The 70,916-nt window shown below is 52.4% G+C and overlaps 2 protein-coding genes across 3 annotated transcripts in view; one reads left to right on the top strand and one right to left on the bottom strand.

The window, feature by feature from the left end:
* LOC142302477 (protein mono-ADP-ribosyltransferase PARP12-like) overlaps positions 1-15,705 on the top strand; it is a 19,797-nt gene extending 4,092 nt beyond the window's left edge. The window contains exons 2-12 of the mRNA XM_075343543.1: positions 475-610; positions 771-1,062; positions 1,221-1,307; positions 1,428-1,548; positions 1,619-1,781; positions 2,210-2,333; positions 11,222-11,318; positions 11,614-11,695; positions 13,038-13,168; positions 14,527-14,678; positions 14,785-15,705. Coding sequence (XP_075199658.1) covers positions 475-610; positions 771-1,062; positions 1,221-1,307; positions 1,428-1,548; positions 1,619-1,781; positions 2,210-2,333; positions 11,222-11,318; positions 11,614-11,695; positions 13,038-13,168; positions 14,527-14,678; positions 14,785-15,089 — 1,690 coding nt within the window. The 3' untranslated portion in view covers positions 15,090-15,705. The remainder of the gene's footprint in view (positions 1-474; positions 611-770; positions 1,063-1,220; positions 1,308-1,427; positions 1,549-1,618; positions 1,782-2,209; positions 2,334-11,221; positions 11,319-11,613; positions 11,696-13,037; positions 13,169-14,526; positions 14,679-14,784) is intronic.
* A 23,726-nt stretch (positions 15,706-39,431) lies between these two features.
* On the bottom strand, positions 39,432-53,029 carry LOC142300929 (tripartite motif-containing protein 14-like). 2 transcript variants are annotated; one of them, XM_075341943.1, is made up of 3 exons: positions 52,822-53,029; positions 49,220-49,338; positions 39,432-41,046 (listed from the first exon to the last, which is right to left on the bottom strand). In XM_075341943.1, exon 3 carries the CDS (start codon positions 40,918-40,920, stop codon positions 39,976-39,978), a length of 945 nt encoding a protein of 314 aa, XP_075198058.1. In that variant the 5' UTR covers positions 40,921-41,046; positions 49,220-49,338; positions 52,822-53,029; the 3' UTR covers positions 39,432-39,975. The 2 variants fall into 2 exon arrangements, with proteins under 2 accessions (XP_075198058.1, XP_075198057.1); XM_075341942.1 differs by lacking the exon at positions 49,220-49,338.
* Between the last annotated feature and the right edge of the window lie 17,887 nt (positions 53,030-70,916).

The following is a 70,916-nucleotide window of genomic DNA, read 5'->3' as shown; positions in this document are numbered from 1 at the left end:
CCCAGCTTTCCCAGTCCAGGCGCCGTCTCCTCTGACCCAGCTTTCCCAGTCCAGGCGCCGTCTCCTCTGACCCAGCTTTCCCAGTCCAGGCGCCGTCTCTTCTGACCCAGCTTTCCCAGTCCAGGCGCCGTCTCCTCTGACCCAGCTTTCCCAGTCCAGGCGCCGTCTCCTCTGACCCAGCTTTCCCAGTCCAGGCGCCGTCTCTTCTGACCCAGCTTTCCCAGTCCAGGCGCCGTCTCTTCTGACCCAGCTTTCCCAGTCCAGGCGCCGTCTCTTCTGACCCAGCTTTCCCAGTCCAGGCGCCGTCTCTTCTGACCCAGCTTTCCCAGTCCAGGCGCCGTCTCTTCTGACCCAGCTTTCCCAGTCCAGGCGCCGTCTCTTCTGACCCAGCTTTCCCAGTCCAGGCGCCGTCTCTTCTGACCCAGCTTTCCCAGTCCAGGCGCCGTCTCTTCTGACCCAGCTCTCCCGTTTTAGGCCGCGGTGTAAGTTCAGTCACAACATCGATGGAGAACAGACGGTGCAAATCCTGCAGAGGCATCAGCTGAGCGGCGTGGCCATCCCGGAGCTGCGGCACCTCCTGCTGCAGAACGACCCCCACCTGCTGCCGGACGTGAGTACCCCAGGGGGTGGTGATACCACAGCGCCGCTTATCTGCAGCGGTCAGTGACTGGACCTGCTCGGTCCTTACTGTCACTGAGCTGCAGTTTGTCACAGTGTGGCAGTCTGGAGTCTGCGGCTGTTATATCTGTATCTCGCGCCTCTCCCCACAGGTCTGCCTCCACTATAACCGCGGCGAGGGTCCGCACGGCTCCTGCACCTTTAAGGCCGGCTGCAACAAGCTGCACGTCTGTCAGCACCTCCTGCAGGGCGACTGCAAGTTCGGGAGCGAATGTAAAAGGTCACATGACCTGATGACGGAGGAGACAAAGCGGAAGCTGCAGAAGTGGGGTCTGGCCGCGAGCCTCGTCCCCGCCATCCTGGAGATCTACCTGAACGCCAGCGCCATAAAGAACGGCAGCTCCACAGCGCCCCCGGCAGAGCCCAGGTCTCCAGTCGCCAAAGGTACGAGGCCGCGCAGCCGCCTGGCCAATCGGGTGTCTCACAGCGGGATCCGTCTGCCCCCTTGTGATTGGCCATGAGGCTCCTGTGATCTTCAATAGATTGTCAGCTCTGTGGTCGGGGTCAGTCCACACCGTAATAATGAACTCCCTACTCCACAGATAAACCCGGCGCCCAGAAATCGGCGGCCCCCCAACCCATCGACGAGATCTGCCTGTACTTCATACTAAACAGCTGCAGCTTCAAAGGTGAGAGGCCCCGGACCCCCGTAACACAGCACGCGGGGGGGGGGGGGGTCAGCACAGCACGCGGGGGAGACAGCACAGCACGCAGGGGCCGCTCCGTCACATATCGCTCTCCTATTACAGAGCGCTGTGTGCGGGACCACTATCCGCTTCCATATCGGTGGCAGCTGTGTAAGGACGGCGTGTGGAAGGACGTGGCAGACATGGAGGCTCTCGAGAGGGCGTACTGCGACCCCAACACCAGGTACAGAGCGCCGGAGACCACCCCTCTCCCGCAGAGTAACCCAAGACTTACCCACCTGCCCCCCCTCTAGAAAAACCAACGTGGACTTCAACACCATGACCTGCCAGTCCTACCAGGTGAGGCGGCTGTCCACGCCGTCCTCCGCCGCCAAACCTCCGCACTTCATCCTCACCACGGACTGGCTGTGGTACTGGAGGGACGAGTACAGCACATGGGTGGAGTACGGGAAAGAGGTGAGTGCCGCCCCGACGGCTGCCGTACGCCGCCCCGCGCCCCCGACGGCTGCCGTACGCCGCCCCGCGCCCCCGACGGCTGCCGTACGCCGCCCCGCGCCCCCGACGGCTGCCGTACGCCGCCCCGCGCCCCCGACGGCTGCCGTACGCCGCCCCGCGCCCCCGACGGCTGCCGTACGCCGCCCCGCGCCCCCGGCGGCTGCCGTACGCCGCCCCGCGCCCCCGGCGGCTGCCGTACGCCGCCCCGCGCCCCCGGCGGCTGCCGTACGCCGCCCCGCGCCCCCGGCGGCTGCCGTACGCCGCCCCGCGCCCCCGGCGGCTGCCGTACGCCGCCCCGCGCCCCCGGCGGCTGCCGTACGCCGCCCCGCGCCCCCGGCGGCTGCCGTACTCCCCTGCATTTGTGGATCTAATCCGCGTTTTTCCCCCAGACGGACCGCCACTCTTCCTCCTCCACCATCACAAGCAATGACCTGGAGAATGTTTTCCTTTCTGATGCCAGCGCCAACATCCAGTTCAAGGCTGGAAAACAGAGCTACGTGCTGAGCTTCCGAGGTGGGTACGGCCGGTATCAGACGTGGGGGCGGGAGGCGTTATCTACCCCCATCAGATACTGACGGCATCGGCTGCCGGGGACTCTAATCACATTCCATAACGGCTGCGAAGAGAGGCCACTTTCTGATTGGCTCTTTCACCCTCCATGCTGCGGCCCCTTCACATTTTGTCTTTGCTTCCAACCACCGCTGTGCACAGAAGGAAATGCAGCCGGCGCCATTCACTAGAGGGGAGCTGTGTGTCCCTGAGCGGCCGGGCGCCGGATTGTGGGCGTCTCATGGCTCAGCCCCCTCACTGTGTTACATGGGAATAACCTGCTCTGTTATTACGGAGGTCCTTGTTTATTGATGTCCATCCTTCAGATGGGTCCTCAGTGTTTGGTCAGTGGGGTGCGACACCCGGACCTCCCCCATCAGACCACCGGCACCAGGAAGAGCTGAAGGGTGGAGGTCCAGGTGCACACTTCACAGACATTGAGGAACCGTCCGAAGGATCGGACATCACAATTAAAGTCCCAGACATTCCCTGTAACTAGCCTCAGAAAGCGGCAGCGTCTGATCTCCTCCTGGGGACCATTGCCCCGATCTCCTCCTGGGGACCATTGCCCCCATCTCCTCCTGGGGACCATTGCCCCCATCTCCTCCTGGGGACCATTGCCCCCATCTCCTCCTGGGGACCATTGCCCCCATCTCCTCCTGGGGACCATTGCCCCCATCTCCTCCTCCTGGGGACCATTGCCCCCATCTCCTCCTCCTGGGGACCATTGCCCCCATCTCCTCCTCCTGGGGACCATTGCCCCCATCTCTTCCTCCTGGGGACCATTGCCCCCATCTCTTCCTCCTTTTTTGACTCTTAGATTTTCTCTACCCACCCTCTCTGCGCCGCGCTCATTTTGCCTGTCTTCCTCCCTCTTTTTCGCTATATTCCACTTACCTGCTGCTGCCCACCATGTTATGTACTGTGCACACTTCTTAACCTCTTAGCACTCTTCTTGGCTGCGCCCTCTTTTTTTCCTTTTCCTGCTCCTCCATTTGTTCCTCCTCTATTCCCTCTTTGCCTTTCTCATTCTTTGTCCCTCCCTCTACTGTCATTTTGCCACTCCTTTCCTTTTCTCCCCTCCCTTTTCCCTGGCTCTTTCTCCCTCTCTCCTCTCTCCCTTCCTTTCTCCGTCTCTCCTCTCTCCCTTCCTTTCTCAGTCTCTCCTCTCTCCCTTCCTTTGCCCGTCTCGCCTCGCTCCCCCTTCCTTTGCCCGTTTCGCCTCGCTCCCCCTTCCTTTGCCCGTCTCGCCTCGCTCCCCCTTCCTTTGCCCGTCTCGCCTCGCTCCCCCTTCCTTTGCCCGTCTCGCCTCGCTCCCCCTTCCTTTGCCCGTCTCGCCTCGCTCCCCCTTCCTTTGCCCGTCTCGCCTCGCTCCCCCTTCCTTTGCCCGTCTCGCCTCGCTCCCCCTTCCTTTGCCCGTCTCGCCTCGCTCCCCCTTCCTTTGCCTGTCTCGCCTCGCTCCCCCTTCCTTTGCCCGTCTCGCCTCTCTCCCCCTTCCTTTGCCCGTCTCGCCTCGCTCCCCCTTCCTTTGCCCGTCTCGCCTCGCTCCCCCTTCCTTTGCCCGTCTCGCCTCGCTCCCCCTTCCTTTGCCCGTCTCGCCTCGCTCCCCCTTCCTTTGCCCGTCTCGCCTCGCTCCCTCTTCCTTTTCTCCCTTCAACATCTGGTGACCAGCCCGTACCACCCACAGACTAATGGCCTGTGCGAGCGGTTCAATGGCACCTTTAAAGCAGATGCTTAAGATGTTGGTCAACTCCCATGGGCGTGACTGGGAGCGGTATCTCCCACACCTGTTATTTGCTTACCGGGAGGTTACACAGGCCTCAACGGGATTCTCACCTTTTGAGCTCCTGTACGGACGACGTATGCGGGGCCCCCTGGCTCTGGTGAAAGTGGTTTGGGAAGGGGATTTGGCCACCCCTGGAGTGTTGGTCATCGAGTATGTTGTGCGCTTCCGGGACAAGATGCAGGCCTTGGCACAGCTCGTGCGCGACAATATGGCTCAAGCCCAGGCCGATCAGAAGCGTTGGTACGACCAGAATGCTTGTGAGGTGACCTACCAAGTGGGTCAAATGGTGTGGGTACTGGTCCCCGTACCACAGGACAAGCTTCAGGCAGCCTGTGAAGGCCCATGCCTCGTGTACCAGCATCTCAACCCTGTAACGTACCTGGTCACCCTGGACCCCGCCCGTGGAAGGTGGAAGGCCTTCCATGTGAACATGATGAAGGCACATCATGAGCGGGAGGCATGTCCTGGATATGCTCGCCCAGGTTAGGGCAGGTGGCTTCATCGAGGATGTGGAGGTTGGCCCCTGGCTTTTGGAGGTCCAACGGTCCCAGCTGTGGGCCACCCTACACCCCTTCCGGGAGTTGTTTACCATTCAGCTCGGAAGGAATGAGTTGGCAGTCCATCACGTGGACTCTGGGGATCACTCCCTGATCCGGCGTTCAGCATATCTGGTCTCCCTGGAGGTGCAGCAACACATGCACCAGGAGATTAACGAGATGCTGAAGCTGGGGGTGATCCAGGCATCCAACAGCACTTGGGCTTCGCCTGTAGTCCTTGTCCCAAAGAAGGACCGAACCATTCGGTTCTGCGTGGACTACAGGGAGCTCAATGCTGTCATGGTCGCCGATGCGTACCCAATGCCACGCATCGATGACCTGCTCGATCAGTTGGCCGGGGCTCAGTACCTGACCATCATGGATCTGAGCCGGGAATATTTGCAGATTCCCCTGACTTGCGAGGCCAAGGAATGTTTTGCCTTTATTACCCCATAAGGACTGTACGAGTCCACGGTGATGCCCTTCGGAATGAAGAACGCCCCTGCCACTTTCCAGCGGATGGTCAACACCCTGCTCAAGGGACCTGAAGGGTACGCAGCCCCGTCCCTGGATGACATTGCCGTCTTCAGTCCCACTGGGAGGATCACCTGGAGTATCTAGCACAGGTGCTCAGGTGGATCCACCAGGCAAGTTTGACCATCAAGCCGGGGAAGTGTCAGCTGGCCATGAGCGAGGTCCTCTACCTGGGTCACCGGGTAGGCGGGGGAAAGAGGCCATCACATCCTGGCCCACCTCCAGGACCAAGAAGCAGGCGATGTCCTTTTGGGGACCGCCGGGTACTATAGGAGGTTTGTTGCACACTATAGTAGCCTGGTAAAGCCCCTGATGGACCTCACCAAGAAGAAGTTGCCCTCCGCAGTCAATTGGACAGTGGACTGCAAGACAGCCTTCCGGGCCCTCAAGACTGCCCTCTCCAGCTCACCAGTACTACAGGCAGCCGACTTCACACGGCCGCTTGTAGTACAAACCGACGCCAGTGACTTCGGCCTCGGTGCGGTGCTCAGCCAGGTGGACTCTACGAGCCAAGAGCACCCCGTCTTGTACCTGAGCAGGAAGCTGTTGCCGAGGGAAGTGGCCTACTCCACGATGGAAAAGGAATGCCTAGCCATAGTGTGGGCTCTGCAGCGTCTGCAACCATATCTATACGGGCGCCACTTCATCGTGGAGACAGACCACAATCCCCTCAGCTGCTTACACACTGTCTCCAGGACCAATGGGAGGTTAAGATGGAGCCTGGCACTCCAGCAATACAACTTCACCATTTGCCACAAGAAGGGCCGTGACCCATGGTAATGCCGACTGGCTGTCCCGACAAGGAGAGGTGGCAGAGGGGAACACAGGAATGTGCTGCCCCCCAGCGCCCTCTAAAGGGGGGAGGTGTGAGGATTATCCTGAGATATGATGAGAATTCTGACATTTATTCATGTCAGTCAGCTTCTCCGCGATGTCACCCCCTCCCTTCCTGCTCCTTGGAGACCCAGCAAATGTAAAACTCAAGGTGTGAAAATCCAATTAGGCCAGGTCTTGAGCCAGCACACCCCCTGCGGAGTGAATTGTCCTACACAGGAGGTGGGAGGGGAGCTCCAGGTTTATAACCTAACTTCAATTGTCTCCTCCAGGCAATTCGGAGCCCTCAGAAGAGTTTCGATATTGGGGGGGCTGGGGGGGGGGGGTACATCGTCCCCACAAACAATTTTCATATTCCTGAGTGCCAGATTCAAAATTGAATGATGTGCGTAGCCCCCACAGGAAGCTGCAGGATTCTCATATTTCTCATCAAAACAGAGATCAATTCACAACAACAAAAATGATGGTCATATCTTCTGTGTGAGGAGCTCAGGGGCCGAGTTATGCTGGGAAATATAACAGATTATTCTCAGCTAGCAGCAGGGGAGGGAATTCCCAGCCAGGATGATGTCAGGAGGGGGGGCCGTATGAGCCCAAGACAGAACAGATAAAACTTAGGTCTGCGCTTTGTATTTCTTCTGGGGGTCGCATGCTTCATTTGTGTAGTGGAGGATACCTGAAACATCCCTGTCCCCACACAGTACCCCCCTGCATGGGCCAAACCCTCAACCCTAAGGTAATTGATACATCTGTATGCCTGTTTGTGATCCATAACTTACCTGTAAATCTATGCTGACCTATCTATCTATATATATATATATATATATATATTTGTAGTATCTAGTGTGCCCTTAAGGCGATTAAAAATATAATTTAATCCTTTCCTAGTCTCTCGCCCCCTCGCTCTCCCTTCCTTTGCCCGTCCGTCTCTCGCGCTCCCGTCCTTTGCCCGCCCGTTTCTCGCTCTCCCTTCCTTTGCCCGCCCGTCTCTCGCGCGCCCGTCCTTTGCCCGCCCGTCTCTCGCGCGCCCGTCCTTTGCCCGCCCGTCTCTCGCGTGCCCGTCCTTTGCCCGCCCGTCTCTCTCGCGCCCGTCCTTTGCCCGCCCGTCTCTCTCGCGCCCGTCCTTTGCCCGCCCGTCTCTCGCGCGCCCGTCCTTTGCCCGCCCTTCTCTCGCGCGCCCGTCCTTTGCCGCCCGTCCTTTGCCCGCCCGTCCTTTGCCCGCCCGTCCTTTGCCCGCCCGTCCTTTGCCCGCCCGTCCTTTGCCCGCCCGTCCTTTGCCCGCCCGTCCTTTGCCCGCCCGTCCTTTGCCCGCCCGTCTCTCGCGCGCCCGTCTCTCGCGCGCCCGCCCGGCTCTCGCGCGCCCGTCCTTTGCCCGCCCGTCCTTTGCCCGCCCGTCCTTTGCCCGCCCGTCCTTTGCCCGCCCGTCCTTTGCCCGCCCGTCCTTTGCCCGCCCGTCCTTTGCCCGCCCGTCCTTTGCCCGCCCGTCCTTTGCCCGCCCGTCCTTTGCCCGCCCGTCCTTTGCCCGCCCGTCCTTTGCCCGCCCGTCCTTTGCCCGCCCGTCCTTTGCCCGCCCGTCCTTTGCCCGCCCGTCTCTCGCGCGCCCGTCTCTCGCGCGCCCCGTCTCTCGCGCGCCCGTCTCTCGCGCGCCCGTCTCTCGCGCGCCCGTCTCTCGCGCGCCCGTCTCTCGCGCGCCCCGTCTCTCGCGCGCCCGTCTCTCGCGCGCCCGTCTCTCGCGCGCCCGTCTCTCGCGCGCCCGTCTCTCGCGCGCCCGTCTCTCGCGCGCCCGTCTCTCGCGCGCCCGTCTCTCGCGCGCCCGTCTCTCGCGCGCCCCGTCTCTCGCGCGCCCGTCTCTCGCGCGCCCGTCTCTCGCGCGCCCCGTCTCTCGCGCGCCCCGTCTCTCGCGCGCCCGTCTCTCGCGCGCCCGTCTCTCGCGCGCCCGTCTCTCGCGCGCCCGTCTCTCGCGCGCACCGTCTCTCGCGCGCCCGTCTCTCGCGCGCCCGTCTCTCGCGCGCCCGTCTCTCGCGCGCCCGTCTCTCGCGCGCCCGTCTCTCGCGCGCCCGTCTCTCGCGCGCCCGTCTCTCGCGCGCCCGTCTCTCGCGCGCACCGTCTCTCGCCCGCCCGTCTCTCGCCCGCCCGTCTCTCGCCCGCCCGTCTCTCGCCCGCCCGTCTCTCGCCCGCCCGTCTCTCGCCCGCCCGTCTCTCGCCCGCCCGTCTCTCGCCCGCCCGTCTCTCGCCCGCCCGTCTCTCGCCCGCCCGTCTCTCGCCCGCCCGTCTCTCGCCCGCCCGTCTCTCGCCCGCCCGTCTCTCGCCCGCCCGTCTCTCGCCCGCCCGTCTCTCGCCCGCCCGTCTCTCGCCCGCCCGTCTCTCGCCCGCCCGTCTCTCGCCCGCCCGTCTCTCGCCCGCCCGTCTCTCGCCCGCCCGTCTCTCGCCCGCCCGTCCTTTGCCCGCCCGTCTCTCGCTCGCCCGTCTCTCGCTCTCCCTTCCTTTGCCCGCCCGTCTCTCGCTCTCCCTTCCTTTGCCCGCCCGTCTCTCGCTCTCCCTTCCTTTGCCCGCCCGCCTCTCGCTCTCCCTTCCTTTGCCCGCCCGCCTCTCGCTCTCCCTTCCTTTGCCCGCCCGCCTCTCGCTCTCCCTTCCTTTGCCCGCCCGCCTCTCGCTCTCCCTTCCTTTGCCCGCCCGCCTCTCGCTCTCCCTTCCTTTGCCCGCCCGCCTCTCGCTCTCCCTTCCTTTGCCCGCCCGCCTCTCGCTCTCACCGTCCTTTGCCCGCCCGCCTCTCGCTCGCCCGTCCTTTGCCCGCCCATGTTTTGCTATATTTTTAGCACTAAGGTTCAGATACGGCTTAAAGGAAACGTCTGATATTGCGTACACTTTTGTATATTCAACATACAAAGGTTAAGTACAGTTACATACTTACATCACCGAGGAGCTTTGAACATCATCTGTCTGGAGGTCAGAGAAGCAGGACACAGACAGAGAACTCCTGGACATCACTGCCCGGACGTCTCACGGAGCAGGTACAGGAGCTTCTGTCTGTGCTATATTTCATCTGATCTTAAATAGAGGTTTGCACAATAATTACAAACCTTAATGTGTTGTAGTCTTAAGCTGGGTTCACGCACAACAACAGCGAAAATGATGTCGCTGTTACGTCACCATTTCCTGTGACGTAACAGCGACCTTACATGATCGCTAGTATGCTGTCAAACGTAATTTTAAGCAGCGACGGAGCAGCGATCATAGCGACCTCGACGGTCGTTGTGCGGTGTCAGACGAGTCGCTGTGCGATGACTCAGACCTTGATAGAGGCGTGGGGTTTACCCCTAGACATGTTTTGCGTTGCCTCTTTTCACGCCCCTTTGTTCCAATTGGTGATCGCTCCAGCGGCGCCTGATTGGGTGACCGTGCCAAACAAAGGAAGACACAAAGAACGACGCACTAGCGACACCAGACAGAATCTACTACGTAGAACAAAGAATGGAACTTAAAGAATGAAATCACTGTAACGCCTTCAGCAAGTTACCCAATCGGAACGCTGTTGTGACCACCAATCAGATTCGAGGGGGCGTTGTAAAATACACCGCCAAAACATGCCCTTGTCCTGCCTTCAGTCCTGCGTCACTGCCTTCAGCGTCGTCGCGACCGTCGCTGCTGCGGTGTCAAACACAAGGACGCATGTGGCGCAGCGGGATAGCAGCGATCAAAAAATGACCTGGAATATTCAGGAGCGAGCAGCGATCTCGCAGCAGGGGTCTGATCGCTGTTATGTGTCACACACAGCGACGCCGCTGTTGAGGTCGTTGCTACGTCACAGAAAATGGCGACTTGGCAACGATGTCGCTGTGTGTGACACCACCATTATTGATCCATGCCCTTTGATGGGCAATCTTTGGGCATAGATGAATCAGAGATACCTCACACATCAGACAATGGGGTAATAAACCCACAGCATTCAAATCTCCCAAGAATATATTGGCTATATTGTGTCTGTGTATATAGCAAACACATAAAACAGCAGATTGTGGAACTAAAGTAAATCATAAGGTTTCTCCTACAATGGTATATTGTCTGCCTGTATAGTCAAGACAAACACAGAAACCCTTAAGCATATACAAGGTTTTGTAACCATGTGCACTTTGTCTAAATTAACAATGTTATAGTTTAACATAATGTATAAACTCAAAAATAGCCATTTTTATATTTGCAATACAGTCTCTCGCTCCCCCTTACTTCCCTCGTCTCTCCTCGCTCCCCCTTACTTCCCTCGTCTCTCCTCGCTCCCCCTTCCTTTCCCCGTCTCTCCTCGCTCCCTTCCTTTCCCCGTCTCTCTTCCTTTCCCCGTCTCTCTTCCTTTCCCCGTCTCTCTTCCTTTCCCCGTCTCTCTTCCTTTCCCCGTCTCTCTTCCTTTCCCCGTCTCTCTTCCTTTCCCCGTCTCTCTTCCTTTCCCCGTCTCTCTTCCTTTCCCCGTCTCTCTTCCTTTCCCCGTCTCTCTTCCTTTCCCCGTCTCTCTTCCTTTCCCCGTCTCTCTTCCTTTCCCCGTCTCTCTTCCTTTCCCCGTCTCTCTTCCTTTCCCCGTCTCTCTCCTCGCTCCCCTTCCTTTCCCCGTCTCTCTCCTCGCTCCCCTTCCTTTCCCCGTCTCTCTCCTCGCTCCCCTTCCTTTCCCCGTCTCTCTCCTCGCTCCCCCTGCCTTTCCCCGTCTCTCTCCTCGCGTCCTTCCTTTCCCCGTCTCTCCTCTCCTCGCTCCCTTCCTTTCCCCGTCTCTCTCCTCGCTCCCTGCCTTTCCCCGTCTCTCCTCTCCTCGCTCCCCTTCCTTTCCCCGTCTCTCCTCGCTCCCCCTGCCTTTCCCCGTCTCTCCTCGCTCCCTTCCTTTCCCCGTCTCGCCTTTCCTCGCTCCCCCTTCCTTTCCCCGTCTCTCCTCGCTCCCCCTTCCTTTCCCCGTCTCTCCTCGCTCCCCTTCCTTTCCCCGTCTCTCCTCGCTCCCCTTCCTTTCCCCGTCTCTCCTCGCTCCCCTTCCTTTCCCCGTCTCTCCTCGCTCCCCCTGCCTTTCCCCGTCTCTCCTCGCGTCCTTCCTTTCCCCGTCTCTCCTCGCGTCCTTCCTTTCCCCGTCTCTCCTCTCCTCGCTCCCCCTTACTTCCCTCTCCTTTCTGACGGTCTCTTCTTACTCCTAGAAATGCTGCAGAGGAACACGCAGTTCGGCACGGAGCGGCAGGTTTGCCGGAGGCCGAGGTTTGTGTCGGCCGAGGATGTGAAAAAGAGGAAATTGAGGTAAAGGTGAAGACTGATCGTTCTTATGTGATGTCATCAGTTGTGACATCACCGCTGGGGACTCCGTAACTCCTCCTGGCACATCATCATTACTCTGCATTCATTTCCGTACCGTCCCCGCTGGCGCCCTCCGCGTTCCTCTGCCGCACTGCATTGTGGGACATACAGTGTACACAGCTCCCCCTGCTTAACAATGTTCCTCTACGGCCTCTCCCACAATGCACTGCAGCCGAGCTCTGTGTATTGTCGCAGCGACGCGCCTGTCCCTTTAATAGAAGATTCTTGTCTTTTCTAGTAAGTCTGATCCATCAAAGACCAATGATAAATCCACGCCAGATCACTGGGACAAGGGACAACTGCCTGACGTGGGCTGCAAGGTGAGGAGACCGCGGGCCGGACCCCGGCTGTAAGGGGGAGATCACAGCTCCGGAGGAGACGACACGCTGTAACGGCAGAATAGTGACCGCAGATCTGGAGGTGACTGGAGGAGAAGACAGGGTAACAGCAGAATAGTGACCGCAGCTCTGGAGGATAAGACATGGTGTAACAGCAGAATAGTGACCGCAGCTCTGGAGGAGGCGACACGATGTAACAGCAGAATAGTGACCGCAGCTCTGGAGGTGAAGACACGATGTAACAGCAGAATAGTGACCGCAGCTCTGGAGGATAAGACATGGTGTAACAGCAGAATAGTGACCGCAGCTCTGGAGGATAAGACATGGTGTAACAGCAGAATAGTGACCGCAGCTCTGGAGGAGGCGACACGATGTAACAGCAGAATAGTGACCGCAGCTCTGGAGGATAAGACATGGTGTAACAGCAGAATAGTGACCGCAGCCCTGGAGGTGACTGGAGGAGAAGACAGTGTAACAGCAGAATAGTGACCGCAGCTCTGGAGGATAAGACATGGTGTAACAGCAGAATAGTGACCGCAGCTCTGGAGGATAAGACATGGTGTAACAGCAGAATAGTGACCGCAGCTCTGGAGGATAAGACATGGTGTAACAGCAGAATAGTGACCGCAGCTCTGGAGGTGACTGGAGGAGAAGACAGGGTAACAGCAGAATAGTGACCGCAGCTCTGGAGGAGGCGACACGATGTAACAGCAGAATAGTGACCGCAGCTCTGGAGGAGAAGACCCAATGTAACAGCAGAATAGTGACTGCAGCTCTGGAGGTAACTGGAGGAGAAGACCCAATGTAACAGCAGAATAGTGACTGCAGCTCTGGAGGTAACTGGAGGAGAAGACCCAATGTAACAGCAGAATAGTGACTGCAGCTCTGGAGGTAACTGGAGGAGAAGACCCAATGTAACAGCAGAATAGTGAGTGCAGCTCTGGAGGTGACTGGAGGAGAAGACAGTGTAACACCAGAATAGTGACCGCAGCTCTGGAGGATAAGGCACAATGTAACAGTAGAACAATGAGTGCAGCTCTGGAGGTGACGAGGGTTTATAGAGCACCTATCAGCTGATTCTCGCTGTCGTTTGAGCCGCGCTGTTTGGAGGTTTGGCGGTGCGGCACGCTCCGGCTTCCTCTACCTCCTGGTCATTGATGTCTCTGGACGTCTATTTTCTGGATTTTTCTGGGTAAATCTCCCGGCGTTGATCGCTCTGCGAGGCTGTGAATCCGCTGACAGGTTCCCTCCATGTGCTCCTGGCCACCGGGGGGCGCCGTCTCTGCAGACCCCGATGCTCATCCTCCCCCGCTCTCACCTGCAGCTCGTCCGTCTGTCCACGTCTTCAGAGGAGTATAAGAAGATCGACGCCATGTTCAGCCTCACTCTGCCGGATAAACAGATCCAGAGCATCGAGCGGATCCAGAATCCAGCGCTGTGGGAGGTTTATCAGTGGTGAGTGTGATAACCGCAGAGCCGCTGCACGGGAGCGAGCGGGAAAGTGACAGGGGAGCCGCCGCACGGGAGCGAGCGGGAAAGTGACAGGGGAGCCGCCGCACGGGAGCGAGCGGGAAAGTGACAGGGGAGCCGTCGCACGGGAGCGAGCGGGAAAGTGACAGGGGAGCCGTCGCACGGGAGTGAGCGGGAAAGTGACGGGAGCCGTCGCATGGGAGCGAGTGGGAAAGTGACAGAGGAGCCGTCGCACGGGAGCGAGCGTGAAAGTGACAGGGGAGCCGTCGCACGGGAGCGAGCGGTAAAGTGACGGGAGCCGTCGCACGGGAGCGAGCGGGAAAGTGACGGGGGAGCCGTCGCACGGGAGCGAGCGGGAAAGTGACGGGGGAGCCTTCGCACGGGAGCGAGCGGGAAAGTGACGGGAGCCGTCGCACGGGAGCGAGTGGGAAAGTGACGGGAGCCGCCACACGGGAGCGAGCAGGAAAGTGACGGGGGAGCCGCCGCACGGGAGCGAGCGGGAAAGTGACGGGAGCCGCCGCACGGGAGCGAGCGGGAAAGTGACAGAGGAGCCGTCGCACGGGAGCGAGCGGGAAAGTGACAGGGGAGCCGTCGCACGGGAGCGAGCGGGAAAGTGACAGGGGAGCCGTCGCATGGGAGCGAGCGGGAAAGTGACAGGGGAGCCGCCGCACGGGAGCGAGCGGGAAAGTGACAGGGGAGCCGTCGCACGGGAGCGAGCGGGAAAGTGACAGGGGAGCCGCCGCACGGGAGCGAGCGGGAAAGTGACAGGGGAGCCGTCGCACGGGAGCGAGCGGGAAAGTGACAGGGGAGCCGTCGCACGGGAGCGAGCGGGAAAGTGACAGGGGAGCCGCCGCACGGGAGTGAGCGGGAAAGGGAGCCGCCGCACGGGAGCGAGTGGGAAAGTGACAGGGGAGCCGCTGACGCACGGAAGCGAGCGGGAAAGTGACGGGAGCCGCTGACGCACGGGAGCGAGCGGGATAGTGACGGGAGCCGCTGACGCACGGGAGCGAGCGGGATAGTGACCGGACAGCCGCCGACGCACGAGAGCGACGGGAAAGTGACAGGGGAGCCGCCGCACGGGAGTGAGCGGGAAAGGGAGCCGCCGCACGGGAGCGAGTGGGAAAGTGACAGGGGAGCCGCTGACGCACGGAAGCGAGCGGGAAAGTGACGGGAGCCGCTGACGCACGGGAGCGAGCGGGATAGTGACCGGACAGCCGCCGACGCACGAGAGCGACGGGAAAGTGACAGGGGAGCCGCCGACACACGGGAGCAAGCGGATACGTTACAGGGGATCTGCCGCCGCACAGGAGCGAGCAGGAAAGTGACAGCTCCTTGGATTACAGGCAGAAGGAGCAGATGAAGAAGCTGAATGGCGGCCGGGAGGTGGACGAGCGCCAGGTTTTCCACGGCACCAGCCCCGGCCTTGTAGACGCCATCTGCCAGCAGAACTTCGACTGGCGAATCTGCGGAACAAACGGGACGTCGTATGGGAAAGGTAGGAACCGGTGGACGCTCCGCCGCTGCTGACAACCTGCACATGTGAGGGTGTCGGTTCCGCCCCCTGCTGATGACATCACTGACGCCGCTGATCTCTTTTGCAGGCAGTTACTTCGCTCGGGACGCCTCGTACTCCGACCGTTACTGCGGCAGCGTGGACTCCCATCACATCATGTTCGTGGCCCGCGTGCTGGTCGGCGATTTCACCCGCGGCTCGTCCTCTTACCTCCGCCCGCCCTCAAAATCCTCCTCCACCTTCTACGACAGCTGCGTGGACAGGGAGGGTAACCCCTCCATATTTGTCATCTTTGAGAAGCATCAGATCTACCCAGAATATCTGATCAGGTACACGAGCCGGGCGTACAACATGTCCAACCTGAGCGCCGCCCTCCGCCGGGCGCTCGTATGACACGGGACCGCTGACACGGGAGACGGGACCGCTGTAACCGGCCACCGGCCCGGCTCAGGGATCGTTACTCTGCTGTGCCTAAGTCCTGTCACTTTCTAATAAAACTTTGATTAGTTTTTCACTCTTTTCTAGCTCTGCTGCCTGTCAGTGAATGGTGCATCGTCCTCTGCACGGATCTCCCGGCTGCTGCAGCCGGGTTACAATGCGGCTGTCTATGGCTGTAAAATGAGGCTCTTCTATTCACTGACAGCAAGCAGAGGTGGCGGAAAATCAAAACATTAGTGTGCAAAAGCTGTGCTGTTACCTCAGTCCTCCAGAAGCGGGGCTGAGCATGCTGGGAGTTGTAGTTCACTGGAAGTTACAATGATTATACACTGTATGCCTATTCTCCGGGCGCGCGGGAGATGATTGAGCCGCGGTTACCGCCTCCTCTTGCTCCTCTGTTAGCGCCGTGTTCACCGGTGATCACGGCGTTCACAGTTGTCTATAAAGTTAGGTAAGAGGCCAGCAGAGGGCGCCGCGCCGAGCAATGGACGACACAGACCAATGGACGACACAGACCCTCGGAGCTGCAGATCTCCGCACATAGTAATAAAATCTATTTTCTACGTCTTCATCATTGATCTGTTCTTTACTTCGGCCTCGTTGACCTCCCTGTGTATAACCTCCGGTGTCTCTGGCCTCCACATCCGGTGTATGACATCAGTACAGTGACACCGGCCAGCCGCGCCTCACCAAGCACCCGGCCGAGCACCGGATGCAGAGGTGTAAAGCATGATGGCCGGAGCCGCCTCTGTCCTCATCATCCTAAATAGATAAAGCCAGAACCACAATACTGCACCAACAGGAGCATCATCTGCCTGCAGGGTCCGGAACTGCTTCACACACAATCTTATCCTGTATCTCTGTATACAGGGAGCTCCCCCTAGTGGTGGCTGCAGACAGGATCTTATCATGTATCTCTGTATACAGGGAGCTCCCCCTAGTGGTGGCTGCAGACAGGATCTTATCATGTATCTCTGTATACAGGGAGCTCCCCCTAGTGGTGACTGCAGACAGGATCTTATCATGTATCTCTGTATACAGGGAGCTCCCCCTAGTGGTGGCTGCAGACAGGATATTATCATGTATCTCTGTATACAGGGAGCTCCCCCTAGTGGTGGCTGCAGACAGGATATTATCATGTATCTCTGTATACAGGGAGCTCCCCCTAGTGGTGGCTGCAGACAGGATCTTATCATGTATCTCTGTATACAGGGAGCTCCCCCTAGTGGTGGCTGCAGACAGGATCTTATCATGTATCTCTGTATACAGGGAGCTCCCCCTAGTGGTGGCTGCAGACAGGATCTTATCATGTATCTCTGTATACAGGGAGCTCCCCCTAGTGGTGACTGCAGACAGGATCTTATCATGTATCTCTGTATACAGGGAGCTCCCCCTAGTGGTGGCTGCAGAGAGGATCTTATCATGTATCTGTGTATACAGGGAGCTCCCCTAGTGGTGGCTGCAGACAGGATCTTATCCTGTATCTCTGTATACAGGGAGCTCCCCCTGGTGGTGGCTGCAGACAGGATCTTATCATGTATCTCTGTATACAGGGAGCTCCCCCTAGTGGTGGCTGCAGACAGGATCTTATCATGTATCTCTGTATACAGGGAGCTCCCCCTAGTGGTGGCTGCAGACAGGATCTTATCATGTATCTCTGTATACAGGGAGCTCCCCCTGGTGGTTGCTGCAGACAGGATCTTATCATGTATCTCTGTATACAGGGAGCTCCCCCTAGTGGTGGCTGCAGACAGGATCTTATCATGTATCTCTGTATACAGGGAGCTCCCCCTGGTGGTGGCTGCAGACAGGATCTTATCATGTATCTCTGTATACAGGGATCTCCCCCTAGTGGTGGCTGCAGACAGGATCTTATCCTGTATCTCTGTATACAGGGAGCTCCCCCTAGTGGTGACTGCAGACAGGATCTTATCATGTATCTCTGTATACAGGGAGCTCCCCCTAGTGGTGACTGCAGACAGGATCTTATCATGTATCTCTGTATACAGGGAGCTCCCCCTAGTGATGGCTGCAGACAGGATCTTATTATGTATCTCTGTATACAGGGAGCTCCCCCTGGTGGTGGCTGCAGACAGGATCTTATCCTGTATCTCTGTATACAGGGAGCTCCCCCTAGTGGTGGCTGCAGACAGGATCTTATCATGTATCTCTGTATACAGGGAGCTCCCCCTAGTGGTGGCTGCAGACAGGATCTTATCATGTATCTCTGTATACAGGGAGCTCCCCCTAGTGGTGACTGCAGACAGGATCTTATCATGTATCTCTGTATACAGGAAGCTCCCCCTAGTGGTGGCTGCAGACAGGATCTTATCATGTATCTCTGTATACAGGGAGCTCCCCCTAGTGGTGGCTGCAGACAGAATCTTATCATGTATCTCTGTATACAGGGAGCTCCCCCTAGTGGTGGCTGCAGACAGGATCTTATCATGTATCTCTGTATACAGGGAGCTCCCCCTAGTGGTGGCTGCAGACAGGATCTTATCATGTATCTCTGTATACAGGGAGCTCCCCCTAGTGGTGGCTGCAGACAGGATCTTATCATGTATCTCTGTATATAGGGAGCTCCCCCTAGTGGTGACTGCAGAAAGGATCTTATCATGTATCTCTGTATATAGGGAGCTCCCCCTAGTGGTGGCTGCAGGCAGGATCTTATCATGTATCTTTGTATATAGGGAGCTCCCCCTAGTGGTGGCTGCAGACAGGATCTTATCATGTATCTCTGTATACAGGAAGCTCCCCCTAGTGGTGACTGCAGACAGGATCTTATCATGTATCTCTGTATACAGGGAGCTCCCCCTAGTGGTGACTGCAGACAGGATCTTATCATGTATCTGTATACAGGGAGCTCCCCCTAGTGGTGGCTGCAGACAGGGTCTTATCATGTATCTCTGTATACAGGGAGCTCCCCCTAGTGGTGGCTGCAGGAAGGATCTTATGTATCTCTGTATACAGGGAGCTCCCCCTAGTGGTGACTGCAGACAGGATCTTATCATGTATCTCTGTATATAGGGAGCTCCCCCTAGTGGTGGCTGCAGACAGGATCTTATCATGTATCTCTGTATACAGGGAGCTACCCCTAGTGGTGGCTGCAGGAAGGATCTTATCATGTATCTCTGTATACAGGGAGCTCCCCCTAGTGGTGACTGCAGACAGGATCTTATCATGTATCTCTGTATACAGGGAGCTCCCCCTAGTGGTGACTGCAGACAGGATCTTATCATGTATCTCTGTATACAGGGAGCTCCCCCTAGTGGTGGCTGCAGACAGGATCTTATCATGTATCTCTGTATACAGGGAGATCCCCCTAGTGGTGGCTGCAGGCAGGATATTATCATGTATCTCTGTATACAGGGAGCTCCCCCTAGTGGTGGCTGCAGACAGGATCTTATCTTGTATCTCTGTATATAGGGAGCTCCCCCTAGTGGTGGCTGCAGACAGGATCTTATCATGTATCTCTGTATACAGGGAGCTCCCCCTAGTGGTGGCTGCAGACAGGATCTTATCATGTATTTCTGTATACAGGGAGCTCCCTCTAGTGGTGGCTGCAGACAGAATCTTATCATGTATCTTTGTATACAGGAAGCTCCCCCTAGTGGTGGCTGCAGACAGGATCTTATCATGTATCTCTGCAGACAGAATCTTATGTATCTCTGTATACAGGGAGCTCCCTCTAGTGGAGGCTGCAGACAGGATCTTATCATGTATCTCTGTATACAGGGAGCTCCCTCTAGTGGAGGCTGCAGACAGAATCTTATCATGTATCTCTGTATACAGGGAGCTCCCTCTAGTGGTGGCTGCAGACAGAATCTTATGTATCTCTGTATACAGGGAGCTCCCTCTAGTGGTGGCTGCAGACAGAATCTTATGTATCGCTGTATACAGGGAGCTTCCCCTAGTGGAGGCTGCAGACAGGATCTTATCATGTATCTCTGTATACAGGGAGTGCCCCCTAGTGGTGGCTGCAGACAGGATCTTATAATGTATCTCTGTATACAGGGAGCTCCCCCTAGTGGTGACTGCAGACAGGATCTTATCATGTATCTCTGTATACAGGGAGATCCCCCTAGTGGTGGCTGCAGACAGGACAGGATCTTCCGACCTCCTGGCTGTACTTGTCTCATCAGAGACTGTCCATGTCTGTACTCCTGGGTCCAGCTGTCGTAGGACTAGTCTCCCTGAGTCGCACCTGGTTTCTACTGTGTTTTTCCAAACATAAACCTCCCCCAAAAGTAAGCCCTAGCAGGGATTTTCAGCATTTTTGGAACAGTTATAAGTCTTACCCTGAAAATAGCCCCTAGTCGCTGTTCTATAATGAAGTGTCCTGCAGCTAAAACAGTTAGACACTGCAGGACACTTCATTATAGACAGCGGACACCCCACAATTACACTCACCAGATGCCAAGCAGAGTATCTGCAGTGATCACATCAGATCACACATCAGATCACACACACACACACATCAGATCACACACTCACATCAGATCACACACTCACCACATCCAGCGATACAGATATCTTCCAGCCGGCAGAATCCTGAGTTGCAGTGCGGTTGAGCACAAGGATCTGCGGATGGAAGGCTTGCTGCTTCCAGCACCTGCGGTATGTGACTTCCGTCCATCTTTCCCTGCGGCCGGAGGCATTCTGCACCACTGGATGTGGTGAGTGAGTGTGTGTATGAGTGTGTGTGAGATCTGATGTGAGTGTCGGCCAGAAGCAGGGGAGGACTGTGTGCAGCATACCTGCTGGGAGAGCCCACCGAGGATCGCAGGGAGGACCTGGGAGCGATGCAGACGTCCGGGGTCTGGTAAGTATGAGTCTCCTGGGAAGAGGGGGTCTTCTTTTTTTGGGAGGGGTAAACTTACCCCCAACCATGTTTCTCCAAGAATAAGACGTACTCAAAAAAAAAGCAGAAGACAGTGTCTTATATTTGGAAAAACACGGTATATGCAGAGAAACGCCTTCACCATCAGAGGCTCTGGTGAAAACCTGTTGAGAAACTGTAGTCCAGCTCCTTTCTGTGTACTGCGGCCTAGTGGGTCCACCCCCCGCTTGTACCTATGAGCATCCCAGTCTGCCCAGGCCATGGATTTTGCTGGCTCCAGTGTTGACCGGCCTGCAGCAAGAGATGGTCTGAAAGCGAAAACTGGACCAGATTCTGACCCATCTGTGGTCAGTAGATACCAGTCTGCACGCCTTGACTCAAGTGGCTCTGTTTGTCTCAGTATCGGTGGTGGCTCCCACTCCATCAGCTATCCCGGCTCCAAGCCCTGGGCCTTGCCTGTCTGCTCCTCCACGGTTTGACTGCGACGTATGCAGAGGCTTTGTAAACCAGTGCTCCTTGCACCTCAAACTTGTTACATCAGTTCACCTCAGACCGTGCCAAAGTAGCTTTCATGATGTCGCACCTGTCTGGCAAGGCCCTTGCCTGGATCAATCCGCTGTGGGAGAGTAGTGATACTATTGTCCAAACCCTCCCGATTTTCTTAGAAGTATTCTGCAAGGTGTTTGATGAGCAGGGTCAAGTCTCCTTGGCCGTATCCTCACTCCTTAAACTTTGCCAAGAGAGCCACACTAGGCCAGTATGCTGTCCATTTCCGCACCTTGTCCTCTGGACTGGGCTGGAATAATGAAGCACATGTGGCTATATTCTGGGAAGGATTATCTGGTAGGATATAGGACGAGCTGGCTGGTCGAGATATGCCATCTTCTCTGGATAACCCAGTCTCGCTGGCTATCCGCATCGAGCTCCTGATCCAAGAACAGTACAGTGAGATGAACCAGGAGAAGAGGTTGTTGCCCCTGGCTCCTTCATTCCAGAGGCCCATCATATCACTACCGGTAGCCTCTGCGACTCCTTCCGAGCCCATGGAGGTGGATAAAGTGCTCCCAGGGAAGCTCCACCGTGAGGTCCTTTCAGGGAAGCTCCACAATGAGGTCCGTCTCATCGGAGAGGGCTGCTTCTACTTCGAAAGTCCTATGCACCTGATCCATTTATGTGCAAGTAAGTCTGGAAACTGCCCAGCCTAGAGTCAGTATGAGAGGCTACCCTAGGTGAGAGCAAGCCCACTTCACCCATATACTGTATATGACTGTGTCAGTAACTGGTAGCAACACCCAGTTCACCAAATGGGCCCTACTGGACTCTGGTTCCACCAGGAACTTTATACAGTAGGCCATTGTGGATCTATATCGGATTTCCATCCATCAGCTTCAAACTCCCATTGCAGTGTCAACCGTGAATGGGAGGCCTCTGTCCAACGCTAACCAGTTCGTCACCAAGCAAGTTGACTTTTGGGTGGGAATGTTGTGCATGGAGAGAACCGCTTTCCATGTACTGCTCAGAATGTCGCATCCACTGTTAGTGGACATGCCGTGGCTTCAGAAGCTTGAACCGGAGTTAGACTGGAGATCCAGAGATGTGCTCAGGTAAGGACAGTCCTGTCATGAAAGATGTCTCGTCTCCTTGCAACCTGTGAAGCCCTCAAGTCTTCTGGGTCTACCGTTTGACTTCTGGGCCTACGCGTATGTCTTTGACAAGAAGGAAGCTGAGGCTCTGCCACCATATTGGGCTGTTATACGGCTTATTGACCTTCCTGGTTGTACTCTCCACGGTTGTATCTACCCTCTGTCTCAGGCAGAGACCCAAGCCATGTCCGAATACATGACATTAAGGAGAATTTGGCAAGGGGATTCATCAAAAAGTCATCACCCTCCGGAGTCTGAGTCTTTAAAAAGAAAAAGGATGGGTCTCTACGGCTATGTATCGACTCTAGAGGTCTGAACTAAATTACAGTGAAGAATACCCGCTGCCGCTTATACCGGAATTGTTCAACAGTTTCCGAGGTTCTAGGATCTTCTCCAAGCTAGACCTTCGTGGTGTGTAATACGGTCTGGTGCCAAATGGAAGACCGGCTTTCAATACCCGTGATGGTCACTGAGAATTAGGAAATGCCATTCAGGCTGAGAAATCCGGCGATCCTCCAGGAATTTGTCAATGATAGATTTCAAGGTCTGCTCTACTCATGTGTGGAAGTATACCTGGACAACATTCTGGTGTTTTGTCCAGATGTGCCTTCAAACCGGAGGAATGTTCACCAGGTGGTACAGACACTAAGAAAGAACCACCTATATGTCAAATTTGAGAAGTGTCTCTTTGAGTGGTCTTCCCTGCCTTTCCTGGGCTACTAAGTCTCTGACACCGGCTTAAGGATGGATCCAGACAAGGTATAGACTGTGCTGAAGTGGCCTCAGACAGATTAAAAGCAGGCCAGCGGTTCCTCAATTTTATCAACTATTATCGTCAGTTTGTCCTGCAGTTTTCATCCTGGATTCTCCCCATCTCAGTCTTGACCCGCAAGACGGCGAATCCTAAAGTGTGGACCCCAGAAGCAGATGGTGTGTTTGTCCTCAAGCAGGCCTTCTCTTTGGCTCTGGCATTGTAAGACCGGAGATTATTAGGCAGTTCCATCTGGAGGTGGATACTTCGTCCTCTAGTGCAGTTTTCATGCAGGAGTCAGCTACTGCTAAAACAGTAATCTGCAGTATCTTTGAGCTCAACTACTCAATTGACGACCAAGAACTGTTGGCGATACCTACTGGAGGAAGCAGTGCATCCAGTTATCTACACAGACAACAAAAACGTGGCCTACCTAAAGTTGACTCAGAGGCTGAATGCGCTCCAAGCCTGCTGGTGGCTGGTCTTCATCTGCCTCAACTTTGTTCTGCAATTTTTGCTGAGAAGAACATCAAGGCAGATGCACTGTCCAGGTCCTTTCTGTCAGCCAATCCAGAGAAGGAGCCTCAGCACATTATCGAGCCTTCCAAGATGCTCATGGTGGCTCCAGTGGACGTGTCTCAAGTTCCTCCTGAAGCAGACAGGAAGCATGTTCTTCAGTGGGGTCATTCCTCCAAGTTGGCTGGCCTCGCTGGACAGAAGTCCATTCTGCTGATCTCTCTATATTATTGGTGGCCAGTGCTGCGTTGTGATGTTATGGAGTTCGTTTTGGTTTGACCTTCATGTTGTCCTACTGGACAACTACTGCCCTTACTGGTGTCAACTGCACTTTGGCAGCATATAGCAATGGACCATATCACCTGCTGAAGTCCTCTGGCTGCACCATCATCTGAGTAGTAATGGACAGGTTATCCAAAATGGCCCGTTTTACGCCGTTGACTGGTTTGTACTCTGCGTAGCAAAGTACTTTGTCCAGCACATCTTCCGGCTGCATTGCCTACCGCTCCACATTGTGTCCAACAGGTGTCCGGCTCACGTCTCGGTTCTGGAAGGCCACCGTGGACTTCTCATCGGCTTACCATCCACAGTCCAACAACCAAGTAGAACAGGTCAACCAGATCCTGACGAATTTCTTGCGGCATTTCAGCACCAAGCAGCACCGCGATTGACTTCAAGAGGAGGTCACTGACAATAGATCCAAGGTTGTCAAAGGACAAAAAAAAAAGGTTAATCAGCCTGCATGAACTCATTCTAGAAAAGTCCGAACAAACAAATTATATATATATATATATATATCAGGTTACTGCTATAACAATACCACCAGAAAGTATAACACAAGAATTCCTATGTTAGAATAAAAGTCAAGATGTTCTTCAAATGTCCACACGATGGCCGTACATTTCAGAGAGAAGACATAGGAAAAGTAAATGTGGTCTTAAAAGAAGAGTGACATACAAAGTAAAGGCGGTATATCTGCAAAGTAACCGCCTGCAAAGCAGGACGGGGACGTAAGGACTACATAAAAAGCACAGAGAGGGGCTGTGAAGTGAAGAATATAGGAATGAGCCTCATATGGAATACGGGGGGGTGAGGAGGACACAGAATTTCTTTTATTGATCTTTATGTCTTGGCTCTTATATTCACAGTTTATAGGTGAAGTTCCTTCCAAGTGCGGAGTTCTCGTATAATAAAGACACGTGAGTCCCCCGTTACATCTCCATTTCACGTAGTGTATGGACAGGAGCTAAAAATCCCATTCCCAGTAGCGATCACCTCCAGCAACCATCAGGGCATGACAACCATGACTGGTGTATGGGGCCCAGGGTAATTACTTAGCTTTATTAAACCCCGGGCCCCCCTCTTCACTGGGCCCCAGTCACAGCCGCAGAAGAGGGGACCGGCTGTGTCGCCTCGGCCACTACACTGGCTAATTTGCATGCCAAGGGGCATCACCTGCAAATTAGCCATGCGCTGAACGCAAAGTCAGTGGAGCAGAGCAGGGCGCTGGAGTGTCATCCTACGGCCCAGCGTGCAGCAGCGTGATGAGGTCATCAGTAGTGCAACTAAGGTGGCAAGGATACGGCAGCCGGCGGAAAAAGGTAGGCGCTCCGTGAGCTGAAGACAGCAGCAGGACAATCGTGGAGGAGGGGAGGGGAGGCTGCCGCCACCAACAACCCCTGCCTTGCTTCAGCTGAATGTGCTTTGGAGGACACACGTCCAGCTGAAATGCAGCACGGCTCAGAATGAGTAATTTTTTTTTCTTTTTTGTGTCACACAAATAAATCAGGAAGAGCCCAGGAAGGAGACATGTACACGAGGATGAGGACATAGATACCAGGATGGGGATATATATATATACCTGGAGGGGCCAAGGATGGGTCATATATGCCAGGATAGGGACAAAGAAATCAGGATGAGGACATATAGCTCTGGCAAAAATTGAGAGGCCACTGCACGTTTTTTATAAAAATCAGCTTCTCTACATGTGTGACAGCCGTTCCATTCCAGTATCAGTTGAATTCCAACCAGACTACGGACCCTACAGAGGGAGAAAGTGACTCTCCACTGACCGGGATGACCGTTATCTTATTGGAATGTCACTCAGCAACCGCTGGATGACATCAAGTGACCTACAAAAGGATTGGCAAATGGCAGCTGGGGTGAAGTGCACGGCAAGAACAGCTCGTAACAGGCTCCTAGAGGCAGGGCTCAAGTCATGTAAAGCTAGAAAAAAGCCTTTCATCAATGAGAAGCAAAGGAGAACCAGGCTGAAGTTTGCCAAAGACCATAACAATTGGACCATAGAAGAATGGAGAAAAATAATCTTCTCTGATGAGTCTAATTTTCAGCTTTGCCCAACACCTGGTCGTCTTAATGGTTAGACGGAGACCTGGAGAGGCGACAAGCCACAGTGTCTTGAACCTACTGTGAAATTTGGTGGAGGATCGGTGATGATCTGGGAATGCTTCAGCAAGGCTGGAATTGGGCAAATTAAACTTTCTGAAGGACGTATGAATCAAGCCGCATACATGGTTATCCTGGAAGAACAGCTGCTTCCTTCTGCTCAGGCAATGTTCACCAACTCTGAGGACTGTTTTTTCCAGCAGAACAATGCGCCATGCCACACAGCTAGGTCAATCAATGTGTGGATGAAGGACCACCACATCAAAACCCTGTCATGGCCAGCCAAATCTCCAGATCTGAACCTCATTGAAAAACCTCTGGACTGTAATCAAGAGGAAGATGATAGTCACAAGCAATCAAAGAAGAACTGCTTACATTATAGCACCAGGAGTGGCATAAGGTCACCCAAAAGCAGTGTGAAGACTGGTGGAAAGTGGCCAAGACGCGTGAAATCTGGGATTAATAATCATGGTTATTCCACAAAATATTGATTTCTGAATCTTCCGGAGGTAAAACATTATTATATTGTTGTGTAAATGATGAGGAACTTGTTTTGTTTGCATTATTTGTGCATTGTTCTGTTATTTTCACCATTTCTCATTTTCAGAAAATAAATACAGAATTTATTACTTGGAAATTCGGAGACGTCGTCAGTAGATTATAGAATAAAAGAACAATTCACATTTCACTCAAATATACCTATAAAGAGAAAAATCAGAAACACTGACAATTTTGCAGTGGTCTCTTAATTTTTGCCAGAGCGCTATATACCAGGAGCGGCCCTGGAAGAAGACATATATACCAGGAGGAGGACATATATGCTAAGGTGGGGACAAATAAACCAGGATGGGCCAAGGAGGGGCGCATACATACCAGGGAGAGCCCAGGATGGGGACATACATACCAAGAAGGGGACATGTATACCAGCAGGATATTATACAGAGAGGCAGTGTTTGTGGGAGGATAATATACAGAGGGGCAGTGTGTGTGGGAGGATAATATAAAGAGGGGCAGTATGTGGGGATAGTATGTGAAGGGATAGTATGTGTTGGTGTAGAGGGTGTATTATGGAAAGAGGCGGCGTAGAAGGTGTGTTATGGAGAGGGGCAATGTAAAGAGTATATTAATTTTCTAAGGAAAATATCTCATTTTCTGGAACAGCTTCAAGGGTGCTAACACTCCCTGCCATGACCATGTGTGCATATATAATATATATATATATATATATATATATATATATATGTGGGTGTGTTTTTCTAAGAGTGGCGGCGGGACTGGAAAGCTTGAGGGGTGGAGGTGGAGCCTGGGCAGAGGCTCAAGGGGACCTGAAAAGTTTGCCAGTATGAGGCCCTGAAATTCCTAGTGGTGGCCCTGACCGATGCCCTTGTCAAGACTTTCTCCGAAATCTGGACGGAGACCAAGTCCTCCCTGGAGGAGTCCTCCATCCGAATTAGGAGTCATGCAGATAAGAGACGCCTAGACCCTCCTCCGTTCCCACCCGGAGACCAAGTATGGCGCTCTTTCAGATACGTCTTTCTCAAGTTGCCATCATACAAGTTGGGCCCCCGCTTTATCGGTCACTTCAAGGTGCTCCATTGGAACAATGACGTGTCCTACAAGATAAAGCTGCCGGCTTCCTTACATATTCCCAACTCGTTCCATGTGTCTCTCATCCTGAGTCGTTACTTTTTGGATCCAGGCACATCGCCTCCCCTGTCAGTGATAGATACCTTTGAGGTAAAATCCACCCCTCTGCAAAAAGGGTTCAAGGTAAAACCTTAGTGGACTGGAAGGTCTTTTTGGAGAGGTCATGGGAGCCAATAGAGTATACTAATTCCTGGAAAAGCAGGGGATACTGTAGTACCCTTAGCGACATCGGCATGGTCCTGCTCCCGTAACACAGCGGGGAAGCCGGCACACACACCCTCCCTGCCGCTCAGCAGTTGCTCCATTTTTGGTCCCTGACGCCATCTCTTGGGGACTGTGTACTCCACACAGGCCCACGGGGAGAGATCTTAGGGCTTGCACACCTTTTTTTTTAAAGGGCCAGTGCGCCTTAACCCAGAATTGTCTCACCCTATGGCTGAGAGGCATAAGGTATTAAGGCACATTCTCCCCTAAAAGAGGTGCCTGGGCAACGTGGTCTATATGTTGGTAGTTGTCAGGTCCCCAAGTGCTGCTGCTATTTACTGCTGTGTTCCATATTGCTATTACCTATCAGTGTTCCAGTATCTGACGTATTCGCTGCTGCTGTATACATTGTATCCTATCAGACAAGCCTGCTATACCGGCCACTGCTGCATCGTACCATATTGTCCGAGCCTGCCGCATCAGCCGTCCCGGCTGCACCTACCGTATCTGAGACTGTCCGTGTCCAAACCCCTGTATCCAGCTGTCGCAGCACGAGTCTCCAAGTGGCACCTGGTTTCTACCTGCAGCGCAACACCCTCCCAATCAGAGGAGAAAACCTGATAGGAAACCATAGTCTCACACCTTTAGGTATTGTGTGCTGCAGCCCAGTGGGACCACTCCCTGCACGTACCTCTGAGCATGAAATCATTTATCTCTATTGTCACGAACCACCGGGGGGGTCACTCAGAAATCCCCCGCGCTGGCTACCAGTACGTCACAATCGGGGGGTAACAAGTGGGGGTCACCCCTCCTTTATACCTCCCGACCGACAGACAGAGCACGTGATGCGCTCTCTCTAGCGCCCCTCTTATAGTCAGGCCAATTATGGAATTGCCCGACAATAAGCAAGGAGGCCGCTATACTACTTATGCCGATTATTGAAGGGTCCCCGGTGAGAGTAGGGTATATATTCCCCCGACCTCCGCGGGCGGAATATATAAAACCTCCCCGAATCTCACTGGCCTCCCCACAATAATCCTTGGCACAAACTCGCTGCCACCAACCGCTTCACGGTAACTATTAGCCGAACACACAGACGTGGGATTCAAGATCGAGATAACAGAACAGCCCAAGATTAATTATATAATTTAATCAGCCTAAAGCACACTAGAAACTACAATATATACAATAGGGAATCTACAGAATATACATATGTCAGAGTACAGTTACAGATAAAGCATGGTTTACAAACAGGCATACACAGTTCCAGCAGTTACCTTGTGCGTCTGGCCACAGGGGGGCGCTGTAGACCAGGTTTCTAGGATCCTTCCCACAGATGTTTCCTACACGTGACCCCCGGCGAAAGAACACTGGAAAATGGCCGAAGTAGGGTTATCAACCTGGGCAAATCCAGGTCCCCTCCTACCTTAGTGACCTCAGAGGGAGCACTGCTCCACCCCTGGCTGGAGTTATGGACAATATCCACAACAGGGGATATGGCCATAACTTGGCCTGGGAGCGTCGTAGGCAGACGCCAACGCTCTCATTGTGACAGTTATGAATTTAGCTACAGAACGAGAGGACTCATGACTTGTCTACTAGTTCCCCATTGGCTGATATCACGCCTGGGGTACTTCCCAAGCTCCCACTTCCATAAAAAAGGTGTGCCAGCATCGTCCGCATGCGCAAACACCATTTTTATGGTTGCCATATTTATCGGAAATATGGCTTGCGAGATATGAACCATATTTTACTGGAGTCGTCCTGTCTGGATACTTCCATAGCCTTGCTAATTAGATAGCAGCCCCTACCACAGGGTCACGGCAGGGAGTCATCCTGTGTCCATTGTTCCCACATCATCTAATCTCCATATCAGAGGAGATGGTTGTTGGAGGTGTAAGTGGAACACAGACCAGTTCCTTTGACACCTATCTGCTAAACAAACCGTTTATCCCTGTGGTAAATTTTCTGATTGAAGGAGTTGTGTGAAGGAAAGGGGGGGTGACACCAGGAGAGGGCTTCCTGACATAACTTGAATATCATGATTTATCGTCATATCTCCGGATTTACCTCACACCTCCCCCCTTTTGAGGGCGCTAGGGGGCAGCACACTCCGGTGTTCCCCCGTGCGCCCGTCCGCGACCTCTCCTTGTCGGGACAGCCCGTCTGCGTTACCGTGGTCCCGGCCCCTTTTGTGGCGAATGGTGAAGTTGTATTGCTGGAGCGCAAGGCTCCATCGCAACAACCGTCCATTCGTCCCAGAGACGGTGTGCAACCAGCTGAGGGGATTGTGGTCCGTCTCCACGATGAAGTGGCGCCCGTATAGATAGGGTTGCAGACGCTGCAGGGCCCACACTATGGCCAGGCACTCCTTTTCCATCGTGGAATAGGCCACTTCCCTTGGTAACAGCTTCCTGCTCAGGTACAAGACTGGGTGCTCTTGGCTCGCAGAGTCCACCTGGCTGAGCACCGCACCGAGGCCGAAGTCACTGGCGTCGGTCTGTACTACAAACGGCCGCGTGAAGTCGGCTGCCTGTAGCACGGGCGGGCTGGACAGGGCGTCCTTTAGGGCCCGGAAGGCTGTCTCGCAGTCCATTGTCCAATCGACTGCAGAGGGCAGCTTCTTCTTGGTGAGGTCCGTCAAGGGCTTTGCCAGGCTACTATAGCGTGGAACAAACCTTCTATAGTACCCGGCGGTCCCCAAGAAGGACATCACCTGCTTTTTGGTCCTGGGGGTGGGCCAGGATGCGATGGCCTCCACCTTCTCAGGCTCGGGCTTCAGTGTTCTCCCGCCTACCCGGTGACCGAGGTACTGGACCTCGCTCATGGCCAGCTGACACTTTCCCGGCTTGATGGTCAAACCTGCCTGGTGGATCCGCCTGAGCACCTGTGCTAGATGCTCTAGGTGATCTTCCCAGGTGGGACTGAAGACGGCAATGTCATCCAGGTACGCGGCCGCGTACCCTTCAAGTCCCTTGAGCAGGGTGTTGACCATCCGCTGGAAAGTGGCAGGGGCATTCCTCATCCCGAATGGCATCACCGTGGACTCGTACAGTCCAAATGGGGTAATAAAGGCAGAGCGTTCCCTGGCCTTGCGAGTCAGGGGGATCTGCCAATATCCCCGGCTCAGATCCATGATGGTCAGGTACTGAGCCCCGGCCAACTGATCGAGCAGGTCATCGATGCGTGGCATTGGGTACGCATCGGCGACCGTGACAGCATTGAGCCCCCTGTAGTCCACGCAGAACCGAGTGGTTCGGTCCTTCTTAGGGACGAGGACTACAGGCGAGGCCCAAGCGCTGTTGGATGCCTGGATCACCCCCAGCTTCAGCATCTCGTCAATCTCCTGGCGCATGTGTTGCTGCACCTCCAGGGAGACCCGATATGCTGAACGCCGGATCGGGGGATGATCCCCAGTGTCCACGTGATGGACAGCCAAGTTAGTCCTTCCGGGCTGGTTGGTAAACAACCCCCGGAAGGGGTGTAGGGTGGCCCACAGCTGGGACCGTTGGTCCTCCAAGAGCTGGTGGCCAACCTCCACATCCTCAATGGATCCGCCTGCCCTAACCTGGGCTAGCATATCCAAGAGGGTTTCCCCTTCTCCCTCCTCGGGCAGGTTGCACACGGGGAGCGCACATGCCTCCCGCTCATGATGTGCCTTCATCATGTTCACATGGAAGGGCTTCCGCCTTCCACGGGCATGGTCCAGGGTGACCAGGTACGTCACAGGGTTGAGCTGCTGGTACACGAGGTATGGGCCTTCCCAGGCTGCCTGAAGCTTGTCCTGTGGTACGGGGACCAGTACCCACACCTTTTGACCCACTTGGTAGGTCCTCTCACAAGCGTTCTGGTCGTACCAACGCTTCTGATCGGCCTGGGCTTGAGCCATATTGTCGTGTACCAGTTGCGTCAAGGCCTGCATTTTGTCCCGGAAGCGCATGACATACTCGATAACCGACACTCCAGGGGTGGCCAAATCCCCTTCCCAAGCCTCTTTCACCAGAGCCAGGGGGCCCCGCACACGTCGCCCGTACAGGAGCTCAAACGGTGAGAATCCCGTTGAGGCCTGTGGAACCTCCCGGTAAGCAAATAACAGGTGGGGGAGATACCGCTCCCAGTCACGCCCATGGGAGTCGACCAACATCTTAAGCATCTGCTTTAAGGTGCCATTAAACCGTTCGCACAGGCCATTAGTCTGTGGATGGTACGGGCTGGCCACCAGATGTCGCACCTGGACTTGCTTACAGAGGGCCTCCATCAGCTGGGACATGAATTGGGTCCCCCGGTCAGTGAGCATTTCCTGGGGAAAACCCACTCGGGAGAAAATCTCCAGCAATGCGGTGGCCACCTTGTCAGCCCGAATGGACGACAAGGCCACTGCTTCTGGGTACCGGGTGGCATAGTCCACTACCGTCAGTATGAAGCGTTTCCCGGAGCTGCTGGGGATGGCCAGCGGGCCGACCAGATCCACAGCCACCCTCCTGAAAGGCTCATCGATGATTGGCAGAGATACCAGTGGGGCTTTGGGGTGTGGCCCCGCCTTCCCCACTCTCTGACAGGTTTCACACGAACGGCAGTAGGCAGCCACATCGGCCCCCATTTTTGGCCAGTAGAAATGCTGGTTTAACCTGGCCTTGGTCTTAGCGATCCCTAGGTGTCCGGCCATCGGAATCTCATGTGCGATCCGCAACAACTCCGTCCGGAACGGATAGGGTACCACCAACTGTCGGTCCCTGGGCCACGCCTCCGGTGAACCCTGCTGGACCGTGACCCGGTACAGCCGTCCTTGGTCCCAGACCACTCGCTCCGGGTCCGAGTCCGAGGGAGGCTGTGCCGCCTGCTCCTTAAGAGCTTTCAGGCTGTCGTCAGCTTCTAACGCTGCCTGAAACCCCTGACTAGATGTGGCCAGAATCGACGAGACTGTCACATCTTCGGTCAGCACCCCGGGACCTGTGTCCTGGCCTCCACCTGACTCGGCTGCCACTTGGTCAGAAGGGGAAGAGCTATCGGACCTCTGGGAGGCCCCTTGGCTTCCAGCACTCCCACTGCGGGTGACGGCGGCCACAGCCGCTGCGACCGTGGGTCGTGCCTGCTCCTCCTCCGTTCCTGACCAAGTCGCCGGTTCAGGCAGACCTACCTGGCTTCCTGACACCCCGGTTGTGGGGGAACCCTGCACCGAGATCTTACCTGGGAGCACTTCCGCTCCGGGACCGGCCCCAATCTCACCTGCCTGTTCCCCCCCTGCAGCAACAGAACCCCGCTGTGAAATCTCTGGGGACCCCACATTTGCTGTGGTAGCCCCCACCCCACACACTGGTCCTCCCCCTGCAGCACCCTGCTCTCTGCTTATCCCTGCAGAGGGCAACAGATCCCAGCTCACTGGCTGATCACTTGTAGAGGCATGGTCACACCTTTCTCTGACCCCCTCCCCTGTCACAGCTGCAGCTGTGTGTGTGTCTATGGTGTCTGTGCAAGCAGAAATATCAGAGTTCACTCCCTCCTCCCTTACATCATTCATAGATAACACATTAACATTGTCCGGAGGCACGTCAGTACTGGCTGAAGGTTCAGCCCTTGGGGGGGGCCCAAACTGGGAGGTTATCTGCCCCAAATCTGTCCCAAGTAGCACGTTTGCAGGGATCCGATCAGTTACCCCCACCTCTCTCACCCCTCGCCCTGCGCCCCAGTCCACATAAATGTCAGCAACAGGCAGCGCCGGGTCAATGCCTCCAATCCCGGAGACAGCGAGGGTTTTTCCAGGGATCAAGTCTTGGGGGGACACCATCTCAGGCCGCACCAGAGTCACCTCCGAGGCGCTGTCTCGCAGTCCTATGGTCACAGACCGGCCGACGGTGACAGGTTGGAAGCTGTCCAGGGACCTACCACCACCCCCACCCACACAATACACCTTGGGCGGCCCTTGGGACGGGGACGGAGCCGGGGCCTTGGGACGCTGAGGGCACATGGCCTTGAAGTGTCCAGGTAGGTTGCACTGGTGGCACCGTCTTAGTTCTGCCACGGGCCTGGAGAGGGGAGTTGAGGGGGACACCCCCTGCAGTCTAGGGGCAGGTGGGGCAGTCGCAGAATTCATCTTACCCCCTCTCCAGGTGCTGCTGGTGGCTGCTCTCCTGGCCTCAGGAGCCCGATTGTTGGTGTAGTCATCGGCAAGGGCAGCTGTAGCCGTGGACCCCTTTGGCTTCTGGTCTCGGATGAACTGGCGGAGATCCTCAGGGCAGTTCCACAAGAGTTGCTCCGTGATGAACAAGTCCAGGATCTCCGGTCCGGTGGAAAGCTGCAGGCCTTGGGTCCAGTGGTCGGCAGCTCGGGCAAGTGCCCGCCGGTGGTCAGCCCAGGAGTCCTTTGGTCCCTTCTGTAGGCTCCGGAACTTCTTGCGGTAGGACTCTGGAGTGAGGTTGTACTGTTGGATCAGGGCCCGCTTGATGGTGTCGTAGCCCTGATCTGCCTCAGCAGGCAAGTCCCCAAGGATATCCAGGGCCTTACCCCTTAAACGGGGGGTCAGGTATTTGGCCCACTGGTCCTTGTCCAGATGGTGCTGCAGGCAAGTCCGTTCAAAAGCAGTCAAGAAAGAGTCCAAGTCTCCATCCTTCTCCAGCACTGGGAAGTCCTCAACACGGACCTTTGGAAGTTTGGTGTCTTGAAGGTCACGTGTGGCTGATGAGGGCTGGAGCTGAGCTAGCTGCAGCCGGAGGTCACGCTCTGCCTGTCGCTCTCGCTCTCGCTCTTCACGCGCTGCCTGCCGCTCCGCAGCCTCACGCGCTGCTTGCCGCTCCGCAGCCTCAGCGTCACGCGCTGCCTGTCGCTCACGCTCGGCCATGAGTATCTCGTAGGTATCCCGGTCTCCAGCCATAAGCCTGGCCAGGGCAGCTTGAAGGAGGGACTCTGCACCTCTCAGGCCGGAGGGATTGGCAAGTGGTGATCTGCGGCACGCTGCAGAGCCAGGGGATTCACTGTCCATTTCAGAGCGGAGGACTGGCATCTGGCTCGTTGAGGACCCTTGGGCGAGCTCCTCCTCATTTTGTCCAGCAGTGCCAGGTTGTGCGATGTCCTCTGCAGAGCTGTTCTCTGGCGTCGGGCTCCTGGAGGACTCGTGGTCAACCTCCTCATTGTTGTCCACAGCACCGTCCTCCCTCTCTTCGGCTCCTGCTTTAGCATTGGCCAGTTGCATAGCTCTGCTCCTGGTGCCATCAGCCATTCTTGCAGACTTTTGGTCACTGACACAGAACTGACACCTGATGCACCCACACACCTTACAGTATCTGCACTCTGACACTCTAGTGTTGAGCTAGTCTGAAGACCCCAGCAGCCACAGCTGCTGCAGGCAGTCTTTAGTGTCTGGGAGTATGGGTCTCACACTCACACACACTATTATCTCGATCCCACCGCTTGCCACCAATATGTCACGAACCACCGGGGGGGTCACTCAGAAATCTTCCGCGCTGGCTACCAGTACGTCACAATCGGGGGGTAACAAGTGGGGGTCACCCCTCCTTTATACCTCCCGACCGACAGACAGAGCACGTGATGCGCTCTCTCTAGCGCCCCTCTTATAGTCAGGCCAATTATGGAATTGCCCGACAATAAGCAAGGAGGCCGCTATACTACTTATGCCGATTATTGAAGGGTCCCCGGTGAGAGTAGGGTATATATTCCCCCGACCTCCGCGGGCGGAATATATAAAACCTCCCCGAATCTCACTGGCCTCCCCACAATAATCCTTGGCACAAACTCGCTGCCACCAACCGCTTCACGGTAACTATTAGCCGAACACACAGACGTGGGATTCAAGATCGAGATAACAGAACAGCCCAAGATTAATTATATAATTTAATCAGCCTAAAGCACACTAGAAACTACAATATATACAATAGGGAATCTATAGAATATACAAATGTCAGAGTACAGTTACAGATAAAGCATGGTTTACAAACAGGCATACACAGTTCCAGCAGTTACCTTGTGCGTCTGGCCACAGGGGGGCGCTGTAGGCCAGGTTTCTAGGATCCTTCCCACAGATGTTTCCTACACGTGACCCCCGGCGAAAGAACACTGGAAAATGGCCGAAGTAGGGTTATCAACCTGGGCAAATCCAGGTCCCCTCCTACCTTAGTGACCTCAGAGGGAGCACTGCTCCACCCCTGGCTGGAGTTATGGACAATATCCACAACAGGGGATATGGCCATAACTTGGCCTGGGAGCGTCGTAGGCAGACGCCAACGCTCTCATTGTGACAGTTATGGATTTAGCTACAGAACGAGAGGACTCATGACTTGTCTACTAGTTCCCCATTGGCTGATATCACGCCTGGGGTACTTCCCAAGCTCCCACTTCCATAAAAAAGGTGTGCCAGCATCGTCCGCATGCGCAAACACCATTTTTATGGTTGCCATATTTATCGGAAATATGGCTTGCGAGATATGAACCATATTTTACTGGAGTCGTCCTGTCTGGATACTTCCATAGCCTTGCTAATTAGATAGCAGCCCCTACCACAGGGTCACGGCAGGGAGTCATCCTGTGTCCATTGTTCCCACATCATCTAATCTCCATATCAGAGGAGATGGCTGTTGGAGGTGTAAGTGGAACACAGACCAGTTCCTTTGACACCTATCTGCTAAACAAACCGTTTATCCCTGTGGTAAATTTTCTGATTGAAGGAGTTGTGTGAAGGAAAGGGGGGGTGACACCAGGAGAGGGCTTCCTGACATAACTTGAATATCATGATTTATCGTCATATCTCCGGATTTACCTCACATCTATATACAGGGAGGTCCCCCTAGTGGTGGCTGCAGGCAGGATCTTATCATGTATCTCTGTATACAGGGAGCTCCCCCTAGTGGTGGCTGCAGACAGGATCTTATCATGTATCTCTGTATACAGAGAGCTCCCCCTAGTGGTGGCTGCAGACAGGATCTTATCATGTATCTCTGTATACAGGGAGCTCCCCCTAGTGGTGGCTGCAGACAGAATCTTATCATGTATCTCTATATACAGGGAGCTCCCCCTAGTGGTGGCTGCAGACAGGAGCTTATCATGGATCTCTGTATACAGGGAGCTCCCCCTAGTGGTGGCTGCAGACAGGATCTTATCATGTATCTCTGTATACAGGGAGCTCCCCCTAGTGGTGGCTGCAGACAGGATCTTATGTATCTCTGTATACAGGGAGCTCCCTCTAGTGGTGGCTGCAGACAGAATCTTATCATGGATCTCTGTATACAGGGAGCTCCCCCTAGTGGTGGCTGCAGACAGGAGCTTATCATGGATCTCTGTATACAGGGAGCTCCCCCTAGTGGTGACTGCAGACAGGATCTTATCATGGATCTCTGTATACAGGGAGCTCCCCCTAGTGGTGACTGCAGACAGGATCTTATCATGTATCTCTGTATACAGGGAGCTCCCCCTAGTGGTGGCTGCAGACAGAATCTTATCATGGATCTCTGTATACAGGGAGCTCCCCCTAGTGGTGACTGCAGACAGGATCTTATCATGTATCTCTGTATACAGGGAGCTCCCCCTAGTGGTGGCTGCAGACAGAATCTTATCATGGATCTCTGTATACAGGGAGCTCCCCCTAGTGGTGACTGCAGACAGGATCTTATCATGTATCTCTATATACAGGGAGCTCCCTCTAATGGTGGCTGCAGACAGAATCTTATCATGGATCTCTGTATACAGGGAGCTCCCCCTAGTGGTGGCTGCAGACAGAATCTTATCATGTATCTCTATATACAGGGAGCTCCCTCTAGTGGTGGCTGCAGACAGAATCTTATCATGTATCTCTGTATACAGGGAGCTCCCCCTAGTGGTGGCTGCAGACAGAATCTTATCATGGATCTCTGTATACAGGGAGCTCCCCCTAGTGGTGACTGCAGACAGGATCTTATCATGGATCTCTGTATACAGGGAGCTCCCCCTAGTGGTGACTGCAGACAGGATCTTATCATGTATCTCTGTATACAGGGAGCTCCCCCTAGTGGTGGCTGCAGACAGAATCTTATCATGGATCTCTGTATACAGGGAGCTCCCCCTAGTGGTGACTGCAGACAGGATCTTATCATGTATCTCTGTATACAGGGAGCTCCCCCTAGTGGTGGCTGCAGACAGAATCTTATCATGGATCTCTGTATACAGGGAGCTCCCCCTAGTGGTGACTGCAGACAGGATCTTATCATGTATCCCTGTATACAGGGAGCTCCCCCTAGTGGTGGCTGCAGACAGAATCTTATCATGTATCTCTGTATACAGGGAGCTCCTCCTAATGGTTACTGCAGACAGGATCTTATCATGTATCTCTGTATACAGGGAGCTCCCCCTAGTGGTGACTGCAGACAGGATCTTATCATGTATCTCTGTATACAGGGAGCTCCCTCTAGTGGTGGCTGCAGACAGGATCTTATCATGTATCTCTGTATACAGGGCGCTCCCCCTCGTGGTGACTGCAGACAGGATCTTATCATGTATCTCTGTATACAGGGCGCTCCCCCTCGTGGTGACTGCAGACAGGATCTATCATGTATCTCTGTATACAGGGAGCTCCCCCTAGTGGTGGCTGCAGACAGGATCTTATCATGTATCTCTGTATACAGGGAGCTCCCCCTAGTGGTGGCTGCAGACAGGATCTTATCATGTATCTCTGTATACAGGGAGCTCCCCCTAGTGGTGGCTGCAGACAGGATCTTATCATGTATCTCTGTATACAGGGAGCGCCCCCTAGTGGTGGCTGCAGACAGGATCTTATCATGTATCTCTGTATACAGGGCGCTCCTCCTCGTGGTGACTGCAGACAGGATCTTATCATGTATCTGTGTATACGGGGAGCTCCCCCTAGTGGTGGCTGCAGACAGGGTCTTATCATGTATCTCTGTATATAGGGAGCTCCCCCTAGTGGTGGCTGCAGACAGAATCTTATCATGGATCTCTGTATACAGGGAGCTCCCCCTAGTGGTAGCTGCAGACAGAATCTTATCATGTATCTCTATATACAGGGAGATCCCCCTAGTGGTGACAGCAGACAGGATCTTATCATGTATCTCTGTATACAGGGAGCTCCCCCTAGTGGTGACAGCAGACAGGATCTTATCATGTATCTCTGTATACAGGGAGCTCCCCCTAGTGGTGGCTGCAGACAGAATCTTATCATGTATCTCTATATACAGGGAGCTCCCCCTAGTGGTGACAGCAGACAGGATCTTATCATGTATCTCTGTATACATGGAGCTCCCCCTAGTGGTGGCTGCAGACAAAATCTTATCATGTATCTCTATATACAGGGAGATCCCTCTAGTGGTGGGTGCAGACAGAATCTTATCATGTATCTCTGTATACAGGGAGCTCCCCCTAGTGGTGACTGCAGACAGGATCTTATCATGTATCTCTGTATACAGGGAGCTCCCTCTAGTGGTGGCTGCAGACAGGATCTTATCATGTATCACTGTATACAGGGAGCTCCCCCTAGTGGTGGCTGCAGACAGGATCTTATCATGTATCTCTGTATACAGGGAGCTCCCTCTAGTGGAGGCTGCAGACAGGATCCTATGTATCTCTGTATACAGGGAGCTCCCCCTAGTGGTGGCTGCAGACAGGATCTTATCATGTATCTCTGTATACAGGGAGCTCCCCCTAGTGGTGACTGCAGACAGGATCTTATCATGTATCTCTGTATACAGGGAGCTGCCCCTAGTGCTGGCTGCAGACAGGATCTTATCATGTATCTCTGTATACAGGGAGCTCCCCCTAGTGGTGGCTGCAGACAGAATCTTATCATGTATATCTGTATACAGGGAGCTCCCCCTAGTGGTGGCTGCAGACAGGATCTTATCATGTATCTCTGTATACAGGGAGCTCCCTCTAGTGGTGACTGCAGACAGGATATTATCATGTATCTCTGTATACAGGGAGCTCCCCCTAGTGGTGACTGCAGACAGGATCTTATCATGTATCTCTGTATACAGGGAGCTCCCCCTAGTGGTGGCTGCAGACAGAATCTTATCATGTATATCTGTATACAGGGAGCTCCCCCTAGTGGTGGCTGCAGACAGGATCTTATCATGTATCTCTGTATACAGGGAGCTCCCCCTAGTGGTGGCTGCAGACAGGATATGAGCATGTATCTCTGTATACAGGGAGCTCCCCCTAGTGGTGGCTGCAGACAGGATCTTATGTATCTCTGTATACAGGGAGCTCCCCCTAGTGGAGGCTGCAGACAGGATCTTATGTATCTCTGTATACAGGGAGCTCCCCCTAGTGGTGGCTGCAGGCAGACCCTAGTTTGTGTATGTCTTGTTTTATCCCTTTCCTGTGTTGTGTAGATTATACAGAATATACTCAGGACACACTTGATATTGTAGGATTTCTATTCAACAGAACATTATATCCATATTTTTTATTGGACCTTCCGCGCCTTTTTACTTTTCCAATCTCCCATCAGTTCTTAGTATAGTCCAGTTGCTCCTCGTCTCCTCTCTGTGGTGGGATGTTATTATTATTATTTATTCCATTTATTCCATGGCGCTTTACAAGTGAAAGAGGGTATACGTACAACAATCATTAACAGTACAAAACAGATTGGTACAGGAGGAGAGGACCCTGCCCGCGAGGGCTCACAGTCTACAGGAGGAGAGGACCCTGCCCGCGAGGGCTCACAGTCTACAGGGAATGGGTGATGGTACAATAGGTGAGGACAGAGCTGGTTGCGCAGTGGTCTACTGGACTGAGGGCTATTGTAGGTTGTAGGCTTATTGATGTAATGACTAATATGAAGGTGTCTCTGAGTAGGGCACATTACTTGATGGTTCTCTCCATTATTCGCATCTTTCATTTCACCTCGTAGCTCCGGATCCGCACCCAGCAGCCGTTAGGACACCCTTTGTCCCAGACATAGATGGCGGCATGGAGTGGCTCAGTGAAATTGGCGTAGAAAGTGTGTAAGTGTATGACGCGGTCACTCAGTGCATAGAAGGAGAGCTGCCCATTGTCATAATCTAGATAGATCCCAAACCTCTGAGTGGAGATGTTGTCGGGTATCGGGGTGGTTGCCCTGTTATGTATGGCTGCATACTCCATGTTGTCGATCCACCGGCACAGAGCCCAAGATCGGTCATTGTTCCCTACAGACCCCTCCCAGCTTTTCCTAACCACACTGGCGTAGCTCATCCCCACCCTCCAGGCCCCCGTGTCGCTGGTGTCCACCTCCCAGTAACAATGCTTTGTAGAAACCCCTGTGTGGCTGAGCACCTGAGATTGACAGAACCGCTCCGCGACGTTCGGACGCTTCAGGTCTCCGTGTGACCAGGCTGCAGTTTTCATGTCGTCAGATATATAGACGTGGTTCTCAGCTGTGTTGATGTTCAGTGACAGGTCAGTAAATTCGTGCCTGTTGATTCTTATCAATATACCGGTGATCATCTTAGATAGCAAGGAGTGTAACATTGCAGTTATCAGACCCATGTCCACAGTCTGAACTGCACGGAGGCGCCTCTCCAGGCCTGCACCTGTACCACCATCAGATTCCATCTCCTGCAGTGCGGTCAGTGGTACATTAGATTTACGCAGCTCCTCCAGCTCCTGGATCAGATCAGAGACTGAGCTGGACATCCGCTCTTTGTATCTGGAGATCTCACTCTGGATTGTCTCCTGCAGGAGGTTGAGCTGACACCGGCTGTTACGGAACAGGGCTCTGATTCTTCCAATGATATCATCTGTCCCACACATGTTGTGCTGGACTCGCTTCCTATTTTCTGAGTGATTGGAATCGGCCATAGGAGCTTATTGATCTTGATCAGACCAGTTAATGATGTACTACAGACTCCTCTCTACATTGGCCATCACCAGTGGATTGTTCATCTTCAGACCTTTAGAGGCTCATGCTCGGGTCCAGGATGTGTCCTGTGGGGATGACACATTAAATGACCAATTAATGAAATAACAGACATAGGGGTTGGCCTCACTGTGGGTCTCCATCATGCACAGAGGTGTTGGTATATGCAACAGTTGAGAACTTCATTGTTTGTGTGAAGGAGGACTTTATGCTGATCTAACAGTAGATGGTGATGTTATGCAAAGTTTCCTTACTCACTGTATTGTAAAAAAGTATTTTGTACTTCCTGCTTGTTTCTCTTCCTAGTGCAGTGTTGTATGTCTGTGCATATATTTACCTCATGTTATGAGAAGTAAAAAGCTTGTTATTTCATGTAATCTGCTCTGTGAAGTTTCTTCTGCAACTGGGAAGCTAGAAGCTGTGCAACAGGTTATGGGCCCAGGAGCCTAGGCACCCAAGATCCCAGGCACCCAAGTTCCTAGGCACCCTGGACACCAGAAAGCCCAGCAAGACCCTTGTGAATGCAGAAGAATTCTTCAGTACAATTCTCTCCAAACAAGTAAGACAAGTTTAAAAATAATGAATAGCACAGAGCTAAAACTCAAAGTAGCTAAGCTGAACAATGAGAACTATCAGTTATGGATGTTCAAAGTGGAGATGTTATTGTCTGAAGATGATTTATGGGAAGTAATCACTACAGCTAGACCCAATGATAATAATCAGACATGGGATAAGAAAAATAGACCAGCAACAGCTACTATCAGCCTATTAGTGGAAGATGCTCAATTAATCCACATAAGGAATGAGGATACAGCACAGGGAATGTGGGAAGCATTAACAAAGCTACATGAAAGATCCAGCTTAAATCCCAGGTTATTTCTGCTAAAAAAGCTTTACAGCATGAGGCTGAGTGCAGACAATGACATGCAGCAGCATATATTCTCTATGATGGAAGTGATATCACAGCTGACATCAATTGGTGAAGATATTAAGGATAGGCACATAGCAGCAATATTATTGTGCAGTTTACCGGATTCATACACTGCTTTAACCCCTTCACCCCCGGCCACTAAAACACCCTAATGACCGGGCCATTTTTTTGCAATTCTGACCAGTGTCACTTTGACAGGTTATAACTCTGGAACGCTTCAACGGATCCTGGCGATTCTGACATTGTTTTTTCGTGACATATTGTACTTCATGTCAGTGGTAAATTTAGGCCGATATTTTTTTGCGTTTATTTGTGAAAATTTCGGAAATTTGGCGAAAATTTTGAAACTTTGAAAATGTATGCCTATAAATCTGAGAGTTCTGTCACACAAAATAGTTACTAAATAACATTTCCCACTTGTCTACTTTACATCAGCGTAATTTTCAAAACAAAATTTTTTTTTTGTTAGAAGGGTCAAAGTTCATCAGCAATTTCTCATTTTTCCAACAAAATTTACAAAAATATTTTTTTTAGGGACCACATCACATTTGAAGTGACTTTGAGAGGCCGAAGTGACAGAAAATACCCAAAAGTGACCCCATTCTAAAATCTGCACCCCTCACTCAAAACCACATCCAAGAAGTTTATTAACCCTTTAGATGCTTCACAGGAACTAAAGCAAAATTTTACTTTTTAACACAAAAATGTTACTTTAGCCATAACATTTTCATTTTCAAAAGGGACAAAAGAGAAAGTGCACCATACAATTTATTGTGCATTTTCTCCTGAGCACGCTGATACCCCATATGTGGTAAAAATCAATTGTTTGGGCGCACGACAGAGGTCGAAAGGGAAGGAGCACCATTTGAATTTTTGAACACAAAATTAGCTGGACTCATTAGCAGACGCCATGTCGGGTTTGAAGACCCCCTGAGGTGCCTAAACAATGGAGCTACCCCACAAGTCACCCCTTTTTGGAAACTAGAGCCCTCAAATAATTTTTCTAGATGTTTGGTGAGCACTTTGAACCTCTGGAGGCTTCACAGAAGTTTATAACGTTGAGCCGTGAAAAAAAAAAAAAAAAAATTTTACCACAAAACTGTTGCTTCAACTAGGTAGCTTTTTTTCCACAAGGGTATCAGGAGAAAATGCACAATACATTTTATGGTGCATTTTTTCCAGAGTATGCAGATACCTCATATGTGGTGGAAATCAAATGTTTGGGCACACGGCAGGGCTCGGAAGGCAAGGAGCGCCATTTGAATTTTTGAGTGCAAAATTAGCTGCACTCATTAGCGGACGCCATGTCGGGTTTGAAGACCCCCTGAGGTACCTAAACAATGGAGCTACCCCACAAGTGACCTCATTTTGGAAGCTAGAGCCCTCAAATACTTTTTCGAGATGTTTGGTGAGCACTTTGAACACCTGGGGGCTTCACAGAAGTTTATAATGTTGAGCCGTAAAAAGAAAAAAAAATTTTTTTTACCACAAAACTTGCTTCAACTAGGTAGCTTTTTTTTTCACAAGGGTATCAGGAAAAAATGCACCATTAAATTTATAGTGCATTTTTTCCGGAGTACGACAATACCTCATATGTGGTGGAAAGTAATTGTTTGGGCGCATGGTGGGGCTCAGAAGAGAAGGAGCACCATTTGACAGCAAAATTGGTTGGAATAATTAGCTGACGTAATGTTGCATTTGGAGACCCCCTGAGGTGCCTAAACAATGGAGCTCCCCCTCAAGTGACCCCATTTTGGAAACGAGACCCCTCAAGGAGTTTATCTAGATGTTTAGTGAGCCCCAAGGGGCTCCACAGAAGTTCATAATGTTGAGCCATGAATACAATTTTATTTTTTTCACCACAAACCTGTTACTTGAACCAGGTAGCTTTTTTTCACAAGGGTATCAGGGAAAAAATGCACCATAAAACGTATTGTGCAACTTCTCCTGAGTACGCAGATACCTCACATGTGGTGGAAAGTAATTGTTTGGGCGCATGGTGGGGATCAGAAAAGAAGGAGCACCATTTGACAGCAAAATTGGTTGGAATCATTAGCAGACGCCATGTCACGTTTGGAGACCCCCTATGGTGCCTAAACAGTGGAGCTCCCCCACAAATAACCCCATTTTGGAACTAGACCCCTCAAGGAATTTATCTAGATGTTTGGTGAGCCCCTTCTACCCCCAGGGGCTCCACAGAAGTTGATAACGTTGAACCGTGAAAATTATTTTTTTTTTTTTTACCACAAAATTTTTGCATCAATCAGGTAGCTTTTTTTTTTTTTTTACAACGGTATCAGGAAAAACTGCACCATAAAACGTATTGTGCAATTTTTCCTGAGTACGCACATACCTCATATGTGGTGGAAAGTAATTTTTTGGGCGCATGGCGGGGCTCACAAGAGAAGGAACGCCATTTGACTTTTCAAACGCACAGACGCGGTGCACTAATCGGCCGCTGCAGGACGCACGGTCGGATGAGATACAAAAAGCGTCGGAGATAGGGAAAAAAAAGTCCCGCCGAAAACTGACCATGGATGCAGATACGTTATGTGCATCCCTGACAAGCGCTCGGCGGGACGCACGGACGGATGCGATACTAAAAGCGTCGGGGATACGAGAAAAAAAAGTCCCTCCAAAAACGGATCACGGATGCAGATACGTTATCTGCATCCTTGATCAGCGCTCGGCGGGACGCACGGACGGATGAGGTGTAAAAATGGACAGGGGATACAGAAAGAAAAAAAAAAAAAGTTATACTCAAAGTACCCAGAGGATTAGCAGGAGGATCACTGACCAGAAGAACTGCAGGAGGAACAGAAGGCAAGTGAGATGGACGGCTTTACAGGAGCAGCAGGCAGGAAGTTGGACAGCTCTGCAGAATACCCAGGAAGGACCCAACGATGGAGGCAGATGTGATCGGGCCAGTGAAGACCTCGGACGACCCGGTGAAGACAGGTAAGAGGACGTCGGGGGAGAGCAGAGGGGGAGGGGGGGAGCAGAGGGGGAGGGGGATACCGGAGAAGGAGCTGCAGAAGCAGAATAGAGATAATGGGGGAGGCAGTCAGATCGCGGGGGTAGCAGATCGGGATGTCGGGGGGGGCAGATCGGGGCGTGGGGGGGCAGATCGCAGGGGGGCACGGGCAGGGGCCATCACGGGAGCGCGCAGGGGGCATCGCGGGAGCGCGCACGGGCTGCAAGGTGAGCACAGTACTCACTGCAGCAGGAGCGGTGACCTCAGCGGCGGCGGCTGCAGCGGTGGCGTGGTACCACAAGTACCAGCCAGTGCACGCTGCAGACATGTTGGGGGAGGGCTCGCAGGCCAGCACAGGCCTGGGGAGGGCGGCCACCTGCAGATCAGACCGCCCCACTGCACACTGATTGGAGCGATTGCGCGTCATAGCACGATCGCTCCAATCAGTGCTGCAGGGGCTGGGGGCGGCATGTTAGCGCTCCGGCTATGATGTGGTGAAGCTGATTCAGCCCCTCATAGCCGGATCTCACAGTATCGCACTAATTCAGGCATTATTTTTGCCGAAATTAGTGCGAACGATGTGGTTGGCGGTTCAGATTTGAACAGCCAATCACATCGATCTTCGATGGGGGGTGAGGATGCCACCCCCCTGGGGTCAAGCAAAGGTCCCCTGCTGTAAGAAACAGCAGGGGACATCATTTGAAAGCCGTTGCTATGGCCACGGCAATCAAATGAACTTTAGGCAGTAAAATTACGTCCCTGGTCGTTAAGTCACGTTAAAATAGGACGTCATTTTACTGCCCGCGGTCGTGAAGGGGTTAATAAATGCACTAGAGACAAGACCTAAAGCAGACATCACATTAGAGTTTGTGAAGACCAAACTCCTAGATGAATATCAAAGAAGGAAAGAGCAAACAAATGATTCTACTGAAAAAGATGGTGGAAATGCTCTTAAAGCTACGGAATCAAAGAGACCCTATAATAAAGAGAAAAGAGAATGTTTCAGATGTAAGAAAAAGGGACATATAAAGAAAGACTGTACTATATGGAAAGCAGAACAACAGAAATTACACCATAAAGAGAATACACCGAAGGTGAAAAACACAATTTCTGACTCCTGTGTAAATAATTGGAATGGCACATTTAAAGTAACTGATAAGAAATCATCATCAGGTTGGTTTATCGACTCAGGAGCAACAAGTCATATGACAAGTAATGAAAGTTTCTTTACTGAACTTGATTTAAATAAGACGGAAGCCATTTATCTTGCAGATGGGAGCAAAGTAACTGGATGTGTTAAATGTTACAGGATTAGACGGAGGATTGTTATCTGTAAAACATCTAACAGCTAAAGGACTTAGTAAAATTGTAAAATTGAAAGATGATGAATGTACAATCCTAGCGGGAAATAAGATAATAACCAATGTCAAGGCAGATGAACAATTACATCATCTAGACACATTAAAGGAACAGATGAAGTTGTGTACACATGATCACAAGAATTGTATTCACATGTGGCATAGACGTCTAGGACACAGACATCCTGAAAGTAGCTACAAAAGAAAGAAATGACATAAGACCTATTGATATCTGATTGCTCAATTACCATAAGATGTGAATGCTGTATAAAATCTAAAGCTACAAGAATATCTATACCTAAAGAAAGTGAGATGAAAAGCACCAGACCACTTGATTTGGTGCATACTGACCTATGTAGACCGATGAAAGTGACTATATCAGGAGGCAATAGATATATAGTGACTTTTATAGATGACTACTCAAGATACACAGTCACATACCTGATCAAGAACAAAAGTGAAGTTTTCAATAAATTAGTAGAATACGTCACAAAATCGAATAACAAGTTTCAGAGGAAGCCAACTGTCATTAGAAGTGATAATGGAGGTGAATTCACAGGACACAAAATAGAAAACTACTTAAGACAAAAGGGTATAGAGCATCAAAAGACTGTTTCATACACACCTGAACAAAATGGTAGCAGAAAGGGAAAAACAGAACTCTGACTGAAATGGTAAGATGTATGCTAACGGATTACAAACTACCGGACAAATATTAGAGTGAAGCAGCAATGACAGCCACTTACCTACAAAACCGACTTTTTTCTAGAAAACTGAACAAAACTCCATATGAACTGTGGCAGGGTAAGAAACCAAGTGTGACTCATTTAAGAGTTTTTGGATGTAAAGTGTTTGTATTTATTCCAACAGAAAAACGTTCCAAACTTCAAAACAGATCCATAGAAGGAATATTTGTTGGATATAGTGAAAATTGCAAAGGATATAGAATCCTAGATCCCAAAACAGACAGAGTTAACGGTGAGTAACAGTGTGACATTCATTGAGGATCTAAATGAAGACACTATGATTTCACTAGAAACAAAAAAATAAGAAAAACTGCAGTGATATAACCGAAAGAACATCTGATGAAAAAGAAGTTGAAATTGATAAAAAACAAAATACTGAAAGTGAAGAGATACAACTACAAACAGACACAGAACCAAGACGTTCAATAAGAGAAAACAAAGGAAAACCACAAATACGTCTTTCATGCAAGGCAAGTACAAGCAAAATCTATGAGCCTACCTCTTGGGAAGTCATATCTCGACTTCCTGAAGAAGAAGCTAATAAATGGATAAAAGTCACAGAAACTGAAATAAAATCCATGCATGACTCAAAGACATGGACACTGATAGAATTACCAGAAGGAAGAAAAGCTATAGGATGTAAATGGGTTTTTAAAGTAAAATACCAAACAGATGGCACAGCAGAACGATACCGAGCAAGACTCGTAGCTAAAGGTTATTCTCAAAAATATGGAGAAGACTATGATGAAACATTTGCTCCAGTTGTCAAACATACTACAATAAGAACTTTGTTTGCAGTTGCAGCAATGAAACAAATGGAGTTGAAGCATCTGGACGTATAGACAGCATTTTTGAATGGACATTTAACAGAAGATATTTACATGGAAAAACCTCCAGGATTCAAGGATAAAAGTAACCCGAACATAGTTTGTAAACTACAGAAAAGTAGATACGGATTAAAACAAGCTGCTAAAGCGTGAACTGATAAAATCACAGAAGTGCTCACAAATGAAAAATTTCAAAGAAGCAAAGCTGATCCTTGCCTATACACAAAAAGACTGATGGACAGATGGATCTATGTACTCATATATGTTGATGATATTTTAGTTTGTTTTGAAAAAGAAAGAGATAAAGAGGACATACTAAGAATTCTGAATCAACACTTCAAGATCAAAGACTTGGGAAATGTGAAACAGTACGTTGGAATACAGATAAAAAGAGAAGATGGAAGTTTCGTAATTAATCAAAATCACATGATTCAAGACATAATCGAAGCATTTGGATTGAAGGATGCAAAAACAGTAAAGTCTCCAAAGGAAACCAGTTATCGTAAAGAGATGAATAGCAAGCAAAATGTGTTACCAAATAATGAAGAGTACAGAACGGCAAAGGGAAAATGACTGTATCTAGCAGCTGTTACAAGGCCGGACATCGCAGCAGCAGTAGGAATTCTGAGTAGAAAAGTGTCAAACCCAAATAAAGAGGATTGGAAGTCCATGAAGAGAGTAATATGTTATTTGAAAGGAACTAGCAATGTTAAACTGAAACTACCTACAAGTGATAAATGCACTTTAACTGGATACATTGATGCAGACTGGGCTGGAGATCCAACTGACAGGAAACCTACCAGTGGCTATCTTTTCTTTCTCTCAGGCGGACCAATTAGTTGGACTAGTAAAAAGCAATCTATACTAACGCTGTCGTCAACAGAAGCAGAATATGTTGCAGCAGCACATGCGAGTCAAGAAGTTCTATGGTTAAGGCAATTGCCAACAGACCTAGGACAACCACAGATGGAACCAACAAAAATAAATGAGGACAATCAAGGATGTCTTGTTCTTGCTCAGATGGAAAAGGTTAACCCAAGAACCAAGCACATTGATGTGAAGTATCATTTCTTGAGGGATCACCAGGAACAAGGAATCCTGAAATTAGAATATTGACCAACTGAAGATATGATAGCAGATATAACAAAGGCATTGAATGCTGAAAGACAATCGAGACTAATGAAGAAATGAGGCATAACTGAATAAGTCCTTACTGTTAAGAAAGGGTGTTGGTATATGCAACAGATGAGGACTTCTTTGTGTGAAGGAGGACTTTATGCTGATCTAACACTAGATGGCGATGTTGTGTAATGTTTCCTTACTCACTGTATTGTGAAAAAGTCTTTTGTACTTCCTGCTTGGTTTCTCTTCCTGGTACAGTGCGGTATGACTGTGCATATTTTACCTTATGTTCTGAGAAGTAAAAGGCTTGTTATCCCATGTAATCTTCACTGTGAACTTTCTTCTGCAACTGGGAAGCTAGAAGCTGTGCAACAAGAGGAAGGGACCCGCAACTGCTGTATCCTGTTTTTCAGACAATAATACACTTTTTTAATAAGCAAAACTTTATAGTCTGGGGGCAGCGTCCTGTGATGGAAAAGAACACTGATTGTGTCCTCCCTGATTAGAGATCTGCCCTCCATCCATCCTCCTGCCGCACACTCATCTATGTGATCGGTGCAGAGCAGGAGAGGAAGTGGCTGGGGCCTGAATGGACGGAGGCTGCAGGAGCCGAGCAGCTGAAGGACCTTCTCACTGTTTACCTCCAGGACCTTTCATGTTGTGTGACTGATCACAGAGAAGGTCCTAGAGTTAACTATGTGGAGGGTCCTTCAGTTGTTGCAGCCTCCAGTCAGATTCTGATAAAGGAACTGCAAAATGTGGTAATGTAAAGTATGTGTACATATGTGCATGCAGGAGAGCGGGGTGTCTATATGTTCGTGTAGCAGAGCTGTGTATGTGTCTATGTGCATGTAGTAGAGCTGTGTTTGTCACTATGTGCATGTAGCAGAGCAGTGTCTGTATTATACACACTACAGAATGACAATAACAATAGATTTCTTACCTCCGTATTCTACCCTAGTACATTACAATTGGTGGTAATGACCCCTTACTTTACCACCAGGGAAGTTTTAATTAATAGGAATTTGTTTTCTGCTGTCTAAACCTAGGGTGTGTCTTATGGTAAAGAGTCAGAAAAATGTGTGATCACAACTAATATAACAAATGGTTTCTACAAATTCTGTGCAAAATGACACTTATTACTGACTCCTGCAGTCTCAGATTATTCACCCCATCATGATCAATATGTTTGCTTATAGAACTTTCTGGCTGTTATAACCTGCTTCAGACCTGATGCATCGCCAGACACCAGCTTCTGGCAGCATTTTAGGGGTGCAATGGGCATCGTTGTGCTTCACTATATACATTACCAAGCCCCCACCGTGCTTTACTATATATATCAGCAAGCCCCCGCCGTGCTTCACAGTACATATCACCGACCTTCCACCGTGCTTCACTGTAGATATCTCCAAGCTTCCACTGTAAATATCAATGAGCCCTCGCCATGCATCACTGTACACATCACCGACCTCTCAACGTGCTTCACTGTAGATATGACCAAGCCCCTGCCATGCTTCACTGTAGATATCACCGACCTCCTATTGTGCTTCACTGTAGATATCACCAAGCCCCCGCCGTGTTTCACTGTAGATTTCATAGAGCCCCCCCTATGCTTCACTGTACACATCACCGACCCCCGCCGTGAATCACAGTAGATATCACCAAGCTCTCGCCGTGCTTCACTGTAGATATCAAGGAGCCCCTGCCATGCTTCACTGTAGATATCACTGAGCCCCCCTCGTGCTTCACTGTAAATATCACTGAGCCCCCGTCGTGTTTTACTGTAGATATCACTGAGCCTCCACCATGCTTCACAGTAGATTTCACCTAGCCCCCACCATGCTTCACTGTAGACATCACCGAGCCCCCACCATGCTTCACCATAGACATCACCGAGCCCCCGCCATGATTCACTATAGACATCACCAATCCCCAACCGTGCTTCACTGTAGATATCACCGAGCCCCCGCCGTGCTTCACTGTAGATATCACCGAGCCTCCGCCGTGCTTCACTGTAGATATCACTGAGCCCCCGCCGTGCTTCTCTGTAGCTATCACTGAGCCCCCACCATGCTTCACTGTATGCAGGGTTTTCTTTTCAGCGTTTCCTTTCTCCTCCAGACATACCGCTAATCAATTTCAGATATGGAGGCCTTCAGTGTTTGTTATTCTTACTACTGTGCAACCCAATTTCTCAGTGCCGGCTGCCACCACATCTCAGGAACCTGGTCACAGCCGGTGACCACCTCTCCTGGCACATCCAGGTAGTGCAGCCGGTGCTCCTATGCTCCCCGCTGTATCTTGTAATCTACTTGTTTGTATAGTGATGTAAGGGGTGAATAATGCTGAGACTGCAGGAGTCACTAAAAGTTGCATTTGGTGATGAATTTGGAGAAACCTTTGGTTATATTAGTGGTGTTCAGATATATCATTGTTTCATTGATTTATTGTGTTCGGGATCTGGCACCGTGTGGACACAGTACAGCCGTATGTGGAGAGGATCTGGCACCGTGTGGACACAGTACAGCCGTATGTGGAGGGGATCTGGTACCATGTGGACACAGTATGGCCGTATGTGGAGAGGATCTGGTACCGTGTGGACACAGTACAGCCGTATGTGGAGAGGATCTGGCACCGTGTGGACACAGTACGGCCGTATGTGGAGAGGATCTGGCACCGTGTGGACACAGTACAGCCGTATGTGGAGGGGATATGGTACCGTGTGGGCACAGTACGGCCGTACGTAGAGGGAATCTGGTGGCGGGGATCTGGTACCGTGTGGACACAGTACGGCCGTATGTGGAGGGGATCTGGTACCGTGTGGACACAGTACGGCCGTATGTGGAGAGGATCTGGCACCGTGTGGGCACAGTACGGCCGTATGTGGTGAGGATCTGGTACCGTGTGGACACAGTACGGCCGAATGTGGAGGGGATCTGGTACCGTGTGGACACAGTACGGCCGTATGTGGAGCGGATCTGGTACCGTGTGGACACAGTACGGCCGTATGTGGAGAGGATCTGGCACCATGTGGACACAGTACGGCCATATGTGGAGGGGATCTGGTACCTGGGGGGAACAGTACGGCCGTATGTGGAGGGGATCTGGTACCGTGTGGACACAGTACGGCCGTATGTGGAGAGGATCTGGCACCGTGTGGACACAGTACGGCCATATGTGGAGGGGATCTGGTACCGTGTGGACACAGTACGGCCGTATGTGGAGAGGATCTGGCACCGTGTGGGCACAGTACGGCCGTATGTGGTGAGGATCTGGTACCGTGTGGACACAGTACGGCCGAATGTGGAGGGGATCTGGTACCGTGTGGACACAGTACGGCCGTATGTGGAGGGGATCTGGTACCGTGTGGACACAGTACGGCCGTATGTGGAGAGGATCTGGCACCATGTGGACACAGTACGGCCATATGTGGAGGGGATCTGGTACCTGGGGGGAACAGTACGGCCGTATGTGGAGGGGATCTGGTACCGTGTGGACACAGTACGGCCGTATGTGGAGAGGATCTGGCACCGTGTGGACACAGTACGGCCGTATGTGGAGGGGATCTGGTACCGTGTGGACACAGTACGGCCGTATATGGAGGGGTTCTGGTACCTGGGGGGAACAGTACGGCCGTATGTGGAGGGGATCTGGTACCGTGTGGACACAGTATGGCCGTATGTGGAGGGGATCAGGCACAGTGTGGGCACTCTGCGGGCATGTATATGGAGGTGCACTCTCTGCAGACGCTGTATATGGGGGTGCTCTCTGCAGACGCTGTATACGGTGGTGCTCTCTGGTATATACTGTATACAGAGACAATGTATAATGTATAGAGAAGATAAATAATGTATTCTTGGCATTATAGCAGCAGTTTGCACTCACCGTTCCTGGATCGTCTGCGGTGGATCTTGGATGATCTCAGATGACAATCCCAGGGTGCAGGGAAGTCACTTTCATCAAGTGGAAAGGAATCTGCGTCTCTCACCGGTGAATATCATCCTTTATATCATATAAAGTGTCAGGAGAGAGTCTGCAGTGTGGAGGGAGAGGAGAGAACCTGCAGGAGATTTGTGTCACACCCGTGCGCGCCTCTACATGTCTCAACAGGGAGTGACCGGCTCATGTGTTTTATACCCCCCTCCCCCACAGGTCTGCTCCCATCCAATCACAGAGAAGCAAAAAGCAGAAAACACTTGAAACAAGAAAACAAACTTATTGTAGATAATTATTCCTGCCGTCCCCAGAATCCAGAGAAGACTGACAGATGATTGTCCTAAACAACGCAACTTTAATATGTCTATTGAGGAGAAAAAAGAACTGAGAACTTTGAGGGAGAATCCATTGATAACAATCAAACCAGCCGATAAAGGTGGTGCGATCATTGTCATGGATACTTCTAAATATTAAGAGGAGATTAGAACTCAATTGTCAGACAGTCAGGTCTATGAGAAATTGTCCACTAACCCTACACAGAGATTTTTGAAAGAACTACAGCTCCTTGTCAATGACTCCTTTATTGATGGAGTAACTGACAGGAAACTGTCTGAATATCTTGTTGTTGATCATCCGATTGTTCCAATACTACATACACTTCCAAATATACACAAAGATCTTTACAACCCCCTGGGTGGACCAATTGTGTCAGGCCGGGGGTCACTCTCAAGTAGACCAGCTTTGTTCCTGAATCGTGTTTTGCATAAATATGCTATGGGTTTTCCATCTTATATTCAGGACACAAGTGACTTTTTGAGAAAATCAAAGGGCATACATGTAAATGAGTTGTCCATATTGGCATCATTTGATGTGGTCTCTTTATACCTCGATTAATGATGAGGGGATTGGATGCCGTCGGTGTGGATGCTGGCTCACTACGACATGGCTCCGAGGAGTGCATGGTTTGTCCTAGCGCTGCTGGAATTCATCTTGAGGAGAATTTTTTTTTTTTTTTTTGGTGGTTTTTTTCCTGCAGTGGCGGGGGAAAGCCATGGGGTCCAATGTGGTCCCCACGTATGCTATCATCTGTATGGCTGTCTTTGAGGACAAATACGTGTGCTCCTCTTTGTTTTGGGACCGTGTGAGGGGACGGCGGCGCTACATCGACGACGTCTTCCTCTTATGACATGGGAGCATTGAGGATCTCTTTGGCTCTTTGGCTTTAGGGATTACCTCATTGGGGTGTTTCTGGAATTAAAATTCACTTTGACATAGTTGGAGGATAGAATTCAGTTCCTTGATACTCTGGTAGACAAGGTGGGGTGTAGCCTGCGCACTGACAGTTATACAAAGATGACTGATAGAAATAGTATTTTGCAGTTCAATAGTTTCCATCCAAGGTAAATGGTGGAATCCCTGCCCTGGAGCCAGTTGCTTAGGGTTAGGAGGGTCGTATCTTCGGATGAGGTGGTGAATCTTTGTTTAAGGGATATGTGCAATAAATTTTTGAGTAGCGAGTATCCGAAATGTTCTTTGGATGCTTGTAGGTCCAGGCCTCTGAATCTATAACACTCTGATTTTTTAGTCCTTCCGTGGGGACAACAATAGGATCCCATTTGTTCATACAATTTTGTGAGTGGGCATCTAGCAGGTATTGTTAAGAAACCCTGGCCATTATTGATTAGAGGGCACCCAGGCATTGATGAGTTTAGGTTACAAACGTGGGTTCAATCTAAAGGATGTCTTGGTGAAGTCTGATATTGGTTCTTTGAAAAAAAGACACACAATCCACCTTTAGCCAACCAAGGACTGGTAATTTTCCATGCCTAGGTTCTGCCTGTTGTAACAACTTATTGAAGGGCCCCACGTTCTCTCACCCACGGACAGGCAAAATTTACTGCATTGGTGGGAGATACACGTGCACCAGCTCTTTTGTGGTGTACGTGACCTCCTGCCCCTGTGGATTGCTGTACGTGGGAGAGACTACGATGGAGGTCCAAGCACGAATTGGAAAACACAAAAGCACAATTAGAACAGGACTGGTTGAATTACCCATACCAAGACACTTTAAAGATAAGGCTCACCCTGTAAACCAATTACGGTTTTGTTTGATTGATCGTGTCCCCTATGTAAGGAGGGGGGATAGAATTAAAATCCTCAAAAAGAAAGAACTGCGTTGGATTTTGAATTGGACAGTCTGTCCCCCATGGGTTTGAACATTGAATATGACCAGAGTTTATGTCTTCTGGACTAGTGATCGTGGTTGCCATCCGTATATTTTGTGATCCTATATGTTTTTTGATACACAAGGTCCTTTGCAAGTTTTAATATTTTATCTCCCCAGTTTCTTTATGGATATGTGATGCCCTGGCAAAACCAGGTAGTCACACATTAGGCCCCCGCATAACACCTTCCCTCACAGGGTTACATACAGCCGACCTGAATCCCTAGCCACCCCCCCTAAGGGCAAGACAGGCACACCAGTGGGCGGGACCAGGCGGTTAGGGAATGCCCACCTAGGGGTCTAGAGAGCCCGAGGCGGGAAAAACAGTAGTTGAAGTTTAGAGTTGAAGAGTAGAGTTCTAGTTGAGAGAAGTGGAGGCTGGGGCTAGGTGTAGCTCCAGCAGAGGAGAAGCTGAAGTTGAGAGAAGTGGAGGCTGGGGCTAGGTGTAGCTCCAGCAGAGGAGAAGCTCAAGTTGAGAGAAGTGGAGGCTTGGGGCTAGGTGTAGCTCCAGCAGAGGAGAAGCTGAAGTTGAGAGAAGTGGAGGCTTGGGGCTAGGTGTAGCTCCAGCAGAGGAGAAGCTGAAGTTGAGAGAAGTGGAGGCTGGGGCTAGGTGTAGCTCCAGCAGAGGAGAAGCTGAAGTTGAGAGAAGTGGAGGCTGGGGCTAGGTGTAGCTCCAGCAGAGGAGAAGCTCAAGTTGAGAGAAGTGGAGGCTTGGGGCTAGGTGTAGCTCCAGCAGAGGAGAAGCTGAAGTTGAGAGAAGTGGAGGCTTGGGGCTAGGTGTAGCTCCAGCAGAGGAGAAGCTGAAGTTGAGAGAAGTGGAAGCTGGGGCTAGGTGTAGCTCCAGCAGAGGAGAAGCTCAAGTTGAGAGAAGTGGAGGCTTGGGGCTAGGTGTAGCTCCAGCAGAGGAGAAGCTGAAGTTGAGAGAAGTGGAGGCTTGGGGCTAGGTGTAGCTCCAGCAGAGGAGAAGCTGAAGTTGAGAGAAGTGGAGGCTTGGGGCTAGGTGTAGCTCCAGCAGAGGAGAAGCTGAAGTTGAGAGAAGTGGAGGCTGGGGCTAGGTGTAGCTCCAGCAGAGGAGAAGCTCAAGTTGAGAGAAGTGGAGGCTTGGGGCTAGGTGTAGCTCCAGCAGAGGAGAAGCTCAAGTTGAGAGAAGTGGAGGCTTGGGGCTAGGTGTAGCTCCAGCAGAGGAGAAGCTGAAGTTGAGAGAAGTGGAGGCTTGGGGCTAGGTGTAGCTCCAGCAGAGGAGAAGCTGAAGTTGAGAGAAGTGGAGGCTGGGGCTAGGTGTAGCTCCAGCAGAGGAGAAGCTGAAGTTGAGAGAAGTGGAGGCTTGGGGCTAGGTGTAGCTCCAGCAGAGGAGAAGCTGAAGTTGAGAGAAGTGGAGGCTTGGTGCTAGGTGTAGCTCCAGCAGAGGAGAAGCTGAAGTTGAGAGAAGTGGAGGCTTGGGGCTAGGTGTAGCTCCAGCAGAGGAGAAGCTGAAGTTGAGAGAAGTGGAGGCTTGGGGCTAGGTGTAGCTCCAGCAGAGGAGAAGCTGAAGTTGAGAGAAGTGGAGGCTTGGGGCTAGGTGTAGCTCCAGCAGAGGAGAAGCTGAAGTTGAGAGAAGTGGAGGCTTGGGGCTAGGTGTAGCTCCAGCAGAGGAGAAGCTGAAGTTGAGAGAAGTGGAGGCTTGGTGCTAGGTGTAGCTCCAGCAGAGGAGAAGCTGAAGTTGAGAGAAGTGGAGGCTTGGGGCTAGGTGTAGCTCCAGCAGAGGAGAAGCTGAAGTTGAGAGAAGTGGAGGCTTGGGGCTAGGTGTAGCTCCAGCAGAGGAGAAGCTGAAGTTGAGAGAAGTGGAGGCTTGGGGCTAGGTGTAGCTCCAGCAGAGGAGAAGCTGAAGTTGAACGGTGGCAGGGTTGGAGCCCTGGTACCTTGGCTAGGTGGCAGGCGGTGGTCTCCGTCGGCAGGCGACGGGAAGACGGCAGCCGGAGATCCGAGGTGGACCGGGACAGGGTTGGAGCCTATTATTGTGATTATTTCCCCCGACGAGGGTGGATTCATAGGATATATCTATTGTTTACATTCGTGATATGCCAATTATGTATATGAGGGGGCCAGTAGTGTAGCTACCGGGGGGGGGAGCAGAGGGGCGGTATTGATTATTATTGGATAATGGGTGTATGTATAAAGAAAGGGCAGTTAGTGCTCATTGTTATGCTTCACAAAGACAAATTGGTTGAAATGTTGTCTTTCTGCCGGAATAAAGAAAGAAAGAAAAAAAAAAAATGTTTTCACCCAAAGGACGCTGTCATCTTCCTTTTTTGCTGTGACAGATAATTGCTGTCACTATGGCGGAGCGGCCCGTGTCCTGATGATCCACCTGTTACTGACCCCCTTGTGTATATATCTCGGGGGCTTCATCTCCTCCGTCCTGTGACTGGAGCCACCTCGTGTTTATTAGATGTGAATATTAAGGGCAGAGGACGCGTCCCCCGAGCACAGATGTGAGGAGCAAAGAGCCATTTATTAAAGGGGTACAATCCTCTTCTCGGCCGCGGTGTCACCGGGAGACCTGATGGATTTGTTCTCTCACCGAGTCCTGGAGGATTCCAAATCCATCATTTATGAGAAGGGACAAGACACCGAATCGCTCATGAATCCCCCCAATCACCCGATTATGTCGGTCACTGAGCCACTTTCCCAGTATTTGGATCGGTTGCTGGGCCCCTTGGTAAAATGAATGCCTTCATATACAAAGGACACAGGGGAACGGCCATGTGCATAAGAGAAATACAATGCTCCGGGGAGCTCTCTGTAGCCGCAACTGACGTTGAAAGTTTGTACACCCTTTCATATTCCACAAGAAAGGTGCAATATATTACAGGACTCCGGGCATCAGCAGCATTGTGTGAGATTTGCTGCCGGGACTTGTATTTTATTCTGTCAAACTAACTGTAGTATCCGGCATTGTCTGGTATAGTGACAAAGTCTGTCTCTACTTCTCTCCCTCTCTCTCTCTCCCTAACTCCCTCCATCTCACTCTGCCTACCACTCTCCATCTCTGTCTCCCACTCTCCATCTCTGGCTCCCACTCTCCATCTCTGTCTCCCACTCTCCATCTCTGTCTCCCACTCTCCATCTCTGTCTCCCACTCTCCATCTCTGTCTCCCACTCTCCATCTCTGTCTACCACTCTCCCTCTGTCTCCCACTCTCCCTCTGTCTCCCACTCTCCCTCTGTCTCCCACTCTCCCTCTGTCTCCCACTCTCCCTCTGTCTCCCACTCTCCCTCTGTCTCCCACTCTCCCTCTGTCTCCCACTCTGCCTCCCACTCTCCTTCTGTCTACCACTCTCCTTCTGTCTCCCACTCTCCTGTCTCCCACTCTCCCTCTGTCTCCCACTCTCCCTCTGTCTCCCACTCTCCCTCTGCCTCCCACTCTCCCTCTGCCTCCTACTCTCCATCTCTGCCTCCCACTCTCCTTCTGCCTACCACTCTCCTTCTCTGTCTACCACTCTCCTTCTCTGTCTACCACTCTCCTTCTCTGTCTACCACTCTCCATTTCTGTCTACCACTCTCCATCTCTGTCTACCACTCTCCATCTCTGTCTCCCACTCTCCATCTCTGTCTCCCACTCTCCATCTCTGTCTCCCACTCTCCATCTCTGTCTCCCACTCTCCATCTCTGTCTACCACTCCATCTCTGTCTACCACTCTCCATCTCTGTCTCCCACTCTCCCTCTGTCTCCCACTCTCCCTCTGCCTCCCACTCTCCCTCTGTCTCCCACTCTCTCTCTGCCTCCCACTCTCCTTTTGTCTACCACTCTCCTTCTGTCTACCACTCTCCTTCTGTCTACCACTCTCCCTCTGCCTCCCACTCTCCCTCTGCCTCCCACTTTCCCTCTGCCTCCCACTCTCCCTCTGCCTCCCACTCTCCTTCTGCCTACCACTCTCCTTCTGCCTACCACTCTCCTTCTGTCTACCACTCTCCTTCTGTCTACCACTCTCCTTCTGTCTCCCACTCTCCCTCTGCCTCCTACTCTCCCACTCTCCCTCTGCCTCCCACTCTCCTTCTGCCTCTCACTCTCCTTCTGTCTACCACTCTCCCTCTGCCTCCCACTCTCCCTCTGCCTCCCACTCTCCCTCTGCCTCCCACTCTCCCTCTGCCTCCCACTCTCCTTCTGCTTCCCACTCTCCTTCTGTCTACCACTCTCCTTCTGTCTACCACTCTCCCTCTGCCTCCCACTCTCCCTCTGCCTCCCACTCTCCCTCTGCCTCCCACTCTCCCTCTGCCTCCCACTCTCCTTCTGCCTCCCACTCTCCCTCTGCCTCCCACTCTCCCTCTGCCTCCCACTCTCCCTCTGCCTCCCACTCTCCCTCTGCCTCCCACTCTCCCTCTGCCTCCCACTCTCCCTCTGCCTCCCACTCTCCCTCTGCCTCCCACTCTCCCTCTGCCTCCCACTCTCCCTCTGCCCCCCACTCTCCCTCTGCCCCCCACTCTCCCTCTGCCCCCCACTCTCCCTCTGCCCCCCACTCTCCCTCTGCCCCCCACTCTCCCTCTGCCCCCCACTCTCCCTCTGCCCCCCACTCTCCCTCTGCCTCCCACTCTCCCTCTGCCTCCCACTCTCCCTCTGCCTCCCACTCTCCCTCTGCCTCCCACTCTCCCTCTGCCTCCCACTCTCCCTCTGCCTCCCACTCTCCCTCTGCCTCCCACTCTCCCTCTGCCTCCCACTCTCCCTCTGCCCCCCACTCTCCCTCTGCCCCCCACTCTCCCTCTGCCCCCCACTCTCCCTCTGCCTCCCACTCTCCCTCTGCCTCCCACTCTCCCTCTGCCTCCCACTCTCCCTCTGCCTCCCACTCTCCCTCTGCCTCCCACTCTCCCTCTGCCCCCCACTCTCCCTCTGCCCCCCACTCTCCCTCTGCCCCCCACTCTCCCTCTGCCCCCCACTCTCCCTCTGCCCCCCACTCTCCCTCTGCCCCCCACTCTCCCTCTGCCTCCCACTCTCCCTCTGCCTCCCACTCTCCCTCTGCCTCCCACTCTCCCTCTGCCCCCCACTCTCCCTCTGCCCCCCACTCTCCCTCTGCCCCCCACTCTCCCTCTGCCCCCCACTCTCCCTCTGCCTCCCACTCTCCCTCTGCCTCCCACTCTCCCTCTGCCCCCCACTCTCCCTCTGCCCCCCACTCTCCCTCTGCCCCCCACTCTCCCTCTGCCTCCCACTCTCCCTCTGCCTCCCACTCTCCTTCTGTCTACCACTCTCCTTCTAAACAATATTTTCTTTATAGAAATCTATAGAAAATTTATTTAAATGCAATTTAGTAAAAAGTTTTCCAGGGACACAAGAAAAGTGCAACACATAGTACAGAGATATGCTTAAAAACATGTGCAAAGCTAGTCAGGGAGGTGTGTCAGTAAGCTGAAATATGTGCATGGACCTCCCGATGAAGCAATAAGCGAAACGCGTTGAGGTGCAGGGTGGTGTGTCAGGCTTGAACACAGGAGTGTTCCTGGTGGGTCACAGTACCTTTACTTATGTTGGAACATCACCATCTTCCTTGCTGAAAGGATGTTTTCTTATTGCATCGCACATATTTGAGCAATGGCACATACTCACAGGATAGTCCTGTTATCATAACCATTTGAGTTTTGTTCCATGCTCATAGGACAGCATGCATGGTGCTTTTCACATTTTGCATGGGTCTCTATGTATGTATATAATATGACATTTTACCTTGCTATTCAGTGTACTCCAGTCTGTTGTTAATTACATTATGTGGAACTGATATATCAATGCACTGTAGCTATGCATGGTGATTCTTATATTCTGTATGTGTTTCTGAATCCGCAGTGCACATTTATGACATGACGTTTTACTCATTTGTCATTTCATGTACTTTAGTGTGCTGTTGATTGTATTATGTGGAACTGACATACTAATGCATTCTAGCTATGCTGTCTCTGTGAGCTATACCATGCACATATTTCAGCTTACTGACACACCTCCCTGACTAGCTTTGCACATGTTTTTAAGCATATCTCTGTACTATGTGTTGCACTTTTCTTGTGTCCCTGGAAAACTTTTTACTAAATTGCATTTAAATAAATTTTCTATAGATTTCTATAAAGAAAATATTGTTTGGTATTCAATCTAATTAGGATTGTATGGATGACATTATGGAGTTTCTATGTAGGTTGTTCTGTTGTTAATGGTGAACCTCCATGCTATATGCTACATGGTTACTATGGACCCAGTTATTCAATTTTTCTTTGTGTACCACTCTCCTTCTGCCTCCCACTCTCCCTCTGCCTCCCACTCTCCCTCTGCCTCCCACTCTCCCTCTGCCTCCCACTCTCCTTCTGCCTACCACTCTCCTTCTGCCTACCACTCTCCTTCTGTCTACCACTCTCCTTCTGTCTACCACTCTCCTTCTGTCTACCACTCTCCCTCTGCCTCCCACTCTCCCTCTGCCTCCCACTCTCCCTCTGCCTCCCACTCTCCCTCTGCCTCCCACTCTCCCTCTGCCTCCCACTCTCCTTCTGCCTAACACTCTCCTTCTGCCTACCACTCTCCTTCTGCCTACCACTCTCCTTCTGCCTACCACTCTCCTTCTGTCTACCACTCTCCTTCTGTCTACCACTCTCCCTCTGCCTCCCACTCTCCCTCTGCCTCCCACTCTCCCTCTGCCTCCCACTCTCCCTCTGCCTCCCACTCTCCCTCTGCCTCCCACTCTCCCTCTGTCTACCACTCTCCTTCTGTCTACCACTCTCCTTCTGTCTACCACTCTCCCTCTGCCTCCCACTCTCCCTCTGCCTCCCACTCTCCCTCTTTCTCTTTCTCTCCCACTCTATATGGAGGTGCTCTCTGCAGACGCTGTATACGGAGGCTCTCTCTGCAGACGCTGTATACGGAGGCTCTCTCTGCAGACGCTGTATACGGGGGGGGGCTCTCTGCAGACGCTGTATACGGGGGGGGCTCTCTGCAGACGCTGTATACGGAGGCTCTCTCTGCAGATGCTGTATACGGAGGTGTGCCGCCCCCACGTCAGCAGCCGGGCTGCTCGGATCCAGATCCGCGGTGGCCCGAGGGGCGTCCGGACCCGGGGGTCGTGCGGCCACTCCAATTAAAGGGGGAGTATTTACAGGGGATAGTGTCCAAAGTTCGTGACGCCACCCGTGGTGTGTGGTAAGGTGGAGTACCACCACTGCAGCTGGGAGTACCTGGGGGCGATGGTGTGGACAGCCAGGTGTATAACCCCTCCATGGGTAGGGAGGATGCCCCGGGACTCGGTGGTGGTGACAGGGATGTGCCGTTGGGGAGGTAAGGGTCACTTGCGTACTCACTCAGTCCAATAACGCTGACACCGACAACTGTAGTAAACCAAAGTTCTGGATACCGCTGCCGCTGAGGGGAGCACGTTCGGGTCCCGTTTCCGTTGGTGTTGCCTGATGATCTATTGACCTTTCCCTTGGCACCTTGTTCTCTTATTAGTTGGCCCCTATAGCTTGAAACTAATCGGGTCCCGCTCCCCAGTATGGCCAACTGAGGGAGCTTGCTCTCAGGGTTCACGCTTGGGATTTCCTGGACCGTTTTAGTGGAAAAGTCCTATCTCCCTCGTTGCGCTAGAACCCCGATTGTGGAGCGGGTGGAGAGCAGATCTTGAAGGCTCCGTTCTCGTCGGGTGAATTGTCAGGTTGCCTGAAGCTACTCCCTGACCTAGGGTCCATGTACCCCATCATGCCCTGGTCCCAGCCCGGTGATGGTACAAGGCTGCCGGCTGTCCTCCACGAGAATTCCGTGCCCCTTGTCACGATCCCCTGCAACCGGGGGTCCAGCTCCTCTAGGCCCAGACCAACATCTGCCACCTAGTAGTCTCAAGAAGCCCAGCTCCTGACCTCCTCTCTCCTTCACCTCCAACACTACACTCTCCCTTTCTCTGACTCCTGACACTCCTGACCTCCCCAACTCCCCAAGTGGGCGACCCTATTCCACTCAGGCCGTCCACTGGTGGGTGTGGTGCAGAGTATTCCTAGGATTCTAATTAGCTGCTGTTGGCAACACCATTGTTTAGGAACCTGTAACCAAGGAGTAGGTGGATATTGCACAGAAGGGCAGATTGCACCATACCCTGTGACCACCTGATAGGCCAGGGGCGTCACAGAGGCGCTCTCGGACTGAAAGAGCGTTGAATCCCGCGCCTCTTTCTTCAATTAATATCACTTTCTTTATTCAGACCTGACCTCCATCTTCCCGCACAATCTATGGGCACCGTCTCCCTCGGATCTTCCTGTCTGGACACGTGTGACTCTTCTTCTCCCGGGGGGTTAATTTCAGCTGTGACTTGTCAGATTCCTTCTTGATACTGACATGTGATGTGGGCGGTTTTCTTGGCATCGGTATCTCGATATTTATTACATTGTGTACAGTGAATCTCGGGGGGGGGGGGATTGTGCACGGACCGGAGGGTCTTCTGCAGGGTCTTGTCCGTATTTCTGTGCGTCTGATGGAGATTTTGTGTCCGCACCTATCATGTCTTCACAAAGTTTTCTTCTGCCCATGAGTAAGGACGTGGTCAGAGACGCTGGAGCCGGGGCTGTGTCAGCCGGGGAACGTGGGGTTAAATTATCTATTCTTATGAAGTTCTGAATAAAAAAGTTGTTTGTATTGAAGATCGGGGTGCGGGAATCATCACTCTTTTTTTTTTGCTGTAGACGCCGGGACATTAATCCTGAGTGTCACAAAAAGCTCAATGGCGCCCCCATATCATCAGGAGAATTATAGAATTGACAGACAATAAATAAATGACTCAGAATTTCCTTGCAATAAATTTTGTATTTATTTTCTGAAAATGAGAAATGGTGAAAATAACAGAACAATGCACGGCCTTCACCTCAAATAATGCAAAGAAAACCAGGTCATCATCATTTACACACATCAATATAATGTTTCACCTCAGGAAGATTCACAAATCAATATTTTGTGGAATAACCATGATGTATAATCCCAGCTTTCCTGCGTCTTGGCCGCTTTCCACCTGTCTGTCACACGGCTTTTGGGTGACCTCATGCCCCTCCTGGTGCAAAAATGTAAGCTGTTCTGTGTTTGATGGCTTGTGACTATCCATCTTCCTCTTGACTACATTCCAGAGGTTTTCAATGGGGTTCAGATCTGGAGATTTGGCTGGCCATGACAGGGTTTTGATGTGGTGGTCCTTCATCCACACATTGATTATCCTGCTGGTAAAACCAGTCCTCAGAGTTGGGGAACATTGCCTGAGCAGAAGGAAGCAACTGTTTTTTCAGGATAACCTTGTATGCAGCTTCATACGTCATTCACAAAGTTTAATCTGCCCAATTCCAGTCTTGCTGAGGCATCCCCGGATCATCACTGATCCTCCACCAAATTTCACAGTGGGTGCAGACACTGTGGCTTGTCGCCTCTCCAGGTCTCCATCTAACCATTAGATGACCAGGTGTGGGGCAAAGCTGAAAATTACTCATCAGAGAAGATTACTTTACTCTAGAAATTGGGCAAATTAAACTTTGTGAAGTACATATGAATCAAGCCTCATTCAAGACAAAACAGTTGCTTGCTTCTGCTCAGGCAATGTTCCCCAACTCTGAGGACTGGTTTTTCCAGCAGGACAATGTGCCATGCCCCACAGCTAGGTCAATCAATGTGTGGATGAAGGACCACCACATCAAAACCCTGTCATGGCGAGCCCAATCTCCAGACCTGAACCTCATTGAAAACCTCTGGAATGTAATCAAGAAGAAGATGGATAGTCACAAGCCATCAAACAAAGAACTGCTTACATTCCTGCACCAGGAGTGGCATAAGGTCACCCAAAAGCAGTATGAAGACTGGTGGAAAGTGGCCAAGACGCAGGAAAGCTGGGATTAAACATCATGGTTATTCCACAAAATATTGATTTCTGAATCTTCCTGAGGTAAACATTATTATATTGTTGTGTCTAAATGATTATTGTGAGGCAAACCCTGGGATATGAAGATGAATTATGACTTCCAGTCATAATCGCTCTCATCACTCCATGGCAGTGCCCCCCCCCCCCCTTCTTGTTCTCAGATGTCCAGCATCTGTGAAGGTGTCACATCCCATGGCCATCTCCTGTGATATGGAGATTAGGTGATGTGGGAACAATGGACACAGGATGACTCCCTGCCGTGACCCTGTAGTAGGGGCTGCTATCTAATTAGCAAGGCTATGGAAGTATCCAGACAGAACGACTCCAGTAAAAAATGGTTCATATCTCGCAAGCCATATTTCCGATAAATATGGCAACCATAAAAATGGTGTCTCCGCATGCGGACGATGCTGGCACACCCTTTTTATGGGAGCAGGACCTGGGGAAATACCCCAGGCGTGATATCAGCCAATGTGGAACTAGTAGACAAGTCACGAGTCCTCTCGTTCTGTAGCTAAATTCATAGCTGTCACAATGAGAGCGTTGGCGTCCGCCTACGACGCTCCCAGGCAAAGTTATGGCCCATATTCCATGTTGTGGATTTTGTCCATAACTCCAGCCAGGGGTGGAGCAGTGCTCCCTCTGAGGTCACTAAGGTAGGAGGGGACCTGGATTTGCCCAGGTTGATAACCCTACTTCGGCCATTTTCCAGCGTTCTTTCGCTGGGGGTCACGTGTAGGAAACATCTGTGGGAAGGATCCTAGAAACCTGGCCTACAGCGCCCCCCTGTGGCCAGACGCACAAGGTAACTGCTGGAACTGTGTATGCCTGTTTGTAACCCATGCTTTGCTTGTAACTGTACTCTGACATATGTATATTCTGTAGATTCCCTATTGTATATATTGTAGTTTCTAGTGTGCTTTAGGCTGATTAAATTATATAATTAATCTTGGGCTGTTCTGTTATCTCGATCTTGAATCCCACGTCCGTGTGTTCGGCTAATAGTTACCGTGAAGCGGTTGGTGGCAGCGAGTTGTGCCAAGGATTATTGTGGGGAGGCCAGTGAGATTCGGGGAGGTTTTATATATTCCGCCCGCGGAGGTCGGGGAAATATATACCCTACTCTCACCGGGGACCCTTCAATAATCGGCATAAGTAGTATAGCGGCCTCCTTGCTTATCGTCGGCCAATTCCATAATTGGCCTGACTATAAGAGGGGCGCTAGAGAGCGCATCACGTGCTCTGTCTGTCGGTCGGGAGGTATAAAGGAGGGGTGACCCCCCACTTGTTACACCCCGATTGTGACGTACTGGTAGCCAGCGCGGGGGATTTCTGAGTGACCCCCCCGGTGGTTCGTGACATATTGGTGGCAAGCGGTGGGATCGAGATAATAGTGTGTGTGAGTGTGAGACCCATACTCCCAGACACTAAAGACTGCCTGCAGCAGCTGTGGCTGCTGGGGTCTTCAGACCAGACCAACACTAGAGTGTCAGAGTGCAGATACTGTAAGGTGTGTGGAGGCATCAGGTGTCAGTTCTGTGTCAGTGACCAAAGTCTGCAACAATGGCTGAGAGCACCAGGAGCAAAGCCAAAGGAATGGCCGATGCTCAGGCCAGAGACGATGAGGAGGTTGTCCACGAGCCCTCCAGGAGCTCGACGCCAGAAAACCGTTCTGCAGAGGACAGCGCCCAACCTGGCAATTATGGACAAGATGAGGAGCAGCTCACCCAAGGGTCCTCAACGAGCCAGATGCCAGCCCTCCGCTCTGCAATGGACAGTGAAGCACCAGGCTCCGCAGCGGGCCGCAGATCACCACGTGCCATTCCACCGAGCCTGGGAGGCTCGGATAGCCTTCTTCAAATGGCTATGGCCCTTCTCCAGGCTGGAGACCGGGATACCTACGAGATACTCATGGCCGAGCGTGAGCGACAGGCAGCGCGTGACGCTGAGGCTGCAGAGCGGCAAGCAGTGCGTGAGGCTGCGGAGCGGCAAGCAGCACGTGAAGAGCGCCAGGCAGAGCGTGACTACCAGCTGCAGCTAGCTCAGCTCCGGCCCTCATCAGCCACACGTGACCTTCAAGACACCAAACTTCCAAAGGTCCGTGTTGAGGACTTCCCAGTGCTGGAGAAGGATGGAGACTTGGACTCTTTCTTGACTGCTTTTGAACGGACTTGCCTGCAGCACCATCTGGACAAGGACCAGTGGGCCAAATACCTGACCCCCCGTTTAAGGGGTAAGGCCCTGGATATCCTTGGGGACTTGCCTGCTGAGGCAGATCAGGGCTACGACACCATCAAGCGGGCCCTGATCCAACAGTACAACCTCACTCCAGAGTCCTACCGCAAGAAGTTCCGGAGCCTACAGAAGGGACCAAAGGACTCCTGGGCTGACCACCGGCGGGCACTTGCCCGAGCTGCCGACCACTGGACCCAAGGCCTGCAGCTTTCCACCGGACCGGAGATCCTGGACTTGTTCATCACGGAGCAACTCTTGTGGAACTGCCCTGAGGATCTCCGCCAGTTCATCCGAGACCAGAAGCCAAAGGGGTCCACGGCTACAGCTGCCCTGGCCGATGACTACACCAACAATCGGGCTCCTGAGGCCAGGAGAGCAGCCACCAGCAGCACCTGGAGAGGGGGTAAGATGAACTCTGCGACTGCCCCACCTGCCCCTAGACTGCAGGGGGTGTCCCCCTCAACTCCCCTCTCCAGGCCCGTGGCAGAACCAAGACGGTGCCACCAGTGCAACCTACCTGGACACTTCAAGGCCATGTGCCCTCAGCGTCCCAAGGCCCCGGCTCCGTCCCCGTCCCAAGGGCCGCCCAAGGTGTATTGTGTGGGTGGGGGTGGTGGTAGGTCCCTGGACAGCTTCCAACCTGTCACCGTCGGCCGGTCTGTGACCATGGGACTGCGAGACAGCGCCTCGGAGGTGACTCTGGTGCGGCCTGAGATGGTGTCCCCCCAAGACTTGATCCCTGGAAAAACCCTCGCTGTCTCCGGGATTGGAGGCATTGACCCGGCGCTGCCTGTTGCTGACATTTATGTGGACTGGGGCGCAGGGCGAGGGGTGAGGGAGGTGGGGGTAACTGATCGGATCCCCGCAAACGTGCTACTTGGGACAGATTTGGGGCAGATAACCTCCCAGTTTGGGCCCCAACCAAGGGCTGAACCTTCAGCCAGTACTGACATGCCTCCGGACAATGTTAATGTGTTATCTATGAATGATGTAAGGGAGGAGGGAGTGAACTCTGATATTTCTGCTTGCATAGACACCATAGACACACACACAGCTGCAGCTGTGACAGGGGAGGGGGTCAGAGAAAGGTGTGACAATGCCTCTACAAGTAATCAGCCTGTGAGCTGGGATCTGTTGCCCTCTGCAGGGATAAGCAGAGAGCAGGGTGCTGCAGGGGGAGGACCAGTGTGTGGGGTGGGGGCTACCACAGCAAATGTGGGGTCCCCAGAGATTTCACAGCGGGGTTCTGTTGCTGCAGGAGGGGAACAGGCAGGTGAGATTGGGGCCGGTCCAGGAGCGGAAGTGCTCCCAGGTAAGATCTCGGTGCATGGTTCCCCCACAACCGGGGTGTCAGGAAGCCAAGGGGCCTCCCGGAGGTCCGATAGCTCTTCCCCTTCTGACCCAGTGGCAGCCGAGTCAGGTGGAGGCCAGGACACAGGTCCCGGGGTACTGACCGAAGATGTGACAGTCTCGTCGATTCTGGCCACATCTAGTCAGGGGTTTCAGGCAGCGTTAGAAGCTGACGACAGCCTGAAAGCTCTTAAGGAGCAGGCGGCACAGCCTCCCTCGGACTCGGACCCGGAGCGAGTGGTCTGGGACCAAGGACGGCTGTACCGGGCCACGGTCCAGCAGGGTTCACCGGAGGCGTGGCCCAGGGACCGACAGTTGGTGGTACCCTATCCGTTCCGGACGGAGTTGTTGCGGATCGCACATGAGATTCCGATGGCCGGACACCTAGGGATCGCTAAGACCAAGGCCAGGTTAAACCAGCATTTCTACTGGCCAAAAATGGGGGCCGATGTGGCTGCCTACTGCCGTTCGTGTGAAACCTGTCAGAGAGTGGGGAAGGCGGGGCCACACCCCAAAGCCCCACTGGTATCTCTGCCAATCATCGATGAGCCTTTCAGGAGGGTGGCTGTGGATCTGGTCGGCCCGCTGGCCATCCCCAGCAGCTCCGGGAAACGCTTCATACTGACGGTAGTGGACTATGCCACCCGGTACCCGGAAGCAGTGGCCTTGTCGTCCATTCGGGCTGACAAGGTGGCCACCGCAGTGCTGGAGATTTTCTCCCGAGTGGGTTTTCCCCAGGAAATGCTCACTGACCGGGGGACCCAATTCATGTCCCAGCTGATGGAGGCCCTCTGTAAGCAAGTCCAGGTGCGACATCTGGTGGCCAGCCCGTACCATCCACAGACTAATGGCCTGTGCAAGCTGTTTAATGGCACCTTAAAGCAGATGCTTAAGATGTTGGTCGACTCCCATGGGCGTGACTGGGAGCGGTATCTCCCACACCTGTTATTTGCTTACCGGGAGGTTCCACAGGCCTCAACAGGATTCTCACCGTTTGAGCTCCTGTACGGGCGACGTGTGCGGGGCCCCCTGGCTCTGGTGAAAGAGGCTTGGGAAGGGGATTTGGCCACCCCTGGAGTGTCGGTTATCGAGTATGTCGTGCGCTTCCGGGACAAAATGCAGGCCTTGACGCAACTGGTACACGACAATATGGCTCAAGCCCAGGCCGATCAGAAGCGTTGGTACGACCAGAACGCTTGTGAGAGGACCTACCAAGTGGGTCAAAAGGTGTGGGTACTGGTCCCCGTACCACAGGACAAGCTTCAGGCAGCCTGGGAAGGCCCATACCTCGTGTACCAGCAGCTCAACCCTGTGACGTACCTGGTCACCCTGGACCCTGCCCGTGGAAGGCGGAAGCCCTTCCATGTGAACATGATGAAGGCACATCATGAGCGGGAGGCATGTGCGCTCCCCGTGTGCAACCTGCCCGAGGAGGGAGAAGCGGAAACCCTCTTGGATATGCTAGCCCAGGTTAGGGCAGGCGGATCCATTGAGGATGTGGAGGTTGGCCACCAGCTCTTGGAGGACCAACGGTCCCAGCTGTGGGCCACCCTACACCCCTTCCGGGGGTTGTTTACCAACCAGCCCGGAAGGACTAACTTGGCTGTCCATCACGTGGACACTGGGGATCATCCCCCGATCCGGCGTTCAGCATATCGGGTCTCCCTGGAGGTGCAGCAACACATGCGCCAGGAGATTGACGAGATGCTGAAGCTGGGGGTGATCCAGGCATCCAACAGCGCTTGGGCCTCGCCTGTAGTCCTCGTCCCTAAGAAGGACAGAACCACTCGGTTCTGCGTGGACTACAGGGGGCTCAATGCTGTCACGGTCGCCGATGCTTACCCAATGCCACGCATCGATGACCTGCTCGATCAGTTGGCCGGGGCTCAGTACCTGACCATCATGGATCTGAGCCGGGGATATTGGCAGATCCCCCTGACTCGCAAGGCCAGGGAACGCTCTGCCTTTATTACCCCATTTGGACTGTACGAGTCCACGGTGATGCCATTCGGGATGAGGAATGCCCCTGCCACTTTCCAGCGGATGGTCAACACCCTGCTCAAGGGACTTGAAGGGTACGCGGCCGCGAACCTGGATGACATTGCCGTCTTCAGTCCCACCTGGGAAGATCACCTACAGCATCTAGCACAGGTGCTCAGGCGGATCCACCAGGCAGGTTTGACCATCAAGCCGGGAAAGTGTCAGCTGGCCATGAGCGAGGTCCAGTACCTCGGTCACCGGGTAGGCGGGAGAACACTGAAGCCCGAGCCTGAGAAAGTGGAAGCCATCGCATCCTGGCCCACCCCCAGGACCAAGAAGCAGGTGATGTCCTTCTTGGGGACCGCTGGGTAC

This window comes from Anomaloglossus baeobatrachus, chromosome 4 (assembly GCF_048569485.1).
Source record: "Anomaloglossus baeobatrachus isolate aAnoBae1 chromosome 4, aAnoBae1.hap1, whole genome shotgun sequence".
NCBI classification, from domain to species: domain Eukaryota; kingdom Metazoa; phylum Chordata; class Amphibia; order Anura; family Aromobatidae; genus Anomaloglossus; species Anomaloglossus baeobatrachus.
Note: the sequence above shows the minus strand (reverse complement) of the source record. Positions and strands in the feature narration are given on the sequence as shown.

Excerpts from the sequence above, each read along its gene's own strand:
- LOC142300929 (XM_075341943.1), bottom strand. The coding sequence starts at position 40,920 with ATGGCCGATTCCAATCACTCAGAAAATAGGAAGCGAGTCCAGCACAAC.